Raw genomic sequence first — 53,458 nt, forward strand, 5'->3', positions numbered from 1 at the left:
CAGATACAGATACAGATACAGATACAGATACAGATACAGATACAGATACAGATACAGATACAGATACAGATACAGATACAGATACAGATACAGATACAGATACAGATACAGATACAGATACAGATACAGATACAGATACAGATACAGATACAGATACAGATACAGATACAGATACAGATACAGATACAGATACAGATACAGATACAGATACAGATACAGATACAGATACAGATACAGATACAGATACAGATACAGATACAGATACAGATACAGATACAGATACAGATACAGATACAGATACAGATACAGATACAGATACAGATACAGATACAGATACAGATACAGATACAGATACAGATACAGATACAGATACAGATACAGATACAGATACAGATACAGATACAGATACAGATACAGATACAGATACAGATACAGATACAGATACAGATACAGATACAGATACAGATACAGATACAGATACAGATACAGATACAGATACAGATACAGATACAGATACAGATACAGATACAGATACAGATACAGATACAGATACAGATACAGATACAGATACAGATACAGATACAGATACAGATACAGATACAGATACAGATACAGATACAGATACAGATACAGATACAGATACAGATACAGATACAGATACAGATACAGATACAGATACAGATACAGATACAGATACAGATACAGATACAGATACAGATACAGATACAGATACAGATACAGATACAGATACAGATACAGATACAGATACAGATACAGATACAGATACAGATACAGATACAGATACAGATACAGATACAGATACAGATACAGATACAGATACAGATACAGATACAGATACAGATACAGATACAGATACAGATACAGATACAGATACAGATACAGATACAGATACAGATACAGATACAGATACAGATACAGATACAGATACAGATACAGATACAGATACAGATACAGATACAGATACAGATACAGATACAGATACAGATACAGATACAGATACAGATACAGATACAGATACAGATACAGATACAGATACAGATACAGATACAGATACAGATACAGATACAGATACAGATACAGATACAGATACAGATACAGATACAGATACAGATACAGATACAGATACAGATACAGATACAGATACAGATACAGATACAGATACAGATACAGATACAGATACAGATACAGATACAGATACAGATACAGATACAGATACAGATACAGATACAGATACAGATACAGATACAGATACAGATACAGATACAGATACAGATACAGATACAGATACAGATACAGATACAGATACAGATACAGATACAGATACAGATACAGATACAGATACAGATACAGATACAGATACAGATACAGATACAGATACAGATACAGATACAGATACAGATACAGATACAGATACAGATACAGATACAGATACAGATACAGATACAGATACAGATACAGATACAGATACAGATACAGATACAGATACAGATACAGATACAGATACAGATACAGATACAGATACAGATACAGATACAGATACAGATACAGATACAGATACAGATACAGATACAGATACAGATACAGATACAGATACAGATACAGATACAGATACAGATACAGATACAGATACAGATACAGATACAGATACAGATACAGATACAGATACAGATACAGATACAGATACAGATACAGATACAGATACAGATACAGATACAGATACAGATACAGATACAGATACAGATACAGATACAGATACAGATACAGATACAGATACAGATACAGATACAGATACAGATACAGATACAGATACAGATACAGATACAGATACAGATACAGATACAGATACAGATACAGATACAGATACAGATACAGATACAGATACAGATACAGATACAGATACAGATACAGATACAGATACAGATACAGATACAGATACAGATACAGATACAGATACAGATACAGATACAGATACAGATACAGATACAGATACAGATACAGATACAGATACAGATACAGATACAGATACAGATACAGATACAGATACAGATACAGATACAGATACAGATACAGATACAGATACAGATACAGATACAGATACAGATACAGATACAGATACAGATACAGATACAGATACAGATACAGATACAGATACAGATACAGATACAGATACAGATACAGATACAGATACAGATACAGATACAGATACAGATACAGATACAGATACAGATACAGATACAGATACAGATACAGATACAGATACAGATACAGATACAGATACAGATACAGATACAGATACAGATACAGATACAGATACAGATACAGATACAGATACAGATACAGATACAGATACAGATACAGATACAGATACAGATACAGATACAGATACAGATACAGATACAGATACAGATACAGATACAGATACAGATACAGATACAGATACAGATACAGATACAGATACAGATACAGATACAGATACAGATACAGATACAGATACAGATACAGATACAGATACAGATACAGATACAGATACAGATACAGATACAGATACAGATACAGATACAGATACAGATACAGATACAGATACAGATACAGATACAGATACAGATACAGATACAGATACAGATACAGATACAGATACAGATACAGATACAGATACAGATACAGATACAGATACAGATACAGATACAGATACAGATACAGATACAGATACAGATACAGATACAGATACAGATACAGATACAGATACAGATACAGATACAGATACAGATACAGATACAGATACAGATACAGATACAGATACAGATACAGATACAGATACAGATACAGATACAGATACAGATACAGATACAGATACAGATACAGATACAGATACAGATACAGATACAGATACAGATACAGATACAGATACAGATACAGATACAGATACAGATACAGATACAGATACAGATACAGATACAGATACAGATACAGATACAGATACAGATACAGATACAGATACAGATACAGATACAGATACAGATACAGATACAGATACAGATACAGATACAGATACAGATACAGATACAGATACAGATACAGATACAGATACAGATACAGATACAGATACAGATACAGATACAGATACAGATACAGATACAGATACAGATACAGATACAGATACAGATACAGATACAGATACAGATACAGATACAGATACAGATACAGATACAGATACAGATACAGATACAGATACAGATACAGATACAGATACAGATACAGATACAGATACAGATACAGATACAGATACAGATACAGATACAGATACAGATACAGATACAGATACAGATACAGATACAGATACAGATACAGATACAGATACAGATACAGATACAGATACAGATACAGATACAGATACAGATACAGATACAGATACAGATACAGATACAGATACAGATACAGATACAGATACAGATACAGATACAGATACAGATACAGATACAGATACAGATACAGATACAGATACAGATACAGATACAGATACAGATACAGATACAGATACAGATACAGATACAGATACAGATACAGATACAGATACAGATACAGATACAGATACAGATACAGATACAGATACAGATACAGATACAGATACAGATACAGATACAGATACAGATACAGATACAGATACAGATTACAGATACAGTACAGATCAGATACAGATACAGATACAGATACAGATACAGATACAGATCCAGATACAGATACAGATACAGATACAGATACAGATACAGATACAGATACAGATCAGATACAGATACAGATACGATACAGATACAGATACAGATACAGATACAGATACAGATACAGATAACAGATACAGATACAGATACATATACAGATACAGATACAGATACAGATACAGATACAGATACAGATACAGATACAGATACAGATACAGATACAGAAACAGATACAGATACAGATACAGATACAGATACAGATACAGATACAGATACAGATACAGATACAGATACAGATACAGATACAGATACAGATACAGATACAGATACAGATACAGATACAGATACAGATACAGATACAGATACAGATACAGATACAGATACAGATACAGATACAGATACAGATACAGATACAGTCAGATACAGATACAGATACAGATACAGATACAGATACAGATACAGATACAGATACAGATACAGATACAGATACAGATACAGATACAGATACAGATTCAGATACAGATACAGATACAGATACAGATACAGATACAGATACAGATACAGATACAGATACAGATACAGATACAGATACAGATACAGATACAGATACAGATACAGATACAGATACAGATACAGATACAGATACAGATACAGATACAGATACAGATACAGATACAGATACAGATACAGATACAGATACAGATACAGATACAGATACAGATACAGATACAGATACAGATACAGATACAGATACAGATACAGATACAGATACAGATACATTTACAGATACAGATACATTTACAGATACAGATACAGATACAGATACAGATACAGATACAGATACAGATACAGATACAGATATAAAGATACAGATACAGATACAGATACAGATACAGATACAGATACAGATACAGATACAGATACATTTACAGATACATTTACAGATACATTTACAGATACAGATACAGATACAGATACAGATACAGATACAGATACAGATACAGATACAGATACAGATACAGATACAGATACAGATACAGATACAGATACAGATACAGATACAGATACAGATACAGATACAGATACAGATACAGATACAGACACAGATACAGATACAGATACAGATACAGATACAGATAGCAATACTGATAGCAATAAATAGGTTCATAAATATTTGTTTCTATTTTCACATTTGGCTTATCAAAGTGCAAACAGTTCAGCCATGGCCCACACCTCGCAGTTGTCTACGGCTGCGGCTCCGGCGCTGGGATTGGGTCCGGTTCTGGTTCTGTTTGCGGCTTCGCTAGCTGTTTGTTTACGGGGTCTGTCTGGGATTTATCTTATCAGTGAAACGAAGCAGGCCTTGTTGCTACCACTCGCTGGCAGCGTTTTGTTTTCTTTTTTTTAGATACCCTGCAATTGAGGGCAGAGCTAAAAAGTTGGTGCACATCTGCACAGCAGCAGTCAGATAGCAGAAGCTATTAGAGTCTTAATCTGTGCAGGGTATCTGGCAGTCCCAACATTTGCTCTTGCTGCTCCGCTTGTGTTTGCTCAATTAATACGAACTTTAATTGAAAAACAATGCAATTAACTAAATCAGTTGAGCGCGTCGCTGGCGTCACTTTGCTGGCGCCCACAGATAAACGCGGGTCTAGGAGTAGCTGCCAGGTCTGGGTTCCAATATTGCTGAAAGAAACTTGCAAACAGATTGCCCACAACGAATATTATATGCTGTACACCTCTCAGAAAATATATTGCCTATAACGTAGTACATCAGTGCGACAGATTGACAAACAAATTAGTGTTTTGCCCTGATAATGATTTGTATAAAAAATATTTGTTTATGTATGTTGCAATAGCGTCAATCTAACCTATCTGACTGACTGACGGACTGAACAGATGACTGACTGCAAAACTGATTGAATATCTTGCTGACTGAATAATTTTCCGTCTGCCGAACTGGATAATTGATCGGCTGTTAGTCTAATTGTCCTGTGTGTTGATAACCGACTGACTGACTGACTGACTGCCCGCTTAACTTTTTAACGACAGATTGATTAAATGAAGGACTGACGAACTTCCTGTATTCCTAACTTGATGATTGACTGACTGTCAGTCTGATTGAAGTAATTACTGACTGACAAACTTCCTGATCGATTGATTGGATAATTGACAAACTGTAGTTCTGATTGATTGAAATTATTTTCTGACTTACTGACTGACTAACTAACTCTCTGTCTAACTGGATGATTGATCGACTGATTGGATAATTGACAGACTGTAATTCTGATTGACTGGCTTACTGCCTAAATGGATGATATGCCGACTGATTGATAGCTGACTGATTGAATGAATGACTGATTTACTGGCTGTCTAAATTACTGTCTGTCTAACAGGATGATTGACCGACTGGTGAATATCTGAATAATTGAATGATTGACTGACTGTAAGTTGATAGACTGACTGACCAACTGATTGATTGTACACCCCAAATCGTAACAGCTAGACAGCCGAAATTTATAGTTTTCTGCAAGTGAAGACTAAGAGAAGGCATAAAGAAAGTGTCGTAGATAATTGTATGAAATTTGGTTTGGCCTTTTAAAGAACTAGAATAACGCATCAATTTATTAAATGTTAAGCTTTCTTCCGATCGGCATTCGAATTAATTTGTAAAATAAGACTTGTCCAATTTTCTGTTAAAAGATATAAATACATTTTCGGCCTTAAACTTATTCGAAGGCTCTTTTAAAATGATCGTAAAAGCTTTACATCTTTTTTTAAACATCTCTTAAAAAGATGGAAAACATTAAAAACCAGATTTGAAACATAAGAAAATGTTAGGTTGCCGGAAATAGCCGGGCATTGCTAGCCGGTAATTTATATAGCCTTAAGAATTAAAACTTTTTAACACAAAAATCATCATAAAAAGCCATTTGCCTTATCACAGATATTTTTGCTTTTTTCAGTTCTACGTGTAGAGTCTTTCAGTTCTACACAAATTTCATTATAAAGTTGAGATGCCCGATTTCAATTATAAGGCACATTGTGTGTACATTGTGTGTGCATGCGTGCGCGTGTGTGTGTGTGTGTGTATGTGTGTGTGTGTGTTTAGTGTACGTGTGCAGCCACTTTTGTTGTTGTTCTCGTTGTTGTTGGCTGTTTGCTTTCAGTATTTTTATCTAAATTACTTTTAATCGCCATTTAATGTTTTTGTTTTTCTTGTTTTTTCAGTTTCATGTTTTATGGCTGCGTCTTTTGGGAGGTTTCTAATCTAATTGCAAAATGTAAGCACCAAATGAATACATATCTATAGATACACACACACAAACACACACACACACACATGCATAGACCGGGATGTTTGTGTACATTTGAAGGCTCCTCAAAGTGTATTGCTGCCCCCCCCTCCCCAACCGCCCCTTGTCCCCACCTTTTACCTGAGTGTTGCAAATAGATTGCGCGCTATCTCAAAAAAGTTGCTTCGCTCCGCAAATTGTATAAACAATTATAAACAAACAAGCGAAAGCGTTTTATCATGGCCTAATTCTTGTTATTTTTTCGTACTTATCATTTGAAAATCCCAGCAAAATAACAACAATCAGCGGCCCGCCCCCCCGCTCATGCCTCTCCCATAGTCACGAATTTAGCTCCAGGTCTTTAAGAGGGTATCATAATGTTGTCAAGAAGTCTGCAGCGCACAGAAGGAGACTTCTTCCCATTATTCATATATATTCTTTATCTGTATCAGCAGCTGAGTCGATATATACTATATCATATACTGGACATTTCTCAATGTTTCTTCATGCTCCTCTCAAATAGAATCTTTGGGTCGAATAGGTGCAAAATGGATTACATGAAGAACATGTCTGTTTTTCTACATGTTCTCCTGTGCCCCTGGCATATATACAAGCGCATAAGCCACCTAGCAAGAAGGGTATTTAACCTTCGGCGTTCCGAGGCAATTCTTTTTTTATTATTTAATTTTGTTTATTCTTTCTTTTTTTTTTTGGCTGTAAACAATGTCATACATTAAGTACATACGTTTGGCTTCCTCTACCTCCCCCGCCTGCGCCCTCACCCGTGCCTTACTCAACATTTTGCCAGCGACTTTTGGGTTCTTTTGACGCATTCGCGGGCAACTGGCGCCTTGATCGATTCTGTAATTGGCCCAAAAACATTTGCACATCCGTTGACCATCTTTGTTGATCATGAAAATATATTTTTGTCATATAGAATATAGCATTTAGTCAAAATATCGTATCATATCTAAGAGAGTTTTTTGTTCAAATCGAAGTTGATCTTAAACAAAATAATAATGATAATATATTTTTGTGAGAATAACTTAATTATTATGGCTTATCGCAGCTAGTTTTATTTTCAATCAAGCTGTTCGAGTATCGTTGGGCGCGTCTAGCTAATTAACTTACAGGCAACGTTTGTCATTCACTGTGAACCCAAAATAGTTCCCAAGACCTCCAGCAACAACAGCAACAGCAACAGCAACAACAACAACAACAACAACAATAACAATGGTTGTTGCCGTTTGTTTAGCTAATTCAAAAGCTGGTTTACAAAACAGGCGCCAAACATGGCATACGAATTAATTGTCTCGATGTTTGTATTTAAATTTTCAAAAATCAAATTAATATTTTTTTTTATATTTGATTTCAAGATTGCAAACCCGAACAGCAACAGCAACAACAACAACAGCAACAAATTAACATACCCCGATGCGAACGTGAGGCAAACAAAAAACCGTTTGTTGTTATTCTTGTGACATCACCAACAACAACAAGAACAACAGATTTTAAGAAAGACTGAAGCCAGGGCTGCACAATTTTCGCCCAAGCGGGAGAGTTGAGGCCGAAGAGACAGCAGCTCTGTTGCTGGAAAGGAGAGCAGGAGTTAGAGAGAGGAGCTGAGAGAGCTTAAAGCATTTTGTTGTAAGTACCTGATTTCATTACTTTCATTTGGTTCGGAAGGGACGTAGTGTAAATCTCGAATGCAGCTTGCCCTCTTCCTTTACCCATCTCACTCGCTCATGTAAATGGGCAGCATAGTTAGCAAACGGTTATATCTGCTCCTCTCCGCAGATGCCGTCCCTCCCACCCACGACCTGCAAATGGGCGCAGCTGTGGACTTTGTGTGCATGTGTGTGCATGTTGTTTTTTAGATAAGTTAGCTTTGGGTGTGCGGGTATTAAAATGTAAATTTGCTGGCTTGAGGCAACAACAAATCCAATGGCGAAACTGCATAAAATAATAAAAGCAACGACAATGTGTTGAGTGTGTTAAATAAATCGAATGAGAGTTTAAAACAATATACATATGTAGACTATAGGATACCACGTGCTAAGTAAATTCATGTCAGTTGGAATACGTAGAATTCAAATAATTCAAGATCTGACAGAATTTGCGCTTTCTACAATAAAACTAAAACCTCTTTCTTGAATTTGTAACGTATGCTTGTTAAGAACCAAAACTCCCCATTCCAAACGATAGTTCATTACACACAAATCGCATTATTAGCTCTGCTGCGTCGCTCTCTCTGCCGCAGTCACCCATTCCAATTTCCATTTCTATTCCTATTCCAATTCCCAATTCATTTCAAATTGAATGCCAGTGTTTCTGTTGTTGTTGTAGCTGTTGTTTTATCATGCGTCGGCCGAGTGCTTGCGGCTGTCAGTCTGTTAAGCTTTGGCTATGTAAAGTTTTGGCTCCGACGACCATTGGGAAGCTTTAACAGATCGTTGCGACGCCAGCGGCCCCAGAAACAATGGACGAGCACTCATCAAGTGGGCCGCCAACTGTGGACTGCGACGCGGCAGCGCTGCCATCGCGTAGGAGGTGTTGGCGCGTGTGTCAGCATATTGAATAGGTCGACCCCCAGCTTTGGGCATGACAACAGCAACAACAACAACAACAACAACAGCAACAACAACAACGGCGAGTAGAAGAAAAAAAGCAGAAGCAGAAGAGAGACGGCAGACAGCGCGATCTGTTCACAGGCACAAGACAAAAACGAACGGCGTTAAGTGACAGCCGGCAACCTCGCTCTGTCTCTCTCTCTCTCTTTACAGTCCTCCGCCATAATGTCTCCTTCTCCCACTCATTCTATGCCTTTGTACAGTCGTCTCTGCCGGGCGTGACGAATTTAGCGGGCGCGCATATTGCGTCGCTTTATGTTTTGTTTATAATTTCATCTAATATGCATACACGAGCTCACAAACAGCAAGAAAATAATACTAGCTGTGCTTTGCCGAAGTTCGAATACCCTAACATGATCTTCAAAGTGTATGTTTATGTTATAACGGACTCTTCTGGGCTTTCTTCAGAGGACAACTGTTGCGCTCTATCAAGAATGTTAACTTAACATCTAACTTAACATCTAACTGTGCCCTCTCGCATACATATCTTCTGTACACATTTACGTACTTCGTGGCATAGTCGTAACAGCTTTAGGTAGGGTACAATACAATAACAGACACACATACATACACACATGCACTGCATAAGTGTGTAACTATATGTTGTACCCCACAATATGGCCCATGCCGCTATTAGTGAGCCCCTACCCCCCGTCTGCGCGCGCTCCTGCTGCCACCCCTTCGCCAGCCGCCTATCTATGGGGTTCTATTTGTAAACAAAACGCGGCGCACACGCGGCTTGAATTTGAATTTTTGCCGAGTTTGCTTTGAACGCGATTTCAAAATCGCTTTCAAAGTCGGTTCAGCTCCGCAACCCGCCAGCCGCAACCCGCATGACGCCCCTTAACCCACAAGCTACACGGGCAGTGCGATTTTAAAAGTCGGCCCACTGCGATCCTAAAGCATTCATAACAATATTGTACAATAATCGTATTTGTCATATCATAAATTGTATTTCATTTTATGTTCATGAATTTAAAATTCGATTTCTTTTTCTTTTTTTTTCGATTTTGTCGTCGTTTCATTTGCATTTGAACTTTTTTTTTTTTGCATATTATTAGCCATATTTAAGTTTCGAGTTTTTCGTTTAAAGCAACACCACATAAAATAGGCCATTAAACTGGCGCCAGCTTCTAAACGAGGCCCAAAAATAGACGTTTGATTTAAGGTTACATTTTTTGAAATAAAGTTTAATTAAATTAGTATCAAGTCTGGCACGTGCAAGAGACTCGCAAACTGTGTTGATTTCTGAATACATATTAATTAAGATATTGTCAAATTTTCACATTCGTCTATTTTTCACATAAATTCCGCTGAAAATGCGCGATTTAATGAACGCAAACTAAAGATAAAACAGTCGGTATGTGTAACTGGATGCATGCTAAACTTGTTTGTAATTCGCAACTGGTTTAGGAACTGGCAAATTTAAGTTCGAGTCGTTGCATTTCTGTCTTCCAAATGCTTGTGATATGCAACAGCAATCGCAGATATGCAGATATTGTGCTAAAAATTGCGGAATAGAAATGAAGAAAAACAACGGGTTGTTTTTGTATGTATTCGTTCTATTTTGCTTTTGATACGCATTTGTATTCAGTGGTTCAGCTCATTCATTCATTGATTCATTTGCTCATTCATATCGTGTTGTTTATTTTCCAAAAACCAAATGTGTTTTTGCTTTTTCGCATATATTTTATTCTATTTTTTTCTCCTCAACTTTATTTATTTATGCAAAAATTTGTTTTGCTTGTAAGTAAGCAGAATACGCTAGTGAAAAAATGTTGGAATAATTTTGTAAACTGATTGATTGATTGATGGATTTGATGCGACGATCGTAAAGCAGAACTTTTATTTAAATTCTACTCTTTAATCAATGCGAGAAACTTTCTTTAAGCATTCATATATGAAAGGTTTTGGTTTTGGAATTGTTTTGATTTTTTATAACATTGATTGATTGATTGATTTGAGAACTGCAGCTTTCCTTCCACTTGTACTAACATTTTTGCATCGGCCCACTGTCCGTCAATATGAAGCAGCTGAAAGTGTGCCAAATCTATTAAATTTCAGCTGCTGATAAACTAGAGGGAAAAAAATACAAATAAAATAAAAGGAAAACAACACAAATTGCGCTTTATTTAAGTACAAAAATAACAAAAGAGGAGCAAAATTTAGTTGGGGAATAAATTTGAAATCGCACCGAAATAATTTTCATTTGTCTGCGATTTGGCTAAATTCACCCACTGCCATGGGGCGCCACGCCTGGGGCAGTGACAGGGGCAACGTGCCATGGGCGTCGTGTGCGGTGTGTTAAGGGTGGCAGGGGGTATGGGCAGGGGGTAGGGGTAGGGAATTCAATGCCCCAATTCAAATGGCTAGCGGTGAATTTTTGTTTACCGAACGCCGTCCAACAAATTTTGCGTCGTCAAATCAAAGAAAGCGTGCAAATTTTATTTTTATTGATTGGCGTCATCAAAATAAGTTGGAAAACGTATTTGAAGTCAAATGCTTAAATCAAAAAATTGCAATTAATTAATTTTTAATTAATTTTATTTATAGCTCGAACTCTTACTACACCCTTCACATTTGGTTCCATAATTCGAATTATGGTATTTTTTTTGTTTTTTTCAAATTATTTTTCAAGTTAATATTTACTTTTTGTATAGGCTCCAAGATAATTTGACAGACTTTTCAATTTGAATTATGGTATATTATTGCTTTTTTTCAAATTATTTTTCAAGTATATATTTATATGAAATTAAAAAACGAGAAAGAAGGGCTATCTTCGGCACGCCAAAGATCTAATACCCTTGCAGACCCACCCTTTTCATAATGCTCATACTGCTTTGCCTCTATCTAAGAAGTACCGGGAAAATAGTAAATGCCGAGTTTGGTCAAGATATCTTGATAAACAAAATGTTTTTTCATACAAACACTTAATTTTCGACCGATCGTTCCTATGGCAGCTATATGATATAGTGGTCCGATCTTAATAGGATTTTGAACATATATGAGGAGTAAAGTAAAACTAATAAATGCCGAGTTTGGTCAAGATATCTTGATAAACTAAATGTTTCTTCATACAAAAACTTAATTTTCGACCGATCGTTCCTATGGCAGCTATATGATATAGTGGTCCGATCCAGCTGGTTTTCACATATGTGCTGCATGCAACAGAAAGAGGGAGCTCTGCAAAGTTTCATTAAGATAGCTTTAAAACTGAGGGACTAGTTCGCATAGAAACAAACAGACGGACAGACGGACATGGCTATATCGACTCGGCTGTTGATGCTGATTAAGAATATATATACTTTATGGGGTCGGACATGTCTGCTTCTATGCGTTACACATTTCACGACAAAATTATAATACCCTCTGCAAGGGTATAAAAATTGTTTTATCCAAAATGTGCTCGTTTCGCCTGTGGCTGAGTTCTTTGCTGTTGGTTTTGATTTTGATTGCATTCCTCATGTGGTTTTATTTTTGAGTTTTCAATTAGTTCAAATTGTATATTTTTCTAATATGTACGTATTTCGGTAACAGCCCACGGAAGTATCCACAATGCAGTGGGCGGGCAAATTGTTCGTTTGTTTTCAGCTATTTTTGGCGCCAGGCAAAATTCACTTTTCGCACATTTGACATTCGTGTTGAAAATATTTGAAATTTGTTTACACGCCTTGCGGCTAATTGTGAATGGGAAGTGCAATAATTTAGCTGTTAGAGGTCGCGGGAAATGGCCAAATTACAGACTGTTGAAGCCAAGAAAATGATGAATCGAAGAGCAGAAGGTGGTACAAATTCTTAGAGTAATATCGTCTTAACAAAAAGAAATATTGATAAATGATATATCTTTGGAATATAATAAACTTTTGTACGATAATTGCTCTATTTATTGTTTACCTAACAATGAATTAACAGGAAACATCAATTTGCTAATGATTGATGATGGATGATTGATGATTGATCGCCGCGATCTTTTGAGATCTTTGATAAGTTAACTATTGAGCAAAGGGGAAACCCACTTGCAAATAAAAGCACAATCGTATTATTCGCTCTTCTCCAGTTTCATTGCACATTTCCTGTTGTCTATCCGAGGTTCGGTCCGGGATCTCAATAGAAACAACTTGCAATGAGTGAATGTGCGAATGAGTCCAAAGATATTTCCACTCAGTTACAAATGTGCATTGGATGATGTGCCAGCCCGAAAACCCTTGGGTTAGAATACGAAATGATGGACATAAAAGTTATAGATCTCTCTCTGTGTGTGTGTGTGTGTGTGTGTGTGTGCGTGAAGGAATAGAAAATCAGATCAAGTGTTTGGCAACCTGATCAAGGGCTTATCTCGCCCTCGATCGTCAGGCACAGTCAGGCAGAGTCAGGGCATTTGTCATGGGTATCAGGAATAGGGCTTAGCCAGCTCTTGCATTGTTGTCATAAATTACACTTCAATTGTTGGCCTGCCTGAGAGCTGGCTGGGAATAGGCATTGGGTTTGGGTCGGGCATGCAATCATCGCATTTTTTAATTTACAAGTCCCAAAAGAGTCTGCTGAGTCTGTGGAAAGAGTGTCAAAAATATCAAATGTCCTCTTTGTGCCCAGGTCCTGCACAGGCCGAGTGCAGTCGATTAGTTAACGCTCGCCTGCTTTTCTATAGGCCCAGAGGATCAGGCTAGGCATAGCCTAAACTACCTGCCAGGCATCATTAATTTAATCATTGCTCATTGCACACACAAAAGGAGCTCAAGCCCAGGCACAAGTGTACCCATTATGTGTGTGTGCGAGTGTGCGAGTGTGTGCTGGCAACCTTCTGACGTGCCCCAGACCCACGACACAACAAAAAACCAAACAAGAGATGAACAAAAAATAAATAAAAACACACACACAATCTGTGCCTAACAAGCGTCTCACAGAACCGGCTAAAGTCCCTATGCCCAGGCCCAAACCTTACCCAGAGCCCGACCCAGACCCAGACCCAGACCCAGGCGCAGACTTGTAGCTCAAAAGCCGTCATGACAGGCAGTTTCTGAGCTGAAACCCTCTGATTGAGCGCTGAGGTTTCCAGTTGATCTTCATGATGATCGTCAACATCATCAACTCTTCATTTGTGTGTGACAAACAAAGCGTGTGTGAGCTGTGTGTGTGTGTGTGTGTGAGTGTGTAGGAGGGGGAGAAGAACCTGACGTCGAGTGTCCCGCTGCGAGGGTCGCTGGGACAGATCGGACATGCGGACACGGTTGGCTGTGTGCGTGCCTACCCAGAAACTGTTGGCGTATTTTGGTAGTTCAATTGTGGCCCATTGTTTTAGCGCACGATCTGCGATCCGATCCGATCCGATCTGAACCAAACCGAACCGATCCGAGCTGAGGGCCCCGACTGGCCTGGCTATTTCTACAGACACACTCGACATGCATAAATTGACGCTAATATCAGGGTCTGGTCGGGTCGGTCGCCCAGCTGGGTCTGGCACCTCTGGGCTCCATATCCAAATCGATTCCACAATCTCATGGCGCGCACTTTGCATATAAATCATGTTTATGACTTGTTATTTTTCACTATTTATTTTGCCTATTCGCCTTTTGTTTATCGCAAGAAAAACAAAGTTTTTTCATTTGTTTTTTGAGCCCCTCTAAATTACAACATTATTTGGATTTGTTGTAGGCTGCTTTGGCCCTGGAACTCAACTCGATCGCTACAGAATTGTGGTCGAGTTGGGGTCGGGGGTGCCCAGCTCCACAACCAAATGGGTCGGAGAACCGAAATGCTTCTCTTGGATGGAACTGCTGGAACTCTTCCATTGCCGCTTTGTATATGCTTAATTAACGCATTGCGACCTTGTCGGATCTACGATAAACAATCACCCAACCATGCCTACAGATGGGCCACAGATGATATCATGGGTAATTATTTGATATGAACTAGAAAAAAAAACCAACCGTCCGCTGTAAGTGGGACCCAATTAATCAGGTGAGTGTAGAAGCGGGATTCAAGTCTACCGCACTAGCATATGCATATTGAGGAGTCAAACACTAATCCCCTAATCTTTGAATTTAATTATATCTAAATGGATTTATTAAATTAGGTAATCATACCTATTCATTTGCACTTAAACATCCAGTGGACATATTTGACAGCTGCGTCTCAATTGGTTCTCACAAATCAAAATAAATAACCAGAATGAAAGCATATCTTCAGCACACCAAAGACTTAATACACTTTTACACATTTACCTTTCGCAGATATATGAGAGATGTGAAATTTATAAATGATCTTGGAAAACAGAATATATTTCCATACACTTTTCCTATGGCAGCTATATGATATAGTCATCCGATATTGATAGGATCTTACATACATATCAGAAGCATAGTTAAATTAATAAATGCAAGGACAGGTCAAGATATCTTTATAAACAAAAAAGTTTTCCATACAAGAACCCACATTTCGACCGATCGCGCCTATTGCAGCTATACTATAAATTGATCCTCTCCGGTCGGGTTCGATGAAAGGCGAAAGAGATTTATATACACTATATCAACTCGTCTGTTGAGTCTGATCTAGAATATATATACCTTATGGGGTCGGAGATAACTCCTTTCAAGCATTACATATTTGATGACAAAGTTGTAATACCCTTAACCAGGCCAAAAGAATTAAATATTTTTATTATATTTTTATCTTCAAGACTGTAATTCTCTCTCAAAAATGTTTGTACTTGATCTAATGTTAATTATTGCTTATATTCGGCAAAATTGTGGCTATATTTAAGGGATTTTTCGAAAGTAGGAAAATTGTAGCGGAATTAGACATTTTTATGTTAATTTGAAATAAACTTTCTGAAACCCAAGTAAAACTTTTTCTGAATATGCAAAACATCTTCTTATTTCTTTTATTAAATAAAATATTCGTTTACATTAAATACTTCAAAAAAGTGAAATCTCTGAGAAGCTCTTCTATAAGAATAAATTTGACCCAACAGAAAATCTGCATTTTATTGCAGAAAACTTAAAAATTCTGTTAAAATATTGTTAAATATAAAACATAATTCTTCTGTTTTCTACTTCGAGCATACGAGTGTTAAGAGTTTAGCCTGAAAACATCGACGTTCCAGGGTTAAATATTTTTTATGTTCACCAATTAAGTACTCAACTACTCTTCAGGGTTACCTTATCAAGATTCAACTACCGCGCGAGTACTTTATCAATAATCTGCGGCAAAGAGCACGGAGGTTTTTAATAATAGAGTAAATACCAGAATTTACCAACGCAATGTGGGTAATATCCGCAATTTATTGCAGTACAGAGCCAAGAGGAAAAACAAATACAACAAACTGATGGCAAATAAAAAAAGGAAGCGATTCGGAAGAAGCAAAAATAAAATGGGACTTGCTTAAATTGTGAAAAGCCATTAAACGCAGCTGGGGCCAGAAATACAGAACCGCAATTATCATGAACGCAATTTCCAAATGGGCAGAACGCCCGGCGTGACAACATCCCCAGCTAGGGACCAACACGACCGGGGCAAACACTTTGACGCAAAACTTGTATCGTTAAATATTTATAAGCGAGCTGCAGAGGAAAACAAAATTAGATATGAGGTTTCCAGCCGGAGCAGAGCATCCAAGTCCAGGGCAGCCCCAACGATGCTGTATATCAACACATCATAATCCCCCCAAGCTAGCAGGCAGCTTAAAAAACCTAAAACCTAAAACCTAAAACCTGACTAATATGGCTTTAATGAGCTGGTCAACAATCTGACAGCCACTTTGGTGGTCCGCACTGCGAATGCGTTGGGCCGAGGTAGGGCTCACCCCGCCAGGAATTCCATGTACTACGTGACAGCAATAGCCGCAGCACCAAAAAGGGTTAACCCTCACGGCAGCAGCAGCTAACCATTCGAAACCTAATCCTTGTTTCGCCTGACTAACGACTTCTGCGGCAGTTGTTTGCTTTGACACAGAGGAAGAGCCAGAGACAGTGTTGGTCCATGCAAAACTGGATTTGGCTTTCCTCAAGCCTATTTTCCTTTGGATCCATCAGATTTCACCTAACAAGGAGCCACGCGCTAGAGCCAAGAGCTGCCTCTTTCTCTACTTTTGGTCTCTGTCCGTGAGAGTCAAAGAATACCGCACTAGCCCTAATCTGATCCTATTCCTTATTCCCATTGCTAAGTATTTGCCAACAATTTATCACCTTTGGGATTCCAAACCTTGTTTCGTCTGACTGACGAAAAGGAAGGGAAAGGTTGGTGGGACTGTTCAGCTCTATGCTAAGATTTTACTTTCCTTAAGCTTATTTTCTTTTGGATACATCCGATTTCTACTACTCCTCTTTCTCTACTTTGGTCATCACAATGAATCAATAATTGTCCTTGAGAGTCGAGGACTAGCGCATTAGCCTAACCTTATTCCTTATGCTTTCCTTAAAGATATTTTCTTTTGGATCTATCTGATTTCTATAGGCGCCAATGACTACAGCTAAGAGCTGCCATTGCTCTCTTTTGCCCTTTTGGGACATCTGCGGCAACACAATGGATCAATAGTTGTCCATGTGAGCCGAGAAGGACCGCACTAACCTAACCCAAGCTAAACCTATTCCTTATTGCAATCGCTAAGTATTTGCGAACAATTTATCACCTTTGGGTTTCAATTTAACTGCAATTTCGTATTCAAATCCTTTTATAAAACACTTTTTTTTGTTGCAAAACTGCAAACGCAGCGAATCCTTTCAGGAGCTGAACCATTGTCCAACTCTGATCCCGATTGCTATGTTTTCCCCTTCCCATTTCTCGCTCTGGATTTATGGCGCCCGAGCAGGAACAGGGGACCCAGCCGCTGCAGAGGGGGCAGCAACAAGCACTACAATAGTTTAATTAACATTAACGCTGACGCCGACTACTGATGGCAATAAAAAACCATTAAAAGGAATTTATTTTAAGGACCGGCCCGGCTATAAATCACATTACACGCCGCTATAAAAACAAAGGCAACAGAAATCTAACATGGGGCGGCGGCGCCCGTTAAAAGCTCTGCTTCTGGGCAGGTGCCTGTTCTGGCTGCCTGGGGGCGTGGCAGTGGGCATGCTCGCCTCTTTTTATATTTCGTGAATAAGAATGTTTTGTATATCGAAAAAATCAATGTGCATCCCTGGCGCGCATGGGCATCAAAGGGCTGCACAGCTCTCGGCAGAGTGGGAATACAAAGTAGTAAAAAAATTTGTTTGTTATATGCATAGTTTGTTGCCATTTGCGGGGGCCGTGGGCGGGGGTGTGATAAAACATCAACGCGTTGCGTTAAAAGCGCTGGCATTAAAAATTACGACAAACAGTTAATGGGAATACCGGTTGCCCGGACCCGGACCCGCGCCCGGTAGAGCTACGTGCGTGTACGACCAACAGTTGCCTATCAATATGTGCGAGGTGGAAGGGTGCAAGGGTATATACAAAGTAGCATTAAAACAGTTCAAATCATTTTGCACATATACCATAATTTATTCGCCAGTGAAAAGGCTAGCACTCTCTCTCTCCCTCCCGTTTTGTTGTTCTGCTTTGTGCTACGTCCGCTAACGTTTTGCTGCCTGCAGCATACCAGACTCTTTGTCGATTAGCTACTTATACAAAGTAGCATTAAAACAGTCACTTGTTCAAATCATTTTGCACATATACCATAATTTATTTTCCAGCACTCTCTTGTGTGAGTTTTTTGTTGTTCTTCTTTGTGCTGCGTCCGCAAACGTTCTGCCAGCTGCAGCAGATTAAGGAATAACATTTAATTTCAGGCGAACGTTTGCTCCCTGTCAGCTGCCCAGTGTATTCAGCATCCGTTCAGTATATCACAATGTGGTCGGGGCGTTTCCCTAGCACAGGATATATGAAACAATACAACCATAAAATTGACTGGCAGAAGGAAACACATTGATTTGCCATTTGAGCGCAAATTCACGGCAATAAAATCAGCGTTGGCTAAAGTTTTTTTTTTTTAATGCCACTTTCAATATTTGTTTTAGCACTCACACACACTGAGGGAACTTCCCCTGCTTTTCCCACTCTAAGTTGTGGTTGTTTTCCGCCCTGATCCATATCCCATTCCGAGGGCAATTGTAAAACGCGTTGTGTAATCGAAACTTTTAACGATTTGATGCTATTCGAAATTGTGTAATATTGAGGCACTAATACTCAACCAAATGGAGATCGAGTGCCCCCACACACACGTCTGCATATGTGGACTGTGTTTGCGTCTCTCTGTGTGTATGTGCGTGTTTGTGTGTGCAAATAAATAGCAGTGTGTATATCCCCATTGAGGGTCCTTCAGATACATTTAACAGCGCTAAAGTTGCGCTACTCTCGATATCGTCGGGCATATCGGTTGAGTGCGCAATTCAGCTGCCAATTAAAACTAACTTCGATATATCTGAAGAGACTAAAGAGTTCCTTAGTTGTTGTAGAATGAGAAGAAGCAGACAACTATATTTTTCTATCTATACCTTAAAAAAAGTAGAAGAAAAAACCTGCCTATGAAATATATAATTACGATCTTAACTGTTTTTTGTTCGACTTAAAGTTAGAATAGAAATTTCAAGTTCGAACCGGCTTGCAGCCTTGATATATATATTATGTATATAATATAAATAATATATCAATATTATTTATCTAGAACAAAGATTGAAAGCCACCTATTTATTTAAGATCTGGCAACGCTCTAGGCATGTTGAGCGGCTCTTCAAATTCGTTGCTGTCCAACTGAAAGAACTTGAAATTGCCTTAGAGCTGCGAAAAAACCAATCCATGTAATTCGACGACAAAGATGTGCTAATAAATTTCAACTTAATTTCCGAAATGTGCATCTAACACATAAAAAGCTGAACACAAACACGAGCTGGCACTGCCCCCCAGACCCACATCCACATCCACGTCCACATTCAGACTCAATCTCAGGCACACAGCAGCCTGTTCCGGAAATGAACAAGAGCGGGATTGAAATTTAGAAGCAATGAAAAAAACCAGGGAGGGGGAGGGGAGGGGGCGTGTCAGATTGAGTTGCCATGCGGCGTATTGTTCTTTGAGCGATCCAAGGATGGGCAAAGCAGGCGCAAAGTTTCAAGTATGGTTTTTGCATAAAACTTCAATTTAAATTGACATTTGAGTGGAAAGTAATTGCATGATATGCACAGAGAGAGAGAGAGAGAGCGGGAGGACATAAAAAAGGCAGCACCATCGACGAGCTGTTACTTATGGCCCTGGGTACGGGGTTCTGGGTTCGACGGCGGAACTGGAACTGGAACTGGGCGAGTTCAGAGCTGGGCGTGTTTAATATATGAGCGCAATGTTTGCAGCTACTATTTTTAGGCATTTAATGCGATTTTCCACTCTCTCTCGCTCTCCCTCTCTCTCTCTCTCACTCTGCTTAGTTTCGCTTCTGTCCGCTGCCAGCCATCCATCTGAAGCATTGCGGAAGGCTCTACTGAGCTCATTATGCGCTCGTTTATATGCCGAATTTGTTGTTGTGGTTCTTCCTTTTGTTCTTGCTCCCCTTCTTGCTCTTGTTTTTGTTGCTGTTGCTGTAAGCTTGTGCACATTATGGGGGTCTGGGTTTGGTTTTTTTTTTTGTCAAGTACCGTTTTGGAGTGCGGGGTATATTTGAGCTGAATGCGGGCAATGCTTTGTTTCTCTCTCGCTCTGTCCGTCCCCCTCTCTGCACAAATTAAATGCCAATAAATTTGCATTTTTTTTTGTTAGTCGTAGATTTTGTGCAAAAGTGTCATTTTATTTTTGGTGCGGAATCTTCCAATTGGTTTTTCTGGTTTTCGCGCAAGTTTTTCAATCGAATTGGCCAAGTTTTAATGTTGCCAATAAACGTTGTTAATTTGTTTTCCTATCAAGCACTTTCATTTATTTATTCATTCATTTCCTGTCCAATGGCATCGACTTTGCCCTATGTCGGCATTTTTCTGGAATTCCTATTCAGATTACAATTTTTAGCTGAGTTTTTCTATTGCTTGTTTGACGGCTAATGACTATTCAAATATCTTATCAGGCAATTCCATTTCAGTTTCCGATTGTAAAAGATTAAGTAATTCTTTGAACCAGTCACTTTTAAGAGCTGTTTATTATTCCTTCATATGTTGTCTAAGATCCAAAAAAAGAAGATACCCTGTAAATTTATGTATGAGTGCATATTTGTTCTTTAATTCCAAGCTTTTCTTCCCACTGCGCAACAAATCAAAAGAAAACCGTATTTTAAGTTGTCGCTCTACTATGCGATTCTCATGAATTTAAGTAACTAGAAGCTTTCATGCTTTTATAGTGAGTGTTAGCTCACGCTAATATCATCTCTCTCTCTCTCTCTCTCTCTCTCTCTCTCTCTCTCTCTCTATCTCTCTATCTCTATCCTTTACTTTCTGAATGTTTCTTTCCTTCTCTCTATTTCTGAATTTATATCTCCCTCATTCTTTCCCTATCTCTTTTTATTTACCAATCTCTCGTTTTTCTCGTGCTTCTTCTACTCTTACTCTAATCCGCTCTCAACTTGCCTTTTTCTTTCAGTTTCAAACGTCCAACTAAAAAATTGCATTAAAATAATCGTGATTGAATATTGGGTAAGTACACATATGCATCTAAATATATGTATATGCATGTATATATAAATATTAGGCTAACGTAATTTAGGGTTGAGTTAGCTCCTCGTATTATTGTATTCACAAACGCTTTAGATTAATAAAAGGACCGTCTCTGGCACCTGCCCTACCCATCCGAATCCCCAGATTTGCGCTCATCGTATCCGTCCAGGGAGTACAGCTTGCCGAGATGCGGCAAAGCCGGAACATCCTCAATGTGCGGCGTCGAGCTGCGACGCAGCATCATCTGCTGCAGCTGGGCAACATGGCACGGCTCCAGTTGCTCCATGCAGCCGTAGTAGAGTACGTCTGAGATGAGCTTGCGGGCTAGAAGCTTCTGCCGGGGCGCCAGCTCGTCAAATTGGCTGCGCCAAGTGTGGGCCAGAGCTTCCGATGCGCAGAATGTGGAAAAACGCTGGCGCTGCTGTCTGCAAGGCAGGGTAAGGGGAGAAGCGGGCGAGTGCAAGCCGGAACGTAATTCGGCAGGTGCGGGAGATGCAGTTAACTCTTCCTTGACTGCCGTGCGGCGCTTCTTACGACGCGGCTCGTCGTAAGCGGTGTGGCGCTACGGTTAAGGAAATGAGTGTAAGAGAGAGGGCGAAAGAGAAAAAAAGAAAAAGCTACAAGAGCTTAATTACCAAAGCTTCGGGCAGAGCTTCTGGCTCTGGACTGCTAGCCTTGTGCAAGCTCTGGCATGAGCTGGCATCCTCTTGTCCCTCTAAGAAGCCTAGCAGCTCAAAGTACCACAGAGTCGACACGAATGGCTCCTCCTCGGTGCACTGATCACGTTTGCGCAAGTCCCGCCGAAAGTTTGTACGGAACGAATTGATTTTCTTGACCACCAGAGCGCGATCAGCGTACGGCTCCACCTCGCGCAGCTTCTGCACCAGCTGCTCGTAGCCGGCGGACTTCAAGGCCCGGCTGCTGTACTCCGGACTCTTGACCTTCCATACCGCCGGCAAGGATCGATAGAGCTCCAGGAATTCCGTCCAGAACTGTCTATCGCGAGAGTTCATGCTCAATTTGCAGCCGGATCTTGCTTAGGATTGGATTTAAAAAACGCCAGACCAGTCCAACGTCCACAGCTCGAACTCGCGCGCAGCACTGAATACTCAAAAATGTGGGCTGTGCTGAGCACAAGCTTGCATGCGCAAAATTCAAAATGTGGCGAGCAGCAGCAGCAACATGCCTAATGAGTGTGCGAGCGAGATGGTGACAGAGAGAGTGGCCAACAACAACAACAACAACAACAACAATATTCAACGATGCTCGGCAACGTTTGTTGTTTGTGCAAACGTTAACGCTGTGCGTTTTGTGCTGTCATTCGCAGTGCTTATTTGATTGCGCTAAACGTAAAATGAAGGCGAATTCGTATGCAGATGTATGCGAGAATCGACAGCTGACTTGCTTTGCAGCTAGGAAAAGATTTGTGCCAAGAGAGAGAGAGTGAGAGAGAGCGAACGCAAAACGGTTTTTTATTTTTTTTGTAATTCCTGATCGATTCTCTTCGTTAACATTATTTACATACATGCATGCATGCATATGCATGTATGCGGGTGAACTATCGATGCGACGAAAATATCGAAAATATCGATAGCACGCTCTTCAGTCAGAGAGATATGTAGACAGATAGAGAGAGAGAGAGAGAGCGAACTAACTACCGATAGACTATCGAAAAAATCGATAGCATGGTTTTCGGTTCAATCAGCAACTATCGATAGAAGCTCCCTGAACCAGCTGCGGCCCACAGAAAGTAAACTCTTTGAAAACAATAAGAAATGTGTTCTGACTAATTCAATTTTCGAACTGGAAACAAACTTTGGTCAATGTCCGGCGAAGCTAAAAAGGTTAAATTTCAATAAGGCAGCTATCCCTCTCTCCTTCGGCTCTCGTTGCTGCCAGAAGCCAGCTGAAGTTCCAAACTGTTTGCCCAGTGCAAACAGGCGATGCTTCAAATATTGCAATTCTTTTTGTTTTTGTTTTTGTTATATATTTTTTTGGTTTTCTATTTTATTTTGGCCCTTCATAAAGTAATTTAAATAACTTTATTTACATGCCAAATGCCAAATATTTGCCGGGATACAAATATTGATGCCGCGAGGACATTTTAACATGGCAGCAAACAGACAAACAAACGGATCTGAAGGACCTGCTGGATAAAGACATTATGCACTTGTTTCAATTATGCGTAGGAAATAAGAAAGGAGCCCCGGACTGGGCCATGGGAGGCCAACTGGAAACGGAATTGAAGTGAAACTAAAGCCTTTTGCAAATAGTTGTTAAAATATGTCAATAACCTTCCTCCCTCCCTGCCCATAGCCCACATCACAGAGTCGAACTTGTCCTGGAGCAGCCAGCGGGGCTTGGCATCAATGGCCAAAAGCCAACCCTCCGATTCTTTGGAACACTTCTGACTGTGTGCGCGGGATGGTGGAGGGGGCTAACTTAGTTGGCCAGAGACAGAGGCAAGTGGGCGGAACTGTGGACAGTACCAGGACGGGCACTTGGAGCCCCGGGTGAATGTATACACGAATAAGCGCAGAAAATGTTTAATTAAATTCCAGGACACATTTGGCATGTTACATTGCTTTGGTTGCTCGAACCACAGCCCGCATTTGAGTGGGTCCGCAAGAAGGATGCGAACCTTCTGCTTATCCTTGTCGCACCGAACTAACTAACAGAAATTGTAATAAAAATACCGAAACGTAGCAAAAACTAAGCAAAGCAAATTATGCTCCCTTCCTCTCCAGAGTTCTCTCTCCCTCTTCTCTCTCTCCTGGCCTTTGGTTAAACTATTGACATTCAGCTGCGGTTCCTTGGATAAGAAATTGGCACTGGCCCTGGCCCTGGCCCTGGCATCAAGGCATCAAGGGTTGGTTCCGCCAATACCTTGTCCCAATTCACAGTTAACTTTCCGACATGCTTTTAACAAATGCAAGGCGGACAAGAAGAGAAGATTAATTTAAGATAGCTGCGATGTGGAACAGGATAGCAGGAGAACAAGCAACTAGACTACTAATAGGTTGAATTACTTAAGACCGTTCTTAGCCGTATTCCACCATTCTCCCGACAACAATTTTTCACTGCTACGCGTGGAATTCTCCCAAATCACGTGGCATATATTGTAAATTCTTGCAGATATAATTGCTTCACTAATATAAACTGGCACAAAGAAAATCTTCAAGACAATTCACTGGGATTAAAAAACAAGAATAATAATGAGCAAATCAGTTAGTTAACAGCAAACCGCACAAAGCCCGACACTACTGACGGATTGCCTAAACAGAAGAGGAAGAAGCTTGAGTTTCCTATTGCCTGGAGGAGCGAGCCAAAGTATCTAATCAAATAAGCCGGCAAATTGCGCTCTGCTCGTTTCTAACTCAGCTGACAATAAGCCGGAGCTGTACTCGTAAAAAGTTATGACCATACGAAAATTTCAGTACTATTTTTTTCTTTTAGTTGTTTTTTATGTACCGCCATTTGTAAATCTGAAAGACGGCATCTGTATAATGTGATGGCCTTTTAGAGGCCAAGTCGGGCATTTAGGCAACGGTTTTTATGAGTATATGGTCGACTCGGCCCGGCTTGACTCGACTCGACCGACTCGGTGTCTGTTAATGATTGATAAACCGCACGGGACCAATCAACACCCAAAGACCAAACCCAGCTCCATTGTCAGCTGCGTTTTAGGAAAAAGGGGGCTTCCTAAACATGGCTCCAGCTTCTTCGAGATGCACATCAAATTGGCTACATTGTCGTGAGCTTAAGGCTGAGGCTGCAGTCGAGGGACTGTGGCAGTTGCTATAAGTACGACTAGTTGGTATACCAGTTTCTTTATTACAAAAAGGAGCTTGGGTCAAAACCACAACACCAACAACAACGACGACGACGAAATCGCAGCCAGCAGCGACGTCGTAAAAGAAAACAATATTGTAAATAAAGTTTAGACCTGAAGCCCAAACTGGTTTCGAGCAAACGAAAACAACAAACCAACCCAACAACCCAACAACCCAACAACCAACCAAACGACCAAACAACCAAACGTCTGACCGACCAACCCAACATCGTGACTGCGCGACTGTCGTTGTTGTTGTTGTCGTTGTTGTTGTTGTTGTTGTTGTTATTGTTGTTGTCGTTGTTGACGTTTTGGTCTTTGATGACTTTTTAACCAAAGTTGTTGCCTGTTGCCCGTTGTTGCTGTCGATTTTTATTTTATTTTTTTTATTAAAAAAAAAAAAACTCTTCTTATTTAATACCCTGTATTTAAACGAATATGTGAGTGCTAATTTTATAGCCATATTGCTGTCAAAATAACATGTCAAGCACCTCGGAGATATTACGAGTTGCATCTTAACTCAAGGAACTCAAAGACCTTTGGAGCTAGGCTTATTTTATTTGGTATTTATAATTTCCAGTTTGGTAAACTAATCTTAACTCAAAGAACTAAAAAACCATAATGGCTAGACTCATCAAATTTGGTATATGTGCTCTTCAAATAATTAAGCTAAATAAATTCTTGAAATGCATCAATAGATTTGCCTTTATAGGAATAACCTCTTAACTCAAGGAACTCAAAGACCACAAGATCTACGCCCAGTAAATGTTGTATATGAACTCTACGCATAATTTCTAAATAATTTCCTGAATTTAGCCATATTTTTCCTTCTATTGAAGAAACCCAAGGAACTCTAAAAACCTGAAAATCGCAATCAGTAAATTTGTTTTGTAGTTTTTTATAGAAACTGGGTATCTTCTAGTCGTATATGTATGAGCTGTAATGCTTTGCTTTTATTTTTGTTTTGGTTTTATTTTTATTTTATTTGGCTTTTCTTTTTTTTTTTTTGTATATTTTTGTTACCATAAAAGCAGTTAAACCACAAACCACATCCATTGCCGTAAAACTTCTTGTTCGTAAACAACAGCGCTTGGACTTTGGGACAGACGCTTTGTTGTTTGGCTGGCCCAACCACTTCGGTTGTCTTGGCCCAAACACCATAAACATGAAACGAATCTAAGTCAAGAAACAGGTCTCAGACCATGGCTTAGACTTTATCTCAGTCTGAGCCAAGAACTAACCTAGGTCTAGCAACTAGTTTGACAACACGTTCTTCTTGTTGTTGTTTCCTTCTTTTTTTTGGTCTTTAATATATTTTTTATGCACATGCTTATGGCTCTTAAGATAAAAACTATTATGATTGGTGAAACGTGCAAAAAAAAAAATAAAAATAACAATCTTGACAGCTCCACGAATGGAGCAGACCAAGTACATTTGCACTCCAGCACACGACCAACCCGCGTCCGTCCGTCTGTCCGACGGTCCGACTGTCCGTCTGTCTGACCGAGACGTGAAATTTATGCCTTGGCATAATTAACTCCAAACATGATCTCATAAATTCATCTCGCGTTCGTATTCGGCTGTTGTTTACTCTGGGCTAAGCTCGGATCTGGCACAGCTGAGTCTACTCCAGTTCTGGGAGTCTCAGAGTAGCTCCGGCTGGTCCAGTTCTCTATTTCCTGCTCCTCATATGCGTTATCTATTAGACATGCCTTAGATATATCTATATTATATATCTTTAAAGGAAGTGCACATAGAAATCTGAAAACAATTCTGTAAATCTATCTCTATCTTTAAATTAATCAAAAATTAAGAAAAATTCCAAATAAAGCCAGGCAGAGTGGAAATAATTATGTAATCAGCTAAATAGGCCCTTGCTTTTATTTATTCAACTCGCTTTTGGTACTTTCTGTTAATATGGAGAACAAATTGGAAGTGCTCACGAAGCGTTAAAAGTCGAGAAAAAAGTGAAGGGGAAGTATAAACCGGGACTTCCTGAACTTTAGCCGATTGACACACACATAAACACATAAATAAAGATCGAGAGTGGAGGAGGAAGGTTGGCCATGCCCATGGCTATGGCTGGTTAAAAATCTATATAGAGAAATCATTGAACGGATTCGACAGCTAAACAAAAAGCATTGTAAAATTTATTGCACTTTTCCGCTGACGGTCTGCCGCACAATCCTTTGTCATGCCCAGAGACCCAGACCCCAAAAAAAAAAAAAAAAGAAATATATATAAAAATAAAATCGAGAAAGAAAAAGCAAGAGAAAAACCGGCCCCCGACGCTGACCCAAGCCGTAGGCCCAGACCCAGAGCCGGAGCACAATGAAAACTCTTTCGAATCGCTCGGCGGCGAAAACAAAACGAAAACCTGAAATACCCTGCATGCAACCATATGCACTTATAAAGAAAAATAAATACATTTTTCACGAATTAACGTGCCCATTGAAGCCGAACAGCAAAAGGTTTCTGTAATTGATTTTCAGCGTTTGCACTGCCTTCAAAGAAAAACAAATCAAATACAAGCGAAATCTTATATGTTACGCTAAATGGTGAAACTGATCGACTAAGCAATACCCAGTACCTTGCACATTATATTTTTGTTAACTCTCTCTCTCTCTCTCTCGCTTCCTTATTCTGTTCTGTTCTCATTATCTTTCTATCATATCTTATCCCTTGTTGTCTTATTTTTGACTTTCCATTTTATTTTCTCCATCAGACTCACCTTCTCTCTTGCTCTCATGGTCGCAATTCAAACTGTAGGACTTGATTAAATTTTTTAAAAACTACATAGAATGTATTTTGTCTCTCTCTCTCTCTCTCTCTCCCTCTCTCTCTCTCTGCCTATCTATCTTACAGTCTTTTCTCTGCTTCTCTCACTTCTCTTTATCGCCTTCCTATGCGAATTTCATTAATTTAACTACGGCCCTTTTATTTCACTTTGTGACACACACATATTTCACTATTAAAATGTGAATATTAAAATATTATAACAATATGGTTTATTAAATATCTTTCTCTCTCTCTTACCTTTCTCAGTCTCTCTTCTTTTTCATTCGTTATCTTCCTCTATTTTTCTCTACCCTTAAATCTTTTCTTTGTTTCTCCCAGTCGCGCTCCGACAATTACCTGCTTTTCTTTATCGCCTTCCTATGTGATTTTCATTAAAGTGTGAATACTTAACTGTGCTATTTAAAAGGCTTCATTAAATAGCTTTATGAGCGGCCCTACTTTTCTCTTACTCTCTCCTTTCTCAGTGGCTGTCGCTAATCCGGGTTTACCACAAAAGGACATACGTCTACCTGGATCGTTGGGAATCATACTGTTCACCTTCACGGATCTTTCATGCTCGTAACTCCCTCGCACACGCATTTCAGGGCACTTAAAAAGGCCAAAAAATCGACCATAAACAACGATCAGCAAAAAAAACAACAACAGTAAGAAGGAAAAATACAAAAAGGAAAAGAAAAAAACAGTACGACCATCAACACGATCATCAACAAGAACCATAAATAAGACTTAAATGGCATGAAAAAAAAGAAGGCAACGCGGACAACAACAATCACAACAACAGCAGCGACTGCAATCAAAACGCATGCTGCGGCCATTGCGACAACAACAACAACAACAACAACAGCAACAACAACGGAGTCAACGTTAACCGCAGCAAACAAAAACAGACGAAGAAAGAGTAGCGAAAAAAAAAGAGTTAAGAAACAAAAATAACAACAACAACAAATCCAAAACCCAAACCCCGAACGAACTGAGCGAAGCTATATATGTATGTATGTATGTATGTATGTATGTATGTCGAATTTAGAGGCAGCAGCAACCAGCCGCACCTTCAAAACAGACTGAGAGATGTGTGATAGTGTATGTGTGTGTATGTGTGTGTGTGTGTTTGTGCTGTATCTCCCATTTCATAAAGCTTGGCTTTGGCACTTGCCTGCAGCCCGTTGTTGTTGTTGCTGTTGTTGTTGTTGAGCAGCCGCAGTCACTGTCGCAGTCGCTGCCGCAGCCAGCGCCAATGAAACGAATCCAAGCGACATCCCAAAGAGACGAGGAAATCAAAAAGAAGCATATGAAAAACAAAAAGAAATGGCAAAAAAAATGAAAAATATCAAAAAGCGACGCGTGTCGCCTCGCTCATATCTCTGACTCGATCTTCAAGCCGCTTGGCATGCATCCAAGACCCCCCCCCCGCCCTGCACACCATTCCAATCAGAATACCAACTGGCAGTTCGATCCACCCAACATGCGAGAGAGGCCAAAGGGCAAGCTGCTGCCTCGCGGACCTCAATCAGTGGGTGTGGCAGCTCAGCTCCACGTAAGTCAGCCCAATGCGGTTTCTAGCTCGAAGTCTTACAGTACTGGATATGTACTATAGACAATAGGGCTGTGCTACGTCAGATCTGAAAATATCATCCGGTTAAGGTTAAGGTTTGAACTGGGACTTCTCTTATATATAACCTAAGTAAATAAAATATTTTGGCAGGCTCTGCTGTTTTCAATTATATTCCAATTATATAATCAAAATTATGTTGGTAATTATAATGATATATAGTTTTGAAGGTTTGTTGTCCAGTTCTTGTTCCTCTTTGAATTGCCAGAGATACATATATATTCATAGTTCATACAAAATATTTGAATATTCATAAGTATTTGAAAACTCGAAAGGAATACCAATTATAAATGCGCTAAAGAGCTGTAAATCGTATTCCTGGGGATATATGCCAAGCTGTTTCGAAGAAAACCAAGATTTCTTCAACAAGAAGATGAATTTAAAAAAAAAATGTAAATGAATCAATTTTCTGTTAATTTATAACATCAGGTTGGCAGCACGAATAAATCTGACACACATGACCAAAATGAAACCAAACTCAGCGCCCCAAGTCAAATACGTTAAAACAAAATAAAAGAAATATCTGGCAAAGCTGGTAGACAATACTTGTTTGTTTGCTGGACTTAAGAGCTGCTGTAGACATAAATCTCAAGAGCAACAGACAGAGCGAAAGAACCCGAGACAGACGATAACAAAAAAAAAGTAGCCCGCGGCTAAAAACAATAAATTTGCTGCTGTTGAGAACTTTTGTTTTAAGCTGACTAAAAGTAATATTCCGCTTTCAGAATTAGCTCATCAATAGATCTGACAATTCATTCGAGTCGATGGGATTCTGTTATCGATTATTAGAGAATGGAAAAGTACGAATTTGTAGTCTTGCCTAGTTTATTTTATTTGATTACTTTTATTTATTTCATTTTTTCAAGATCATAATTTGATTGTACTCCAAGTGTTTCAATGAAATTTTTGGCTGCATTTGTCTGTCTGTCTGTCTGTCAGTCTGTCTGTCTGTCAGTCAATAAATGTATTCATTTGCCTGGGTCCGAGGCAGAAACCAGAACGCCAAATCTCTCAAGTCTCTCCAGTTGAAGCTCTATCGTAATTGCGTTTGGCTTGAAGTACAATCGCAATACATTAAAGTCTAATTGACAGATAGACTGTCAGCCAGGCGAAGGAAGGGGGGGTGTATTGTGTGTGTGTGTGTGTGTATGTGAATTATATTGTGTCAAACACAATGAGACTGCGGAATTACGTAAGCACTTGCCGGTTGTTAATGTACCCTAAAAGAGGGGTATTAAAAATCTGTGATCAGCTAAGTTACCTTTAAAGGAATTCTAATGTGGGCCGATCTGAGAGACTATCCATATTATCTGAACTGAGACTTCGGTACAGATACAGGATCTTTCATATTTATATAGATGTACACACAAGAGTCATGTCTGCGAACCAATAAAAACAATGTCGATGGTTCAAATCGCGACTCGAACATATGCTACACTTTAAAGTTGGGATCGTGCGGCTAGTTTCAATTTGTTTTATTATTTATTTATATACATTCTATTATTTATTTATCTCTTTAATCGGGTTGGGTTTTAACACTATCATCTAATCTTTATGCTCTAATCCAAAATAATCTATAAGCTATACTGATAGAGTTTCGAGCTGAATTCTATGTGGCCACTTGCACCTGATCCTCTTCTGGCGACTCATGAAAGGAGGAAGACGTCCAGTCGAGGTCGCTGATTGCATGCGGCAAATGGCTAAACTTTCAGCTGGGGCACATCCAGCTCAGAGGGCTTTATGACAATGGCATCGTATCAAATTTCCAGCCAGCCTCCGGGCAGAAGATTCTGTGCCCAAAATGTGTTGCCACTCGCCGCTGGCAAAAGGCGGCGAAGAGCTCAAATTTATGCTCCGAAAACAACGCAAAAGTTAATTAAACTTGAAAATAATAAAAGCAAGAGAAGCGCTGAAATAATAAAACACCAAAAGTGTACAACACTGGCCCATCAAATGCTCGCCCGGATTGGGTAGCATCATTAGCATATCGCCTCCGGCGCGAAAAAAGGGTTGCATTGCAAAGTTAATCGCCAGCTGATGCCGATGACGCGGCTGGAGGTTGGGCACAAGGATGACAACAAGCAGGCGCTGGGCAGTGGGATTGGGGCTTGGGTCTGTTGACTGGTGACCTCGTTGATGTTGACATTGACCCGAGCACCGGATCTCAGTGCCGGCTACGTCTCCGGCTCTGCTACTTGGACATTATCTGCAATCGCGGACTGCAATAAAAAAGGGGAAAAAATTAAAACTTGCAAAGACAGCGTGACAGGCTCCACAGATAGATCCACACACTACAAATGTGGCACTGCGGCACATCATTCACACTTGAGCAATGGCAAAGTGTGCAACAAGACTCACGGAGTCCGTAGTGGAAAACTTTAACTGAATTGTTCTGAAAACTGTTTTAAAAGAAAGTCGGTGGTTCGAATCATCTTCCTGCCATAAAGCCTAAGTTTCCAGAGTCTGACTGACAATTACAATTTCTTTGATTCGGTTCGATTGCTTTAGTTTTGGTTCGTAGTACAATTAAAATAAAAATTCCGAGTTCGCAACTTTAATAACCTGTGCTGCAAATTAAAAAAAAACCCAGTTTTTAAGATCGCCTTTCTATGCGATTCTCATAAACGCATGTAAGGTCTATTAGTTTTCGTGTATTGATTGTAAGCATATTACCAACTATTTGTGGAGTCTATCTAATTAGCTTTTTCTCTGCTCTCTCTCTCTCTCTTTCTAACTCTCTGCCTCCTTTTTTCAGTTATGTGTTTATATAAGAGACGCTTCCTCCGCAATTAACTAATTGTGGCTGTGAATTTTCGGGTAAGTCAACATTTTGGTTAAGTAAAGAAATTCAGATCTGGGCAAGTACTATCTCAGTTGTTTCATTCATTCCTAGTTAATTTTCTAAATTGATCTGCTGTTTTTTTCTTTCAAAAAATCAACTATAAGAGTTTCCCTTAATAAATAAAGCAGCTCTTGGCTCGTCCAGTCCTCATTCACATTCAGATGCGGACTTACCCCTTTTGTGCCATTTCCCCCTTGTTGCTGAGTTGACCAAAAATAAGAAAGACAATAAAAAAAAAAAAAATTAAGCGAAACGAAAAAATTGATATAAAAATTTATCACAATTGTTTGTTTTTTTTATTTGTCTTTCGTTTTTTCTTTTTGTATTGTATTTTTTTTGTATTTTCCGGTGGGTTTGTTTAATTTCTGCAGGTCCGCTGCGTATTTAACAAATAACCGTAAAAATCTTTGCCGTATACGCTCGTAAAAGGGATTTTATTTTAATTACATGCGAGTTTTATTTTTTTGAACGCTTCGTTCCGACTGTGAGCAGCGGATTTTCATCCAGTTGATGACAATGTAAAGTCCGGGGGTAGGCTGTGTGCGCCCGCTCCCCCCCTCTCGGCCACGCCCGCCCAGCAGCTACCCGGCCCGACCCCGGCCCTGTTTGTTGACTTTTATAATTAAGGCCTTTGTGTGCGTGCGTTTCCAGCTGATGGAACAGCAGCACAGGCCCAGGCCTAGCCCCAGCTCAGCTCAGCTCAGCTCAGTCCAGCCCCAGGTTCAGGTCCAGCAAAGGGGCAAAAACCCGCTTACCCGCTGGAGAGCAGAAACAGCAAGAGAAACATAGAACATAGAAATGCTGAAAACGCTCATAAAAAGGATTAATTGTGCGCAATTGAAGGAAAATATATGAAGGCAACGGTTTGTACCTTTGGAAAAGTTTTTCCCTGCTCCCGTTTCCGTTGCTGTTTCTCTGCTTTCTTTTCCATTGAATTATGCAAAATCATTTAAATGCGACGCACAAAAACTTTTTTGGCCCAACATCTCTCTTGGCGACTTAACCACTTGGCATGTGTCTAAGGATCTTAATGTTAATGTTCTTCTTCTTCTTCTTTCAGTTGTTGTTCTTGTTGTTGTTGTTGTTGTTGTTGTGTTGGGGAAGAGCTTAAGTTCATAAGGCTCATACACACACAACGGCTGTTGGGGGAGGGTGTGTTCATGTGGGTTCCCTGCGAAGGATTGTAATGTCTGCGCTCCAGCGCCAACTTCTTACAATTGCCTTGACAGTCCCGCTTGCCCGCTCGCCCACGGTTTCCACATGCGTTCTTGGGTTAATTGCTCAAGTTCAAAATTAAAATATTTATTACAATGAAAAACTTTGGCACTTTGACGACGCCAGCAAGACGACGACGACGACGACGACGACGACGTCTAGGACGACCAGGACGACAAGGAGGCAGGAGCAGGGAGTGCGAGCACGAGGACAAAGGCCAGATTACGTGTAATTTGCAGATGCCTTTTTGAGCTGCCAGCTCTTCTGTAAACATGAAGTTCAAGTTGTGGACTGTTCCAACTATAGTTTTCTCCCCCTCCCTAACTTTTTCCCTCGCTCCCGCTGGCATCTGATACACACTTCAATTCCGAGAAGTGGCAAAAGCTACAAGTTCTGCTTATCGAGTGAGACAACAAATTACTTGGCTAATCCTTCAAAACACTTACAACATCACAATATAATCCCAGCTTAGCCACAACGCAACTCAAAAGCCTACCCAAGATGGAATTAATCAAGCTCTTATCAACTTTCCTAAATACACTGAACAACAACAAAAGTCTGTTCGCAAAATGCTAAGACGGTCCAAGAAAAACGCGAAACAGAAGTTTTAATAACTTGAATATAGTTCGATCAAATACTATTTGTGCTGTAAATATTTAGAATGCAGATAAAGTGCCTTGTAACTTTTGCCAGGCTAGCAAATAATTCCTTAATTTTTTACTTTGATGATGTTCTTTGTAACCTTTGCCAGCCAGTTTCAAATGATCAACAACTTTAATGCTATAAATGCAACGATGTTTTATCAAGAGAAGTCTCCTTTTAAGAAGTTTATGATATCATAAAGAACCATTAACCATATAATATCTAACCTATGAGATGAGGTGGCTTGTAACTTTTGTCAGTCAGATGCAGACAATTGACATTTTGACAGCCAAAGTGTCACGATATATGATGCTCTTCATCAAGAGAATCAAATGATATTATAAGAAAATATTATCCAATCAATATCTAACATAACTTACAAAGCAGATGAGGTACCTTGTAAGTTTAGCCAGTCAGTTGTATGCGATCGAAAATTTAACAGCTTTTAGTGCTAAGATTCTTGATGTTCCTTATCAAAAGAAGTCCCTTTTAAAGAAATGAATGATGTCTTGGCCAATGATTTATCCAATCAATATTTAACCTTTCTTACAATGTAAATGACGCGCCTTGTAACATTTGACATCCAGATGCACGCAATCGACAGCTTGGCTATGGGTGTTATGTTTATTGAATCTTAATTTTTAACTAAACTTTTACGAGAAGTTTCTTTTAGAAGCTGAATGGTATTTTAAGCAGCTATAACCCAATCGATTTCTAACCTAAATGCGAGAAAGTCTTCATGTTAAATTTACGATACTTTTCACAGTCCTTTCACATATCAGTCGTTTAAAGAATTGTAAGTAGAACATTTTCCACATTTGATCAACTTGAGAGCTGCAGTAAAACTTTATCTGGGGATATGTGAAACAGCATCGAGAGCCATTAGAACAGGTGCTGCCTGAGGCGACTTTTCCTTCAATCTGCCATGAAGATAAAAACAAAGGAAAACTTGTTTGCCAAAGCTTTAACGTAAAATGTAACGTGCGGCGCTTTTCATCATATTTTTCCTCTTTTTCTTTTTTTACTTTATTTTCTTTTACCCATTTTCTTGTCGGGGTCTATTGCAAATTTTAAACGCATGAATAGTCAGTTAGATCCCCCGAGGGCTGTGTGTATGCGAGTGTGCGAGTGTGTGTGTGTGGGTCGGTATGCGGCACACGAGTTTATCTACAAGATACAGCTGGGTGGCTGGTTACAGAGAATGGGCCGTGGGTCATAGCGGATGGCCAGGCATATCCGCTGGCAGATGTTTTTACACAGCGACCAGTTACACTAAACATACCCTGCCAGCGGAGAGCTATTTATTTGCTTAGCAAGTCTGTTAACTCCAAGGTTTAAGATAACTTTGAATAACTATTATAGTATTAAAATGCTATACCAAATGGTAAAGGCGAGTTCGATTCCTTAACCTCGTGACGATCAATCGAGTGTTAAGAATGCATTTGACAGAATTCTAATTGAGCTCAATCGGGAGAAACCCTTACGTAGTATGAACTTGTTTAATTGCAAAACCCAAATTGATCTCAATTCATAGAAAGGGTATCTAACAGTCGGCATGTGCTTAGTAATCCATTGCAGTGCCCATTAACTTTGGCGTTATTCAGAAACAAAACAACATGAATAAGAACAAGAACAACAACAAGAACGTGAATAAGCAAGTGTTGCGGAAATGATTTGGCGTTGCCTGCCACGAGAGAAGGGTCCAGGTCCCTAGCTTCAGAGCCCAAACTCAGGATTCGAGTCGGCGTTATGTTGCCTCGGTTTCGGCATGGGCTGCTGCCACACGTTTTGGTTGCATGATTGAAAAGTGTTTTGCTATAAATTCAACTTTTCTATTATCTTTATCTTATGAGCAACACGCGCCGCGACGGGCGGGTGTCGTATGGGCGGCGGGCGTGGCAAAAGTAGCTGCTGCTGCTGCTGCAACGTCCATTACAAAGATTCGTGGGCTAACTGGCAGCAGGAGACGGCGTTGCATGTGCAGGCGTTGCCTTCCAATTGGAACCTGAAGTTGGAGCTGGGCTCGAGTTGGAGTTGGAGCCGAAGCTGGAGCTAGAGCTGGAGTTGAATGTGCTGCCAGTCGCTTTCATAATTGTTTCCTCTTGCTGCTGTGGCAGGAAACACAGTGCCACTCTGATGCAGGCAGCGGCGGATGGTGCAAGCTCAAAGCACTGTTGAGGGTGCCACAATCTTTGAAGATGATGAACGCCAACACTGCAAGAAACTGGGCTATGCACCGTGTCATGTATAGATTATATACTCTAGTGGAAGCATTTCTAATTGATAATAACAAAACTCAATTACATCATAAGAAATGCACATTGTATTAGCAAACAGTACCCGGCGTTGCCAGGCTTTGTCTGTCGGTCTGCCTCTGTTCCGCTCGCACTTCTCATTTTATTCCTGCCGACACCTTGAACCCCATTCCCTACAAAAGAACTGAGCTCTTAGCATATAGCTAAGTATATGTTAAATGGATTTTCGTATAAATCTTTAAAAAATTTCAATCAATCGACTTTCACCCATTTTCCGACCGTCTACGTGGATTTTACAAAAGCTGTTTAACACGCTCTCAATGATTGCTCTTCGAAAATGCGTTTGATCAGTTGAAAAACAAAAAGTTGTATACTATATGTATGGGTTTTAGATAGCTAACATAACATATTTACAGATTAAAGTGTGACCGTATTGGATAAGTGAATTGAATGGAGCTGGCATTTTTGAGCTATTGCAATGTTTCATCGCAGCTGAGACTTAGGGCTGGCAATTTTTTGCAGTGCATGCAACGCACAGGAGCATCTACTTCTTGACTACTTCAGCTACTTTTTTGCACTCGTCCGTCCTCATTCCGGATTTCCATCCGCTCCCTCAGCATCAGCAGCCTCGGCCAGCGCCGTCGTTCGTCATTATCGAGCGACTGAGCAGGCGAGTGAAATTTTGCTGTCATTACTTTTTATGACCCAACAAGATGATGCAGTTGCCGCATGTGGCAGCAGCAGCCAGTGGGAGGCTGTGACACAGAAGGAGAGAGAGGGAGAGGGTGCGACTCCCTGGCAGTTAAAATATAATTTCAGGCAAAATCATGAGGCAGCCGCTGAGAGAGGCTGTTAAAGTGAAACATCAAAGTGAATGGCACTCCGTCAGCCTGAGAGGCAGCAGCGCCAAGGAAACTCTGAGCCCAAGTGACTGACAATCTCACCCCCCCTCTAACGCTCATCTCCCTCAAAGCCCTTTTCACTCTTTTTCCACCCCCATGACTGGAAGCTGAAACCACAAGCTCAGCTGGCGTTGTGGCAGTTGTTGAAAATTAAAAACGCATTTTGCCTTCTTCCTGCCTTTATTTAACTTTCTTTTATTTTTGTTTATTTTTTATTTTTTTTGTGACAACTCACTTGGCTACATGTGTAACCAAGTCCCTTCCCCTACCCTTGCCCCACTCCCCCTGGCAGTTTGTCAGTCCTTTTATTGCCTAATTGATTTTGCAACCAGGCTTTCAGAATGCCTCCAACATGGTGGCCCTCCGCGCAACTCGTTCACAGTAGTTAGTTAATTAACTCGCCGTCAAATTAAAATTTATAAAAACCATTTTTTTTCAGTTACATTTTGCGACCATTTCTTTTATGTTATGTACCCTAACATACAGTCCAATAAGTATTTGAAGGAGATTAGTCCAACGCCTCGAATAATTATTTTGGATGTCCTTGAAGAGAGTATTATAATTTTACTATGAAATGTGTAAGGCATAGAAGGAGTCCGACCTCATAAAGTATATATATATTCCAGATCAGCAACAACAGCCTAGTCGATCTGGCCATGTCAGTCTTTCTGTTTGTCTGTTTCTATGTCTAGATCCGTCATTCTATTGCGGGCAGTACATATATATGTCGGAACCAGCCGAATCGGATCACTTAACATATAGCTGCATAGGAACAATCGGTCGAAAGTTAAGTACTTGTATGGAAAACTTTTTTATTTATTAAGATATCTTGAGCAAACCTTGCAATTATCAATTGAACTATTCTGTTTATATGCGAGTCGAAATCTTATCCTGGAAAAATACTCAGTTTTCTTCTCTATTTATAATCTCGGCGTGAAATGCTTACCTTCTGATTTAGATATATTTTATTTACGTTTTGATTTTGTGTCACGTAAATAGCCTTCGAAGAACCATTCCAAATATTTGCCTTGAACAGGGTATCCAGAATTAGCCGCCGCACGCAATGGGCCAACACAGGGGTTTGGGGCGTGGCAAGGGCTTATATTATGCTAGTTTTTTAATTAAAGCACACAGCGGCAAAGTTTGAACAATTTCGTGTCCAAAAAGTTGCCACTAGTTGTAATACATCCCCCTCCCCCCCTCCACAACCCGCTCCCTTTCTGTCACGGTCAACATGTGTGGCATGTGGCAGGAAAAAAATATAATAGCACACCGAAATCCATTTATAATTATTTTTACATTTATGACACGCGCAAAAGTTCATTTGTTAAAACAAACACAAAAATAATAAATTAATTTGCCACTTGACGTGCTCACTTTTTACACTGTCCAAAATAAAATACAAACGTGTTATAGTTTTTTTTTTTTTGGCTTTGTCAGACATGCTGCGATGTTTTACATTTTTACAGTCTAGATAAATGTGTAAAATTAAATCTATCTTTGTCAGAATGAATCTGAATAAATATAAATAAATATCTATTGAACGAACAATCAGATTTCACATGGACACATGGACCCTCCCAGGCATACCGAAATTATAATTATATAAAATTTAACTATAGGATTTCTGGCCATTTTTTAGGGCATATATATTTCTCAACAGTTTATTTATGCCCTGAACCTCATACTATTTAGTGGAAATGGAACTATTCTTTTAAGCAGCCGATCAGCCTCTTTTTCCATAACCCCATTTCAAATTTAATTTAAGATGTGATACTATGCGTATGCAGCGTACGATACTTGATATATATATACACACATAATATTCTAGAATTAACAGACTATTTACCCAATTTGCGCAAAAAACAGGATATCGATATCGATTTTTATCGATTGCTTGGAAACGGGGCAAGTTATTGGATATCGGAATCAAATTCCACCTGCGCAGGCACTAGAAGGGCCTACAGCTAAAATTTCAAGTCTCTAGCTCTTACAGGTTCTGATATCATTGCTTTCATACATTTCGGACGGACGGACATGGCTAGATCGATTCGGCTCTTGATGCCGATCAAGCATATATATACTTTATGGGGTCGGAGATGCTTCCTTCTGCCTGTTACATACATTTGCACAAAAACATTATACCCCTTTTCAATGGGTTCAAGGTATAATAATATTAATATCGAGGGATATACTAGGGAACTAGTTTTCATAGAAGCAGACAGACGGACAGATTGGGATGTGGCTAAACCAACTTCTTCTGCGTCTTTCATATTAGCTCTAATATTATTTATTTCCATTTTAGTTAATTATCATCTTTATAACCTGAAAAAGGGTATATCGATTTTGCGCAATAATGTGTAACCCGCAGTATCTACGATCACAAATTAAGATATATATATTCTTGACCAAGGCGACGAGCGGATTCGATGTCCGTGACACTTCCCACTAGAGGGCCCTAATTTGTTTATTTTGTACATACGAATTTTTAAAATTAATAATAATGTTCCGTTTTGGAATTTCGACTCGGTTAGCAACTATTTTTTAGTCTCATAAAAATAGCTGATAACGAGAAGCAGCCAAAGCAAATGAACTTTCCTATTTGCAATCTATCAACAGTTCAGTGAAGGTCCCTTAAGGCCTGATCCATGCCTTCTGTTTATTTATATTGACTTCCTGACCTACTGATAATCGCCTAAATTGCTCAAATATTGGGCACATGAGCTTCCGAATAATTGCCGTAGTTCACTCTATTTACGTTCGTTCTGGTGTTGAGTGCGGTTGAGATTTGCATTTCAGTTCCAAAATCAAAGTGCTATCAAAACGAAATGTCTTATGTTTATACATATTATATTTATAAGCCTAATACTGATCATAGCTGAAGCAGTGTTTAACGAAAATTAGGTAAAAGAAAAATTACTTATCAATGTTTGTGTGCACTGCAAAAAAGATTTCAGACTCCTTTTTATCAGTCTTGTGTGGCAACCAGAATAGCAGAGAAGGAATGTGGAGAGCATACCTATAAGGCTGTGAGACCTTTGTTAAAGTATATTCATCAGATGAAGGCAAAGACAGAGAAATCAAGCAACTGCAGAAGCAACTTAACCAAAATAATAAACAGGTCATTGAGGAGCTTAGAGCTCAGAATCAATTCTACAAGCAGAGTATCAAAGAGCTAACTAACGAAGTTTTGTCAATAAAAGAGGAAATTGGTAAACTTATTTCCAATCCCTTAAGAATCCCGGACTATGAAGTGCAACTGGAGAATCAAAAGAAGTCAATTGATCAACAGGCCCAACAAATATCAGAACTCAAAGACAAAATCAACATTTGTGAAAAGAAACTTAAAAGCTGTGAAGAGAAGCCCGTTCACAGTGACTGCAACGACTTTGCTGATGCTCCGGGTATTCATACGATTACTCCAGATCAAGAAGGTCCTTTCGATGTTCTCTGTGATAGTGCGACAGCAAGTCCTGGCTGGACAGCAAGGAGGATTTTTATAGGAATTGGAGCACATATCGTGAAGGCTTTGGTTCCCTTCATGGTGATTTTTTCTTAGGTCTTGAAAAGATTCATCGATTGACGCGCGCCCAGCCTCATGAGCTCTACGTGCATATGGAAGGATTTGATTTAGACTTGATCAGCTTGGGTAAATCTGAGGGCAGTGCAACAGCTGATCGCTTGCAATACCACAAACATCAGAAATTCACCACATTCGATCGTGACAATGACAATTATACTTATCTCTGGCAACTGCGCAAGCGAAAACAAATTTTGTGGTGGCTGGTGGTTCCGTTCACAGCTATTGATCGGCACAGCTTTGTCAAAACAATTTAAATGCAATTAATTTTGATAGTGTTTTCTTTCTTTTTTTTTAGTAATTTAAATGGCAAATACTATGATCATAAGGTGGATAAAGCTGATGCCATATTTTGGGAATATTTCTTCACCTTGAAGACAGTCAAAATGCTTATACGCCCCAAAATCAATGGAAAATAATATATAAAAACAAAAATGTAAAGCAATTTATTGCAAAAAAGCTAAAATTGTTTTACAATTTATATATAAACAGATTCATATGCTGTTATCCCAACAAAAATTCACAATTGACCGGTATAAAAAACAAACAAATTCAAATTTATTTTTTATTTATTATTAATGGTCGACAAAGCGAGTATCTTCTTCATTATTCAATGGATTATATAATAGATAATAGAATTATATGCTAAAAAAAATATAATTTTCTAAATAGCATCACCGACCGATGGAGGTGCTTTATTTGCCATTCCGACCAGCTGTGCGCCTTTTCACAGCTAATTTCGTCAGTGGTGCTATTAGAGCCTACATCTAAGCAGAAGCTTGTAAGTAGGAACAAAGTGTTCTTGGGTAAAATTAAAAATAATCTTAATTTGCTATATTAATTTACTAAGGTAAGCTAAATATAAAGAGTGTTCAGAAGATAGGAAAGGTAGAGGAAAATTCACAGCCTGTCCTGCAAGCTATGGCCCTGCTCATAGCTGGGAATGCTCAGTGACTTTCCGAAGGTATCCTGAAATGAAATCGAATTCGATATTAAACAAAATTTTATTTGATTGTATATAAAGGTGGATACAAAAAAATCTATGGGGGCCTTGAAGTTGCCTCTCAGTAGGCTGAACACGACCGAGAAAAATCAACCAATCAAGAAATCCGCTTCTATTTAAAAATAAGTTATAAGTGCATCGAATAAAGAAACAAGTGTTGCAATCAATGCTTTCGCACATGTTAGTCTAGCCGTATTTTCGTTTATGAATACTTTGATCAACGTATAAAATAAATTCTCACAAAGATCGTTAATATAAAGTTCGAGGGCCAATCGAATGGTAAGCAACCTTCATCACATAAGGCAAATACAGTGATCACCAATCAGTCAGTCAATCAGTCAATAAGTCATTCAGTCAGTCTAGACAAACAATTTTATATATAGGGGTATATGGTGTCGGAGTTGTCTTCTTCAACGCGACAATGTTTGCCTTGAATTGAGAAGTTGCCATAGTTTAAAATATCACTATCCCAACAAATGTGAAGAATTTTCGATTCCTGTGGTTATTCCTTTGCTTTATCCAAGAAACTCAGCTTGTATTGATGATCCTCCAATTGCTATCAAGTGTTTCCATATGTATTTAGAGCTCATGGGGTTGAGCGATGAATCGTCTTCAAACCCACAAAGAAGTCACCTGATCCGGTATGTAGTCCAATTCTTATTGAAATACTCCTCCCCAATCGCAGATTATGGAATCAAAATACGAAACTAGACTGAAATATGGAAATCAATCGAAAACTTGGGCCCTGAAAACAAATGAGCTCAAGCACATTGAATGCTTTCTCATCATCAGCTCGACTTCGGCTCAATATTTCAGAAGGGTTCTTACATAATATTAACTGGCTTTTAATATATTTGATATATGCCAAATCCAGACATTAAATAGCCATGACTCGTATATTGATGCAGATATTATAATAATATTACAATAAACTAAACTTTGTATGTGTTGAAATTTGCAGCTTAAATAAAATTTCTCCAACTCAGTTTTAGAATTTTATAGCATTCCCGTGCGTGTGTATGTTCAGTGCATCCCAGGCAAAAAACAAACCAAAAGTGACAGTGACACTAACTAAGCCCGCCCCAGGGCTTAACAAACAAATCGCGCCTGCAGAGCGCGAAAAAAAAACAATTGTGCTGCCTCTGGCAGCTAAACTATATATATATATAAACATATATAAACATTTAAATTTTTTTTTTACACAAAAGTGCAACCGCGTGCGAGCGTAAGAGAGCAAGCTTTTGCTAAGCTCAAACTGCGCTCAGCTGATCGCCTTAACTCAGCTGTAGTGTGTGTGAGTGCGTGTGAGTGAGCAGAGCTTTCGCGAGAGAGCTTTTGCCTAGACTCACTAACACAAGTAAAGCACTAGCCAATAGGAGAACAATCAGTGCTGGCAAGTCAGTCACTGACCGTGACAGTGCTGACACTTTCCAGTCACCGTTTTCGCTCCCCGTTCACCAAAGTCACTTTTCACAAAAATACTGGAGATTTTTGTAAATAAGTGCAGCTAGTAAATTTTGGTCAACATCTCACCTAATGGCGTCCAACAAGCCGAATCCACTCATCCCCGACTATCCTGCGTCACCTATATACAACCCGTCGGATAATGTGCTACCGCCATACATCTCGCTGTGCGGGGGTACTACGCTACTCACCACGTCGTGCATCACCACAACTGCCTGCTCCCTAGGAACGACTACGGTAACGTCGTCCCTCGCACATGGCATCAGCTCCCAAGGCCCCGCAATCCCGTCCATTCCTGGCGCGAATCCTGCTACAAGCCCGGATCTCCACGCGTTTTTGAATAATTACCCGCCCAAGACTTCACGTACTTGGCAAGGTCAATGGTTTAAGGCCACAAAAAGAGAAGGTGGCAATCTCTCCCCCCGTATCGCCCGTAAGAAGGCGAGCACCACCGAAACCAAGAAAGCCAGCCAAAACCGGTTTGCGGCCCTCTGTGACGAAGAGGAAAGCGACATGGACACGGAAGTAGAACTAGCCACCAACAAGGAAGCTTGCGCCGACGAGGATGTAGATGATAGGCCATCCACCTCGCACGCAGCTCGCGCAAGGGCCAGCAGGCAACAAACGGCAAATAAAAAGCTTGCCGCACACCCGCAACCCACCCAGACGGCGCCTCCCAATGAGCGGCCTGCCTCTAAGGTGCCGAGAATAACTGTGCCAAACGTCCTCAGTTTCACCAAGTTCTGCAAGGAACTAGACAGCGTCCTAGGCGCGGACACTTACACCGTCAGATCGCTTAATTCTGGCGACTGCATCGTCCAATGCCGAAACTCAGACGAATACCGAACGCTGGCAAGGCACCTTCGCGAGAACGGCTGCCTGTTTCACCACCACCAGCTTGCAGAAGACCGGCCGTACCGCATAGTTCTACGAAATATCCACCACGAGGTCGCATCCGAAGATATTTCAGCGCAATTGGCAGAAAAGGGGCACCACGTTGTCCGCATATATACCCCGCGTAGCAGAGTCAATAACGAACCTCTAAATATGAGATTTGTTGACCTGAGGAAAGCGGAGAACAATAACCTTGTCAAATCAATAACAGTACTATGCAGGCACAAAGTTTCGTGGGAGAAGCCTCGCAAGACGTCGGGCCCTGTACAATGCAACAGATGCCAAGAGTACGGGCACACAAAATCTTACTGCTCGAGACACTATGTGTGCAAGGAGTGTGGGGACAACCATCCAAGCAACGAGTGCACACTTGGCAAGGACGAGAATCGGTGTTGTCACCACTGTGGAGAAGCACACGCAGCAAACTTCAAAGGCTGCAAGAAGTACCTGCAATATGCTTTCCAGCAGAAAAACCAGCACAAGGCAAATGGCAGAGATGCAAGCCGCTCCAGAGATCCCCGCCCCAAAACAGCCGCTCCTGCCTGCAGCTTCGTGCCTGGCCAACAATCCTTTGCCAGCGTCCTCCGCGGTACCCAGCCCGCAGAGCGCAGTGCCCGCTCATCGTCTCGCAGAAGGAACACTGGCAGTACTCCCAGCCAATCGCAACCTGTTGCCGACAACTGCCCCAACTCAGCCCTTGAGCTCATGATGAAGCAAATGTTCGCCAGATTCGACCAACTGATGTCTCTCATACAGACTCTTTTACAAGCGCTAATGCACACTAGCGCCAAAAATAACAGTGCCTAAAATGAGCTCCCTCAGGATAGCACTATGGAACGCCAACGGAGTCTTTTCGAAGGCGAATGAGATCACAGCCTTCATCGAACTCCACCACATCGATGTGTTTCTGCTCACGGAGACTCACTTCTGCTCTCGAATCACCCTCAGAGTGCCAGGCTACACTCTCCACACCGCCAACCACCCAGATAACAGCCAACATGGAGGAGCAGCAATATTGATCAGGTCGTCCTTGTCGCACCACTCACTTGAGTCATCCTGCCACTGGCATATGCAAGCTGCTGCTATCCGACTCGGATCCAGCAGAGGCGACTTCAATCTCGCCTCTGTATACTGCCCTCCGGCCTTGAGAGTGACTGAGGCACACTTTCGAGCCCTTTTCGACCAGCTTGGCCCCAAATTCCTGGCAGGAGGAGACTGGAACGCCAAACATCGCTGGTGGGGAAACTACCGCATGTGCCCCCGAGGGAGAACGCTCTTCTCTGCCATTGAGAATGAAGGCATCGAAGTCATAGCCACTGGAGAGGCAACGTGCTACCCATATAGGGCTACTGCAACACCAAGTGCACTTGACTTCGGGCTCTACAAGGGATTCAGACAGGAACAGCTGCGAATACGAAGCCTCCTTGACCTGACGTCGGATCACCTCCCATTACTGATTGAGCTCGAGGAGACTCCCAAGTGGGAAGTTGGAATCCGCAAAATGCTCCCGCCGCGCTCTAACTTGGGAGTATACCGGGCCTGCCTCGAGGACACATTAGAGCTCAACGTCACCATAAATACGGCAAGTGAACTGGAGAGCTACGTTGACCACCTCACAGCGAAAATTACGGAAGCTGCTAGACGTGCAGCCCCGCAAACCCTGCCTCACTCTCGTACCTTCAGAAGGTCCCTACTAAGCCCTGAAGCCAGGAGTCTCCTTGCCGACAAAAGACGTCTAAGGAGGCTGTACATCCGCAACGGAGACCTCTCTACCAAGGCAGAAATGGTAAGCGCGTCCAACCGGCTCAGACGACTGCTGGCTAGGACTCGAACGGAAAATCTAGACAGCTTCCTCGAAACAACTGGGCATGACGGCAACAGCACCTTTTCAGTGTGGAAGCTCACCAGAAGCATTAAGAGGCAACCAGTTTTTACCTCCCCGATCACGGACCACTCTGGCCTCTGGCTCCGATCGGACGAGGAAAAGGCCAACGCGTTTGCTGACTACTTGGAGACAACCTTCAAGCCATTCGACTTCGCAGACGTTGCACAGCGCCGTAAAGTAGCCGAGTCACTGGACGCTCCACTGCAGATGGCTCTCCCGATAAGAAGCATCTCCCCCGCGGAAATCGGGACACAGCTGAAAATGCTTGAGCTAAAGAAGACCCCAGGATGCGACGAAATCGACAACAGAGCAGCTAAGGCTCTCCCACGCAAAGGAGTCATGGCGCTCGCCACAATTTTCAACTCCATGCTCCGCCTTGGCCACTTTCCGAAGCAATGGAAACATGCGAAAATTGTGATGATCGCCAAACCCGGTAAGCCGCTAACTCAACTTGAGTCCTACCGCCCTATAAGCCTTCTGCCGACGCTCTCAAAAGTCTTTGAGCGACTTCTGCTAAGCCGTCTCTTAGAACTCGACGAGGTCACGCGCCTGGTCCCGGATCATCAGTTTGGCTTCAGAAAGTCTCACGGCTGCCCCGAGCAGGTCCACCGGGCAGTAAAACACGTACTAGAAGCTTTTGAGCAGAAGCAATACTGCGTCGGCGTTTTCCTCGATGTCAAACAAGCGTTTGACAAGGTCTGGCACGATGGTCTTCTGTTCAAGATCAAACTGATACTCCCAGCGCCATACTTCAGCATCCTTAGCTCCTTTCTGGCAGGACGCACCTTTAAAGTGGCCGTTAAAGACCAAAGGTCGGCAATTAAGGGCATCAGAGCAGGTGTCCCACAAGGCAGCGTCCTCGGTCCGATGCTGTACACGCTGTATACGGCGGACCTGCCCACACAAGGACAAAGCAATGAAGACCTCAGCCCTGCGAGACTGCTGGTGGCAACATATGCGGACGACACTGCCTTCCTAGCCTCCCACAAAAATCTGCAAGCTGCTACAAGTGCAGTGCAGGACTGGCTGCTGCAGATCGAAACCTGGACAGCTATGTGGAACATCGCTATAAACTGTGCCAAGTCCGCCTGCGTCACTTTTACGCTGCGCCCATACAGCTGCCAGGGGCTACGGTTCGATGGACGAACCATTGAGCAGACCAACTCTTTCTGCTACTTGGGTGTCCACCTGGATCGAAGGCTCATATGGGGGCCTCACATCGCAGCAACGAGAGCAAAATGCCTGAGAAGACTTCAAAAGCTCGATTGGCTACTAAAGCCTCAAAGCAAGCTGCACATATCCACGAAGACACTGCTTATCAAAACGATGGTAACGCCTATCTGGACATATGCGATCCAAGTTTGGGGCACGGCATCAGCACACCAGCTCCGTCGCATAAGAGTGGTCCAAGCCAAGGCAGCACGCAAGGTTGGTGGCCTGCCATGGTACGTAACAACAGACGCCATCGAACGCGATCTCCGCCTAACAAAGGTCGGAGATCAGCTCAACTTCTTCAGCAGCCGATACTCCGACAAATTGGTGCAGCATCCGAACGCGGCCGCAAGGGCCCTGGCTGAGCCCATCAGTGAGAGGCGCCTCCGAAGGCTACACCCCGACGACCTACCAACGAGGCACATCACTTAAACATCCCTTTCCCATTATTGTTATATATTTTTAAGTCTGTAATTATCATTTAAGTTATTAAATAATAACTATACACTATACCCTTAACTCCGCTTGGTAGAGATCAGAAGGCACTGATCGATTCCAGCGCAAAATAAACCAAATTAAAAAAAAAAAAAAAAAAAAAAAAAAAAAAAAGAATTTTATAGTTTAAAATTTCGCCCACTTTGAGCCGAGCTGAGTGGTTCGCGTTGTTTGTTTTGGGGATTTGAACTTTTTATGGTCGGAATATCAATAAAAGCGCTAAGCGTTAGTGAGGGGGGGTGGTGGTAGGGGGGGACTTTGAAAGGTGGGGCATGGTGGGGATTAGTGGGCTATTGTGCGGGGTCTTTGACTGCGCGGAGTTCAACGCCATTTTGTTTGCTCAGTGCTTAATGAGGCGCCCACACACAAGCTACTGCCGCTGAATACCCTTTCCTTGCCTCCTTTTGAAACACACACACACACACACTGCACTACACACACACACACACTCTTACTAGACTACAAACACAAGCGCGAACATTCCACTCGACGTCTCTAATTAGTAGAATTTAATCTTCACACTATGGCAACGTCAAAGTATCCCAGTTGGCAGCACGCCCCTAACCTCCCCCCACCCCTCATCCCTGTTGTTCATTATGAAAAATTTCAAATTAAAAAGGGGCAAGCAGCGGTTGTGGGGCAGAGGGGTGGGCGTTCGATAGGGGCTGCTGCTGCTGCCAAGTAAAAGTTTCTCACAAGAAACGCGACGTCAGGATTTGCATAAATGCCACAACACGAACCTGGAACGGGGCCAGCTACTGTGTGTGTGTGTGTGTGTGTGGCTCACACATCATGATTACATAATTTAGCTATTAAAACAGCAAGCCAAGCAGGAGAGGGCAAGGCGGGTGGCTTATTTATGCTCCAACACGCCATCTGGCGCAGCTTCAAAGGATGCGTGAATTCATAGATTCAAGGATTCGAGGAACGTTCCGGTTGAACGGCCCACACATGTGCACTTGATTTACTCATTAGCGTTACTTTTCTCTTCATAATAGACGCTTACAAGTACCAAGAAATGCCAGTTAACCGCAACCCCCCCTCGACCACGCCCCTGCTATCCCGACCCCATCCCATTCCTTGCCAGCATTTATTCTATTTCCCTTCCTTTTGCGGCATAAGCTGCTTAGGTGTATCCTTTATGAAAATGTAATTGTGCACGCACACGTGTATCTATCTGTGCGTGTGTGTGTGTGTGTGTGTGTGAGGGTGTGCGTATTTCTAACTAAGCCCTAATAATCCCCACTATTTGCCAAAATAATAAATATCCGGCATACATTTATACAGAGTGTTTCTGCTGCTGCCGGCAAAAGTCAAGAAATTTTTACCTTTCACCATTTTCCTTGAACTGTGCTCCCAATTTTCTCCTTATCGAAGATTCTGTGCCTGAATTTAACTTCTGATAAGAATGCCTTTAGCTTGTCTCATTTTGCATGTGGCTTAAGAAGAGTGTTAGTAGATTTCGTTTATCCCACTACGTTCTTTATTCGACCCATGGAAAATGATGCATCTACTGGAAATCGACCAAAGAATATTTTATTATTATTATTATTACTTATTTTGATATTTGAATTTAACTTCGAAGCGCTCTCTTTAAAAATCCAATCAATTCGGTATTTTACGACTTGGCGAAACACACGCTTACGTGTGGAAACTGATTGAAAAACTTTAAAGTGAGAAAAATCGTATAATATAAACGTATATATTATGCATATATCAACAGATCAAATTAACTACTATCATTATATATAAATGAAATCCTTCAATTTGAATAATATAAACATAAATTTTATATATTCCATAAATATATACAGAGCTGATCCACATTGGGTATTATACACAGAGATCCACAAATCTAAATTAGCTACTATCAAATCCAAACAAAATAATATTAACATAATTGACATGCTTATCAGCAGTAAATATAATTACATAAAATATATAAATATCCAAAATGAAATCCACGTTCTCGTGTGGAAAATGAGTGAAAAACCAAAAAGTGGTTTATTTCAAATATAATAAACACATATGTATTGCACATATCAGCAGAAAATATATTCAGATTAAGTTGGTTTTTAATGCAAGCATTAAAATAAAGAAATTCCAACATGCATGTGTCTGGCCTTTAGCTCGATTCTCACTTAAGGGTGCTATATCTTCTATGGCAAGCTGTGTAAAATGTTTTTTTTTTGTTGTAATTTTCAGCCAAATTTGAATCAGATTCGTCCCGTTTTTCTTGTGCTGAATCATCTAAGCTATTTAACAACATTAAGTCCATTTGGCGTCCTCGCCATTGAATGAAATTAATTTCCACTCTCTCTCTCTCGAGAAATGCGCTACACGCATTAAATTGCTTACAAAAATCTCGTGATATTTGTGCTTGTCATCCACGGTGCTCTGAATGGGGGAGCAGGAGGTGGCTGATAAGATCGCAAAGGTGGGAGAGTGGGTGGGAGGGGGCGGGGGCAAAAGTAACCGTTGCGAGATAAAAGATTTTGTTATTAATAACTCAAGCGCGGCGCGTTTTCCACCTCACGCCTATGCAACGAAAAACGTTGGAAAATTGCTCAATTTTCCGTGCGAACTGTGTGTGCAAGAAGAAAGAGAAATTTATGCTAATTTGCAACAACTATCACAACTTAACATCAGGCAACAGCAACAACAACAACAACAGCAACAAACTTGACAAAGACCCCAACTTGGGACACACACACTCACACACACACACACACACATAACGTCAGCGTCAGCGTAACGAAGTAACCCAATTAATTTGTGGCACTCATTAGCAACAATTGAAAATGCCACAACCAAAAGCAGCAGCAACAAAAGTCCCCCTCCCTTTATTCCTCTCCCCCCCCCCCTGGCAGTCGTCAGGCCCGTCAACTTAGCCAGAAGTTTGAATGTTGGTAACGAATGTGGCCCGCACGTCCACTGAGCCAAAAAAATAAAAAAACACTCCCGAAAATATGAATTGGATTGGGGCGAAAAACTCGATTGTTACGGAAAGGAGAAAGAAAGTTTCGGATAATTAGTTAGTCCGGCAAAATACCCTACATGGAAAATAATAATATGTTTGTATTACTTTATAGAGTCATTTTTATAATATATGAGAAAAGTCACTAATTTATAGGTATATGCTATGCAAAATTTCTTTCAAATATTATTAGAAGATTCCCAACTAAAACATGAATTCATAAGGAAAGAGAAGAGCACAAGTTTATTTGGCATCAAGTAAAGGAACAAAATATAATATCCCTCAACTTTATTCATTAATTTTTCAATATGATATCTGTTATGAAGATGGAATTATTCGGAGCCAAAGAACTTTAGTATGGATTTATTATGAGATATATATAATTAATAATATATAATTGGAAAATATTTCAGTTGACATTCCCTGCTCAAACTCAAGAATTAAATAGTTTTTCTCTCTCTTAAATCTTACAATTTTGATTATTTCCTTTTAAGATTTCATTTTTTCCCATTAAAAGTCAGATTTAAAAGAGATATATCAGCTATTTAATGTGCCATCTCTTGGGATAATTAATAATTTGTTTTCATTAAGAACTGTTTTCCTAATTAAGACACTTCCGGGCACAGCAGAAAAGCGTGCGAGATACATCAATTGAGATAAATGTCTATATAAATGCTTGATCAATTGCATTGAAGATCATCAACTTCTGTGGGAATCCTTAATGAATGAGACGTCAATCAATCAATCAATCAATCAATTTGCGGGCTTCAAATACGTTTGGCAAGCGCATTGTGTTACATTTCCTGTGATCGTCTTTTTTACGATCTAGGGCTTGTGGAGGGTACTTTTTGAACCAGGTCAGAAAGTGAGATAGAGAACCGTTAGATAGCTAATGGACTCGGGCGCAGGTGTAGGGTAAATGCAAATATTTATGAAAGCACCGACAAAATACAGGGAAAAAAGGTAAAAATATGTTAACTAATTTTCGGCTTTGGTGCTGCGTTGACGTGTGAAGCGGGCGAGGCGGCGGGCGAGGCGGCGGGCAGGGCAGAGGGAAAACTCATTGGCCCGCCTCGCCGCACACCTTCTGCGCCTGGCTGTCCGTTAACGGAACCGCGCGGCCACATCACCTGCTGGTTAGCCACAGGTCACAGCGTCGACCTGTGCGTGAGTCGGGCCCATTCGAGGCGCTGTCAGTCGTCACTCAGCCGGTTTCTGACATTTCTCTCTCTCTCTCTCTCTCTCTCTCTCGCTCTCTCGTTATGCAAAATCATGTGACCCGCCTGGCTGGAGGGCCGGCGATCGCTATCTGGGCGCTAATATATGCGTAGGCCGCAAAATACCTTTAGTAATGCATAATTCGAGCCACTTTTCCGGCCACCACCGGACATCGGACACCAACGAGCCACATTTGCTGGCTTTTCTTTTTTTTTTTTTATTTTTGTACACACATTTTGTTTTAGTTCTTTGTTATTTTGGGTTTTGATAGGGCCTAGCTGGGAATATCATTTAATTAACATTTTTCCTCGCTTTCGAGGCGCAAAATAATCACGCATAGGCGTATGTGGTATTTTATTGCGAGGG

The 53,458-nt window shown here is 40.6% G+C and overlaps 2 protein-coding genes and 1 long non-coding RNA gene across 5 annotated transcripts; 2 read left to right on the plus strand and 1 right to left on the minus strand.

Annotated features, from left to right (window-relative positions):
* The first annotated feature begins 6,495 nt into the window (after positions 1 to 6,495).
* LOC138911017 (uncharacterized) lies at positions 6,496 to 26,309 on the plus strand. Of its 3 annotated transcripts, none has more exons than XR_011416323.1 (5): positions 6,496 to 7,021; positions 8,410 to 8,680; positions 22,195 to 24,112; positions 24,385 to 24,515; positions 24,585 to 25,004. It is a non-coding gene; the product is annotated as an uncharacterized lncRNA (long non-coding RNA). The 3 variants fall into 3 exon arrangements; XR_011416324.1 differs by lacking the exon at positions 6,496 to 7,021 and adding an exon at positions 25,016 to 26,309 and having other exon boundaries at positions 8,583 to 8,680; positions 24,585 to 24,951; XR_011416325.1 differs by lacking the exon at positions 6,496 to 7,021 and having other exon boundaries at positions 8,583 to 8,680; positions 22,195 to 22,247; positions 24,585 to 24,999.
* On the minus strand, positions 22,313 to 23,281 carry LOC6623226 (uncharacterized). The gene is made up of 2 exons (XM_002048539.4): positions 22,904 to 23,281; positions 22,313 to 22,830 (listed from the first exon to the last, which is right to left on the minus strand). The coding sequence occupies exons 1-2, from the start codon at positions 23,279 to 23,281 to the stop codon at positions 22,393 to 22,395; spliced, it is 816 nt and encodes a 271-aa protein (XP_002048575.1). The 3' UTR covers positions 22,313 to 22,392.
* Positions 26,310 to 32,551: 6,242 nt separating the features above from the next.
* Positions 32,552 to 42,201, plus strand: LOC138911037 (uncharacterized). Its single transcript, XM_070207911.1, has 3 exons — positions 32,552 to 32,603; positions 41,424 to 41,834; positions 41,924 to 42,201. Exons 1-3 carry the CDS (start codon positions 32,552 to 32,554, stop codon positions 42,199 to 42,201), a joined length of 741 nt encoding a protein of 246 aa, XP_070064012.1.
* The last annotated feature ends 11,257 nt before the right edge of the window (positions 42,202 to 53,458 follow it).

Source organism: Drosophila virilis, chromosome 3 (genome assembly GCF_030788295.1).
Source record: "Drosophila virilis strain 15010-1051.87 chromosome 3, Dvir_AGI_RSII-ME, whole genome shotgun sequence".
Taxonomy (NCBI): Eukaryota; Metazoa; Arthropoda; class Insecta; order Diptera; family Drosophilidae; genus Drosophila; species Drosophila virilis.

Coding starts and splice junctions, on each gene's coding strand:
- LOC6623226 (XM_002048539.4), bottom strand. CDS start 23,281: ATGAACTCTCGCGATAGACAGTTCTGGACGGAATTCCTGGAGCTCTAT. Junction 22,831..22,903: donor AAGCTCTGCCCGAAGCTTTG/GTAATTAAGCTC, acceptor CCTTAACCGTAG/CGCCACACCGCTTACGACGA.
- LOC138911037 (XM_070207911.1), top strand. CDS start 32,552: ATGACGCGGCTGGAGGTTGGGCACAAGGATGACAACAAGCAGGCGCTG. Junction 32,604..41,423: donor CAACAAGCAGGCGCTGGGCA/GTGGGATTGGGG, acceptor TATATTCATCAG/ATGAAGGCAAAGACAGAGAA. Junction 41,835..41,923: donor CTGTGATAGTGCGACAGCAA/GTCCTGGCTGGA, acceptor ATTTTTTCTTAG/GTCTTGAAAAGATTCATCGA.